The 72,089-nt window shown below is 37.9% G+C and overlaps 2 protein-coding genes across 7 annotated transcripts; both read left to right on the plus strand.

Moving 5' to 3' along the window:
- Positions 1-4,772: 4,772 nt before the first annotated feature.
- Positions 4,773-8,213, plus strand: ATP5MC3 (ATP synthase membrane subunit c locus 3). Its single transcript, XM_062615849.1, has 5 exons — positions 4,773-4,841; positions 4,927-5,003; positions 5,970-6,047; positions 6,416-6,609; positions 7,984-8,213. The coding sequence occupies exons 2-5, from the start codon at positions 4,965-4,967 to the stop codon at positions 8,096-8,098; spliced, it is 426 nt and encodes a 141-aa protein (XP_062471833.1). The 5' UTR covers positions 4,773-4,841; positions 4,927-4,964; the 3' UTR covers positions 8,099-8,213.
- A 4,437-nt stretch (positions 8,214-12,650) lies between these two features.
- Positions 12,651-57,577, plus strand: ATF2 (activating transcription factor 2). Of its 6 annotated transcripts, none has more exons than XR_009964265.1 (14): positions 12,651-12,766; positions 16,559-16,596; positions 21,964-22,032; positions 22,619-22,688; positions 24,609-24,705; positions 26,393-26,511; positions 28,653-28,781; positions 34,033-34,211; positions 34,536-34,650; positions 34,829-34,915; positions 43,566-43,715; positions 45,341-45,547; positions 45,970-46,042; positions 51,455-51,536. XR_009964265.1 is itself a non-coding variant. In XM_062615850.1 (14 exons), exons 4-14 carry the CDS (start codon positions 22,641-22,643, stop codon positions 55,146-55,148), a joined length of 1,464 nt encoding a protein of 487 aa, XP_062471834.1. In that variant the 5' UTR covers positions 12,651-12,766; positions 16,559-16,596; positions 21,964-22,032; positions 22,619-22,640; the 3' UTR covers positions 55,149-57,577. The 6 variants fall into 6 exon arrangements, 5 of the variants coding, with proteins under 5 accessions (XP_062471834.1, XP_062471837.1, XP_062471838.1 ...); XM_062615850.1 differs by lacking the exon at positions 45,970-46,042 and adding an exon at positions 54,922-57,577 and having other exon boundaries at positions 51,455-51,560; XM_062615851.1 differs by lacking the exons at positions 12,651-12,766; positions 45,970-46,042 and adding exons at positions 12,777-13,043; positions 54,922-57,577 and having other exon boundaries at positions 51,455-51,560.
- Positions 57,578-72,089: the final 14,512 nt, after the last annotated feature.

Consider the following 72,089-nt stretch of genomic DNA (forward strand, 5'->3'; position numbering starts at 1 on the left):
TTATATTAAAATATGACATCTGTATTTTTTAGACAATTTGCTGTTTTTGCTGAGATGTAAAATTAATTTAAAAAAAAAAGAAGGATCATCTTCCACCTTGTGGCATGCTGAGTTTTACAAAGGGCGGGTATGGTTGTACATGTTTACAGTGCTGCACAGCATCCTGAAGCTAACCAGCAGACCCTGAATGCTGTTCAACAAGGCTTGTTATCCAGAGGAAGAGCAAATCTACCAGTCTTTTCTGGCAAGGCTTCATGGAGCCTTTATCTCACTTTCCACAAGAATGCAGTAGCAGGATGAAGATGAAAACATCTCTTTTCCATGCTGAATTTCTGCTGTAGTAGAATGGCTTTCCTCTTGACAACATCCCATTTTGTTATGTGTTATGGACATGGTAGTAGTAGAGCCTACATATACAATCACTGTGCCATTTAAAGCAGATCTCAGAGACCCAGAAATGACAAGACAAGGATTATAATGATTTTCAGTTCAAACTGAATCAGTGGTCTCAACAAGATTAGCATACTTTCAGAATATTGCTAAGTATGAACATGATACGATGTTTGTGGTTAAAGCCATCCGTTTCTAGGACTCGGGTGTTAAAATGACCAATGAACTGTTAAGCAGAATGCTCTACAGCCTAAATTAGCCCTACTTTGATAATTGATTTCAGTTCTCTACTAAAAGGAGCGGTTGAGACTAAAAGACAACTAATTTTAGCAAAAAAAAAAAGAAAATAGCTTGGGTAAGTACTCTCAGAGACAATGATCACTTAAGGAACAGAGTCTCCATTTCCCCTGTAAAGGAAAAGTTTACAATGATGAGAGAAAACTTTATTATCTGCTTTCTGATAAAGCATCACTTCCAATTCAGCCAACTCAGCAATTAAAACTCCCAACATTACTTATGTCAACATTTGCCAACTACTAATAATCAATAAGGTAAAGAGGTATTTAGAGAGTGTTACCAAGATCATTTCTACTTAAAGCAGAGCCCTCTAATAGTGGCTTCATTCCTTCTTCTCAGAGCTAAATTGGTTTAAATATGCCAGTGTATTAGTACTGCTCCTTTCTTTCCGCAAGCTGTGCCTCCAGTTATCTGAGAAGACCTATGCAGTCCTGAATGGGAAGATTCAACCACACAGTGGTGAATGGAAAAAGTAGGATTGCAAGATACTGTCCATCATGGAAAATGCTGAAAAACCCTGACTTTGTAAATCAGTATCAACCAATGCGCTGCAAAATACATCATAAACCTGAAGTTCTAGACAGCTAGCCCTTAAGTAGTAACACCATTTTACATTTCAGAACATTTCACAAACATTAGGACAATCTCAGGAAGCCTTTGAGTCAATTTAATCCTTTAAGGGTGTTCCAACAGTTAAAAGTTATTGGAATATGCAGGTTTTCCAAACACATCTCCTCTTCAAAACAGATTTTTAAAAAAAGATTAGTGTATGTGGCATGTTTTGAGTTAATAATTCTCTGCTGGGAGATAAAATTTAACCTGGAGAAATAGGGTTTGATCCAGAAGAACTTTTTATTTAGGCTTTGGGCAATTGCATGTCTCCCAAATAACCAAGATTTCTCCTTCAGCTAATACAGAACAGACATTCATCTTTCATGAGTTTTTAAGAATAAATGTTGAATTCTGATGGACCCTTTGGTGCAAAGCACTCTGGATGTACTCATTTATTCAGCATTGCACAGGATTTTACTTGTTCAGTTGAACCAAACTGCAATTGCCAAAATTCATCTATACCTGGAGGAAAACCAACCCGCATCTATTATCTACTGGGCAGACATACCAGTTTACAAGTACTCTGCCCAGTTTCCTTATTACCTGCTTTCTGAATGACAAACTGAACAGATATAAGACTTCACAGATCTCTTTAAGAAGTCAAGGCAAAAATACCATTTTTATGCAACATCTGTTTTGATACTCATGTGTTGTAACAGAGTCCGATACGTGTAGATACCAGTTAATTTGGGGGTTACAAAGTGAAACTACATGTCACTGTAGGACTGATTCATTACATGGTGTATCTAGGAAATGAGCTGCTCAGCCATGAGCATTGGCACAGACGGTTGCTTTTCTAAAAATTAGGACAAAATGACTGTGGGAATCTTTATGCTTTAAGGGAAAATCTTCCACAAGCTCAGGAAACCTGGGATGAACTTTCTTTTTCCTTTATGGGAAAGGAGGCCATGCTAGTGAACTACAGCTTGTGGTCACTTGCTGCTCTTTCGGCCCTGACATAAACCTGGCTTAACAGCAGAGAACTGTGGGAGAGAAGTGTACTGCTCAAACTGCACTCTTATCTTCTTTGCCAGAGGCAAAATGGAGAGGAAACTTCCTCTGGCAGCCTTGGCCACTGCCCACGTGCATAACTGGTTCTGTCTGGGAGAGACAGTTGGGAAACAGGGAATCTATTCCAAGTGATCTGTGGAGTTTAAGATAAAATTCCAAGTAGAACAAACTTGCAGGAATGTAGTGAGCGATTGGAAATCACACTGTTCTTTAGTGCACTGATGCCCTTCCTTGGGGACCTAGCAGCAGGTCAACCAGATAGAAAACAGTGTGAGATTAGCACAAATCTTTTTTCTTTATGAGATGTGCTTGAATTAAACTGAACATGGTCCCCAGAAATCAGTAACTGCTCTTTTAACTCCTGAAAGAAGCAGATGAGTTGCACTTAAAATATAATATCAACTGTTATGCCTTAAAAGCAACTATAAACAAGTGTTTAATGGTGGTTTTGACATTGTTCACACCAGCCTGTGAATGCATTTTTTTGCAAAACATTCCTGGGTGGGAATCGTGACAGAAGAGAGCACTTTCTTCATGAGAGAAGAGGGTTTTCATTTAACACTTGTTTGAATCCATGTGATTTGGCACTGTGGGTATACAGGAGCGTAATGTCCTCTTTCTTCTCCATTCATGAGAGCTTTGGGAAGATCTGCCTGATGCCTGGTGGTACAGAGCACTATCTTCGCAAGCCGAAAGCCCATCTCCAAAAGCTATGCTTCCTGCCATGGACAAGTGAGTTTCTTTGTTGCAAAGAGCCTGCTCGCTGCCACACTTCCTAGGGGTAAACGATGTACTTTGTATGTTAGTGCACAGCAACATTTAAGCCATTCCACCAGCACAGCACCCACATCTGCTTTATGTTTTGGTTTGGTTGGTTTTTTTTTTTCATGGTGCTGAAAGTATTTGTTACCACAATAGCAGATAAATTGAAATTATATTTTTTAAGTGAAAAGTTCTGCCCAACCATTAAAGGGTTTTGACATTGATATTTATTTCTCACTTAGTGTTTGTCTATGGAAGAACCACTCAGCAGGTACTGCAGATCTGCCCATTTACCTCAGTTCCCAGACGACAGCGGAAGACATGAAAAGAAAAAAGAAAACAAAAAAGCAGGCAACTTACAATCTCTTTGGTGACCTTTATAGACTTTCTTTATGCTGCCCTATTACTAAGACTCTGGATGCACACTGTAACCAAACCAAGCTTGCTGTTGGGCTTGAGGCAGGGAGCAGAAAGTTGGGAAATTCAAACTGTACTGTTGTCTCTGACCTTTGGACCTTCAACTGAGCACAGCTCTGCTGTACCAAAGTATCAGAAGGCACAGCTCTGTGGGTTTTAAAAGCAACATTATCGTTAACATTAGTATGCAGCTGCTGGAAGTGCTGATAGATCGTGTTTGTTGGTGGGTGTTCAAGTTGCCGTTATGAAGTACATCTCAGCTGTGTGGCACCTGTGGCTCAATCAGCAACAGCAACATCAGTACTCCACATAAATTTGGAAGAGGCCAGGAGCAGATTCCTAAGAGACCGTGCTACGTTCCTATCCCTAAATATAATGCACATATCCTTTTACTTGTCCCTTTGGAAACAGTATGTAGCACACAGACTATTTCAGAGCTTATTTTTATGGCACAGCTTGTATCAAATACAAGTTTTGTAACAACTTAAATATATGTTTCCCAGTATTTTACCCAAAACGTGGATTTTTATACATTTTTTCCTAGTTGGCACTAATACTACTAACAGTGGTAAATGACCATTAAACAATGATCCCCAATGTCAAGTGAAAAATACTAAAGAACATGTGAGTGATTAGAGTGGTAATCTCAGCTCAGCAATGATAACCCTGTGATTAAGCTTGACTAAAAAGGATTTCTTCATTACTTGCATGTGAACCTGCTCATCGTACAAAACCGACTTAATAACGGGGATGTTTTGAACACTCCAGGTGTTCCCAGACTCGGACTATTTTTCTGCCTGTGACTATTGCCACGCTGGGACCTGAGGCGTTACGGATTCGCTTCTGCAGCAGGTGAGCGTCCCGTCCCGCACCCCGACAGGCGCTGCCACGCCGGGGCGGGGTTGCTCTGCCTGGCTCCGCAGTGCCCTCGCACCTCCTTCCCCTCAGTGGAGCACACCGCAGCGCTTTAAATCTCTCCCCGCTAACGCGCTTCCTCCGCACCAGGGAGGAGAAGCTCCCTGACCGTGCTGCTGCCCTGCCGCGGCCCCAGGCCTCCAGCCCGCGCCACCCCAAGCGCGGGCGCTGGGCCTGGCCTAACGTCCCCGCCTGCCATTGAACGCCGCACCAGACACGTCACCGCCGCGGCGCGGCGAGGCGGGCACAGCGCGACTGCGGCTGCGCCAGAGCGAGGGCTATGCGGCCCCGGCCGCCAATGGAGCGGATACAAAGTGACCTTGGCGGGGCGGTCCGCCTCCTTCCGCTGCGCTGCATCCGGGCGCTTCCCGCCGGCTCCCCGCGCCTGCGCGTAGAAGTCGCAGTCTATCGGGTCTGAGGTGCGGCAGCCGGAGCGGGTGAGTCGGAGCGCTGCGCTATCCGCGATCATCGCCTCCTCTCTCTGTCGCCGCGGCTTCCTCACCCTCTCCGCTTTCTCTGCAGAGACACCGGACTGTGGCCCCGGGACGCCGCCCCCTAAGATGTTCGCTTGCGCCAAGCTCGCCGCCTCGCCCTCCCTGGTGAGTGGGGGCGCCCAGGCCCACGGGGGGCGCCGGGGCCGCTTCGAATGCCGTGTCCCGGGCGGCGGCGATCGCGGGGCGCCCGGTAGTCGATCGGGTCCCTGAGGCCCTCGGTAGGCCCCTGAGACGAGTTAGTACGTGGGGCTGCCCGGCCGAGTGCGAAAGGGTGAAGGGGGCTGCTGTGGGCCCGGGTTCTCCTTCCCGCTTCCTTCGTGTGGGGCAGAGTCCTTTGCCAAGGTGAGAGGCCTTCCCGCACGGGCGGTGAAGGGGGAGGGCAGCTCATCGAAAAGCTCTTGGGCCTGGTGCGCTCTGCACCTTGGTGTAGGTCAAACTCTAGCCTGTTGCTTGTCCTATGTCAGGCAGGGATTTTTTTGCCCTTGCAAAGACAAGGGGCTGTCCTGCTTGAAAACGCCCTCGCTAGCCTGCAGAACGTCTCGTTTTGCAGGGTGCAGGCACGGGTTTACCCTGCAGGAAGAGCTCTCTGCACGAGCCGATATGACCTTAGCCTGCTGGAAGCCCAAGGACATATGCAAGCCGCTTGTGAAAGAGGGTTCATTCATTTATGCCTGACGATTTAAAAGCCTATGTTATGTCTGTGCATTTAATAATTTTAGAATTAATTGTGATGGCTTTTGGGTTTTTATTTCAAAATGTGTATTGCTGCCTGCTGGTTTGCCTACTTTTTTGTTGCTGTTTTGATGTATTTTCTCTCAGTATAAATCATGTACAGGTTCATTGAATGACATAACTGTTCACAATAATGTCTCCTGAGAACAGTACTATCAGGTTTCATGGTTGTGTTCGCTTCTGTGGCTTTTATTGTATATCCAGATATGCAAAGATTGCTGTTTTTTGAGTAAGACAAATGGCTTAGTAGCTAATAGCCTTAGAATCTTACAGGCTATTGTATTGGAACAGCTGTGATCAAATGTGGGGGTTTTAATAGCTTTTTTCCTCCTCTTGCAGATCCGTGCTGGATCAAGAATCTTGTACAGACCAATTTCGGCATCTGTGTTGTCTAGGCCAGAGGTCAAGAATGGAGAGGTACCTTATAAACAAAATTCTGTATCTTCCTAAATTACCTGGTGAGCCTAAATGTCCTCAACCTAGAGTTCACTTGTACTAACTCAAATACCTATAGTATGAAACTTGCTTTAAGTCAAACACCTCATAATACCTGTTGCTGTCCTGCTGTTTCCCCTGAAAAGTCTTTTATATTTAAATTTGATTGCTTTCGTGTGGAACAGGTAACACTGAAGTTTTTTTAACTCTTAGTATAGTCTCATCACTTGGAAGAGCAGCTAGACATTGGATCTAATACAACTTTTGAAACTGCAAAATAACACTATTAAAGTGGTCATAGGTGATGATCTCTGTCTGAATATAATCTTTTTCATGTTTTGTTTTCTTAGGGCAACTCAACACTTAATGGGGCCCAAAATACTGTCTCCCGACTAGCACTTAGAGAATTCCAGACTAGTGCTATCAGCAGGGACATTGACACTGCTGCCAAATTTATTGGTGCTGGTGCTGCCACAGTAGGTGTGGCTGGTTCTGGTGCTGGTATTGGAACAGTCTTCGGTAGTCTAATCATTGGTTATGCCAGGTAATCAATCTCTGTCTTACAAAGCTCTCTAATTGCATGCCAGGTATATGTTGAGACAGCACTCCCCAGATAAGCCAAGTGGTAATAAGGATGATGGCACTAAAATAAGTTCTGTTAATAATTACTGTTAGTGATAAACATGGCTAAATAGAATAATATGAAACTGTATTCATTCATTGGGATGGCTCCATTGTTAAATTCAGAATTTTGTAAACTCCTACCTAGAGAAGAGAGATGAAAAAAGTGAGATTATTAGACTTCGTTGATGTTCTGATCACCAAAGTCGTGTTTCAGCATTCAGTTCCAAAACTGAACTAAAAATCTAGCCTGGAGATTTTTTTTTTCCCCATGTGAGGGGAGAAGTCCTAAAGAGAGACTGCATGAAAACTGGTAATAAGCAATGTGAGTTTGTATGCTTTAGACTTTGTAGTCAGGACTGTTGCTTAGAAATTGGCACTTAATTCATTTTTCTGACACAATCAGCTTTGTATCTCAGACTGTGTAACTATTTTATAGAATGAAATCTGAAGGGGGTGGGAATTTTATAGTAGGGATGAGCTTCTTCCAGATAAGTTTACAGTGTTTGTGTAGTAGAAAGAGTTTACGTGGTATCATGGAAGAGCAGACTTGATACTGACATAAAAAAAGCTTTTAACAGACTGTTTCATGTTCTTTGCTCTTTCAGCCAGGTAAGACTTAATGTCTTATTTCTTAATAAAGATTTTTAAGCTCTACTGAAGACGAGGAAGTTCACCTTCCACTTGAAGAAATACAAGTATTTTCAGTACAAAACTAGTGTCTCCTTAATTTGGCATGAACATGTCAATAAGAGGTTGTAGAATATTACTTCATATTGAAGTTTTTCTACTCTTCCACACACTTGGAGAGATGATTCATTGTATTTTTGAAACAAACTGCTGTGTAGTTTGGTGTTTTTTTTTTGGTCTAGGTGGTTTCAGTTCCTGTATTTGTGTTAGACTGACTTAAAATGCTACACACAAACTTCCTTGGAATATAGTTTTTGTGTCACAGATGTGAAATAAATTTACAGAACATAATGCTGACAGTTCCTGCGTGGGAGGATGTGGAGAAGTCAAATTCAAAAGCATATAGGAATGTAGTCAACAAAAACTGTGCTTATTTGGAACAGCCATATAAAGTCTGCATAACCTGAATCTAGTCTTAATTGCCAACTCATTTGTCTTCAGTAAGATCCTTGCTAAAAATTACTTCTGCTTAGATTTATGGGGTTTTCCTGTTATGGAATATGTGGCAAGGAAGTATGAGGTTCTGAATCTGTCAGATGCATTAAACTGTGTGAAAAACATCTTAATTGTAAAGATAAAAAGGACTTACACCTTCACTTTCTTTTAGAAATCCTTCTCTGAAGCAGCAGCTGTTCTCATATGCTATCCTGGGATTCGCCCTGTCTGAAGCTATGGGTCTCTTCTGTCTGATGGTTGCTTTCTTGATCCTATTTGCCATGTGAAAGGAGATCTGCCTGTAATACTGGCATTGGAATGTAACTGCATTTTATGGGACTCCCAAAATGTTGATATCATGGAAATTGATGCTATTTCCGAAGTCATTTCATTAAAGATAACTTTAACTGTCAACCTGTTGCCTGCGTTTATTATCTTTCTCACTAGGGTATCTGGAAGACAGCATCTTGTCATTCAGTCACCACGGATTTCTCCTTATAATGACATATCACATAGAACCCTTCAAATAATGACTTCAAGTCAAACATTTATTAATGTATATGGGCATGTTACTTGTCTGTTAATGTGGCATATCCTTGAAAAATCAAAGGTTACACAGATTACGTTTTGAAAGGCTGTACTGCTGGCCTTGTTCCTTCACTTGCATTTCAAACTTATCCAGATCTGTTTCTGCACAGTTTTTCTCTCAGGCTGGTTGGCATGTAACGTGTTCTGGCGCCTTTTGCTAGAAGGAGCTAAACACAAATCCACAGTGATGGGAGAGTTCACTGCGTAAGTTTTCAGTTACATGATAAATTTTGATCACCATGGTAAAATATTTCCACTTGGGTCTGACCAGTGTTCCAGTTGAACTAAACTAACAGCTTCTTCAGGTGATCCACATTTTTAGGTGGTCTGGAATTGTGGCACATTGATACTACACTCTTACTTAGTTTCTGCATTCTTGGCATCAGGTAATTAAAAGGGAGAACTTCCAGCTTCCTAATTTTGTTAAGTCAGCCTTGCATTCTCAAATTCTTTTAGTAGCAGTAGGATCAAAGCATTTCTATTAAGAAAATACCTGCAGTTATCTAGCTTTGCTTCTCACTGTATCTGTCTTAACAATCTAAATGCATTTACGGTGTTGTCTATGCTTACAGCAACATGCTGTGTGCTACTATATGCTAATCTGGTAGGGGAGGTGATAGCATCTCAAGCTTTATTCAGAATATTAAGTAATAGATCTGATCATTCAACAAGTGTAAGCTGTACTTTGGAACAACATGGGTAAGCTTATTATAAGGTTTGTCAACTTGCTGTTAAATGAGTGATTACTGAATTAAATCTAGGAAAGTTTTTAATGTAAGCTGCCTATCCCTGAGGAAATGGAGAAATGACTAGTGGCTCTCAGATCATTGCAAGGTGCAGGTAAGATTTTTATTTTCATCCAAATTCAAATACCACATGTTCATAGACATAGTTTAGTGGGAGACTTGGTGGTCCTGAATGAGTCTATGATTCATGTAGCCTAACTTGAACCTAGCATGAGAAGTTCATCTCCCCATATGTTCTTAGGAGAACATAGTCATCTCAAAAGGATTAAAAGTTGCTGCGTAGATAGAGCATCCATTTATATATGTGAGGTTTAGGAGTGTAGAATGTGCAGCATCTTTAAATATTCAGCTATAGCACAGTAGTGCCTTATATGACTAGGTCTGGAAGTGGGTTTTTCTGCAGGGTTGAGAGAGGGTTAGGAGGTAAATCATACTGCAGTTATCTTCCGTGTGGTTTATGCTCACAGTGTTTACCAGCCTACTATTCATTCTCATAAATTGTTTTGTTACAGAGCTGACATACAGTGCATTTGCCTTGGATGAAAGGTAGATAATGATCATTAGAATTCTAGACTAAAGCTCATCTGTGTACTTCTGTGCTTCTGGTAGGTAAACTTTGCTCTGTCCTTTCAGTACTGTAGGGATCTCTGCAGGCATTTGAGGTGGCAATCCATATTTGCTAATATTGTGGAGGTAGTCTAATGAGGTAGCTTAATTCCAGCTTTGATCAAACAAGTATCTTCAGACTTGTCTTGGTCAAGTCTAGCTCCAAGTCTGTTAATTGTACTTACCAAATTATTTGAACCATATAAAATGGTTCTGCTGAGTTGTGATTGTGTTTGGTGTAGGAAGATCTGGCTAAGCTATTGCTCTGTAACCTCAATAAGAAAGCCACAGGAGTCACCAAGTTTTGAATAACTTCTGGATTTACATCCCATCTTTTCCCATGCAGTTCACCCTGTCAGCATGTACCCCTTTCTCTATGATCAGCTGTGTGAAAGGCAGCGGACATCTCAGGTGATCCTGTATACGGATGTGAAGCCTGTCTTAGTAGTAGCGGCTCCCCAAGCTTGTTATGTTCTAATTCACTCTTAGAATGGTGAACATGGGCAAAACCCAAGCAAACTTGCTGTTTGGTTATGTCAATCTCAAAAGAATCAGATCTCAGTGTTACAGATAGAGACTAATCAAGGACTTTTCAAAACATGGCAACAAACCTTCACACAGAGGATTATCCTCGTTATAGACAATAAGGGGCTTAGAGACAAGCAATGGGTGGATTTTCACATCTGAATGATCACAGGGCACATTGCTGCCTTTTTCCATTTCTGTATTTATCTTGTTCTTGTAAAACAGTGTAGTTTCAGTGGTTACTTAAGCATTTGGTCAGTTTGAGTGGTCTTACAAAGACAGAAGATACTCTTCAGTTTTCATAAAATGTTCATAAAAGAGACAAATGTGTAAAAGATCAAATGTTTTTTACCAAAATAAAAAACAAAAGCCACGATAAACCCTCACCCCAAACCAAAATTCTCCCAACCTCTTTGCGGTGAGTGACGAGGCAGCAGCAGGACTCTTACAGAATCATAGAATGGTTTGGGTTGGAAAGGACATTAAGGTTATCTAGTTCCAATACCCCTGATATGGGCAGGGGCACTTTCCACTAGACCAGGTTGGTTAAAGTCCTGTCCAACCTGACCTTGCACACTGGCAGGGATGGGGCAGCCACAGCTTCTCTGGGTAACCTGTGCCAGTGGCTCACCACTCTCACAATAAAATATTTTCTTATATCCAACCTAAATCTTCCCTGTTTAAGTCTGAACCCAAACTTCTCCTTAAAAGTTTATATCAAGAAGTCTTTTTTCATAGGTTAGAGAAAACAGATTGAAAGTTCCATGAGGTGATGCTATAGGTTTCACTTTCCTGAAACCTTTTTCAGTTTCTTTTGCCATGGACTGTACTGACCTTAAAGACTGTCAGTTCATGGAAATCTGTACTGTAGGTTCTCCAGATCCAAAGACTCTTCATGTTTCATTGTTGAAGCTGAAGCAAAGATTTGCATTGTGTCTGCTGGCTGCTGTCCCAATAGATCGGACAGCATGCCACCTCTGAAAGCGATGAGCACAATAGCATTATCCTAATGTATAATGAAGGAAATGTTTGTGTTACAAATTACACTCTTAAGTTATTGCTGCAGGTAAAAAAGTGATTCATCCTGCTGCTTTTTTTTTTCTTTTTGCTTTTTTTTTTCTTCCCCCCCCCCTGCTTTCACTCCATTTATGGGTGGTTTTTTTTTTGCACCAATTTTAGAAGGAAGAAAGGCAAATAACCTGTGGTTCAGGTTTTTGTTCAGGGCCTATGTTGCCATGTGATGGTAGAGCTAAACCATTGCAAAATACTTGTTTACGTACAGCTTTAAGTTGCTTTGTGAAGAAATATGATCTTTATTCCTGTTTTTCTGCACTCATATTTAAACCCTTTGCAACATGCTCACAGTAAAGAGTAATTCCACCTTTAAGGAAACGTACTTTTACGCACTGGTTTTTATCCCACCTTATCTTAACTTTGCAAAATTGTTGCACAAAAATAATTTGCAAGAAATGAAACATACCATATTGTCTTGCAAGTTCAGGGAAACCTAGACAAAACGTAATTTCCTGGAACTAATGCTACTATTTTAAAATTTTGTATTTTTGTTGTTGTTACTCATATTTTCACACTCTCAGATCAGTCTTGGAGTAAGACAATTCCAGGTGATACACAGGCAGAGAATTAAAACTTCATCTGTGATTCAAGGTACATAGTGGCTGAACTGTTTCACCACATATCATATATAATGATGGGTTTTTAAGTAATGCAAAATGCTTCCAGTTCCTCGTTTGTAAAATTTATGTACTTCCCTTCGTTGTATAGTGCTGCAGCGGGTTTGGTACAATGTTAAATCTGCTGAACGTTTAGGAGAACCCTGGCTTCAGGCACACACCTAGCTCCTGACATGGGAGCTGTGATGTACAGAGACGGGGAAGCCAGAGGAATAGAGCCCAGTACACGGGTGTGGAGGGCTGATTATTCCTAAAGTTAGACGTCTCCAGCGCACCAAGAGCTGTTGCTGAGCAAAGCCTTACAGCGATTTATGCTCTAACCGCTTTCTGCTGCCTTCCCCTCGCAGCAACAGCACTCCTGGAGAGCCAGCAGCAGAGCATGGGCGCCTCATCCTCCGCGCTCCCCACCCGGCATAGCTGCACATATCCGCTACCCCCGGCAGCGTTACCAGTGTGGCCGGCGAGGTCTTCAGCCAGCCACACCGGCTGGGCTCCCTGGCGGACTCAGGGGTGCATTTCTGCTCTGCACGCTGGGCGCAGAACCTGCAGTTAGCACTACAGCCGGGACACACGCCTCACGCCCCCTCAGCCGCATCCGGCCACTGGGCGCTTCCAGCCTCACCGGCGGCAGCGCCCAACCGGCACCGCGGCACAGCCCTCCCCTCCGCCCCGCCCTCCCTCGCCACGTGATCCGCACCTCCCCGCTACCCGCGGAGATGTCAGCCGAGCTCTCGCGAGAAGTGACGGAAGCCTGTGGGGGACCCGGCCTTTAATGTGCGGTTCGGCCCGCGTTCCCGGGGTGAGTTTGTAAACACGAGCGCGGCCCGGCGCGGCCCGACAGCTCCTCCCTCCGCGCTGCGGCGGCGCCAGGGCGGGCGAGCGCACCGAGGGCGGAGGGGAGGGAGCGGCCGCGCTCCCCCGGCAGTAGGCGGGGGATACCCGGGAGGCAGTAACATGGCGCCGCCGCTCTTCTCCAGGGCAGCCTCCTCCCCCACCGCGGCCTGCGGCTCCCGCCGCCCCTAGAGCCGGGGCGGGGCGGCCCGGCCGGCGCCGCGGAGACCGTTACCCGCCAGGAGGTAGGGGTCCTGGCGGGCACCCCGAGGGCGCGGGGCGGAGCGGGGAGGCGAGTGGTGAAGGGGGCTGCAGCTCCCCGCGCCCCGCATCCGGAAGTGGGCTGCCCCGCGGGGGCATCGCCGGTACCTGCCCCGGGCCCGGCCCGCGGCGGGAGATGGAAGGGAGGGGAGTGCGGGAGAAAGGGGGCCGCCAGGCCTGGGTTTGCCGGCTCAGCTCAGCTCCAAGGAGGCCTCTCCCTGCATCCATCTGCCCTGAAGGGAGATCTTGGGCCGTACCCGGTGCTGTGCGGAAGGTGCTGAGAGGGGTACGGGGTGGGGGGCGTGGGGGGTGTTGGGAGGGAGGGTAAGAACAGCTCTTCTGCACCAGAGGGATGTGGAGGCTTGCCCGCGACGTGGGCCTTTTGGACCAGTTCTCCCATTGACTTTGCCTGTTATTGTGCATTATGCCTCTCGAGTGGTCTTAATAAAAGGTCTCCTAAGCTTTCGCATTATAAACCCTCAAGCAGTGATGGCTGCACGATGTTTTAGGCACAGATGTTTTTTTGCCGTAACGCAACTTAATGTTTGGGGTTAAGGGGTATGTGTGCTGCCATGTTGCTTCTGCAGTCTTACTCATGCTACAATCTTTCTGCATCACACTCTCTTGGAGTGAGATCCATGAGTATGTTTCAATGTCATATCAACATACTCTGTGTCACTGATTTGTTTTTCATTATATTGTTTTCTCCCAGAGATATTTTATCTTTAAATGCTCATACTGACACCTGTCTCCTTGCACTAGAATCAGAAATTCTAATAAAGCTCAATTCTGAATCATCTGCTGCTTTTGAAATAGTGACCCTAAGTATGGCTAAGCTCTGTTTTCTTTTCCACGTTTTAAAATAATGATTTTGTTTTCTTCTTGCCATATTCTACTCATGGCAGTGAATGTCATGTCCCAGGCTAGATGGAGTTACTAGAAACAAATCTTGCTGAAGTTAAGGTCGCAATACTGCTAGGTCTGTGTCAGACACTGAATTCATCACCAGTTGATAGAATGAGGAGGACCTTTCCTTGTGGCCCTAGTCTTCCACAAGCGTTTTAGACATGATTTCTTCAGCCTTCCAATGCAACATAAGTTAACATCTATTAGCAGATATCCAGTTGCAGACATAATTTCAGAGAGACAGACTATAGTTGTTAGGTGTTCACTTGAATTCTGTTAGTGTTTATAATTCTGCATTCCACAATCAAAACTGGGAAACTGTCTTATTAAAAAACAGGAACTTTGTCAGGGGCTGCTTCTGTTATAACACATCAAAAAGTTTGAAATAACAAAAGAATCAGTCTATACATGGAGTGAAGCAGCTTTTTTTAAATATCCATTATGAGTGTATGTTTTAATACTGATAATGTGTGCTAATACAGTGCTAATACTTAATCAACTAGTTTTTCTTCTTCACAGTGTATTTGTTATTTCTATACTGCTTTGAAGTCTAGAAATATGATCATGTTTGGTATGTCTTTTTCCAAAAACTCCTAGACTGTGCAGCATCTAACATAATGTAGTTTCAGGCCTTACATTTGATCATATATAATTTTATAAATACTTTTGGTTTTCATTCTACTTCTGTTGTGTGACCAAAGTGTTGGGCAGCCTGAGATGTGGTATTCCTTTGAATCTCATTTAATTAAATTTTTGGTATATCTTGAGCCTGTAATTCCTTTTCTGTCATCAGCTGTTCCTTTTTTTTTTCTTTTGCCTTCTGTTAATGATTAGCTTAAACTTACAAAGGCACATTTTTGACTTTGAGAAGTTTTAATATCTTTAAAAATTCATATGTTATTTCTAATTATTTTTTTTGTTATGGTTCCTTAAAATAATTTTGATTTCTGGATAAAAATAGTGCATTGTTTTCAGAGAAGCAGACATGGTTCAGTACTACTAACTTATCTTTTTGAATAATAAATAGATTTCAAGTTATCGTTGTCCCCCTGCATAACTTAACTGCATTTGTTTCAAATCAATAATATGCACTTGATACAGTGATAGAAATATGAGTCAATATTTAATAATTATGCAAAAAAAAAATCCCAAGTTTATGCCATACTGTTTCTAGCACTGTTCTTCATCAGTTTCAATTCAGCCTGAGAACTTTTCAGTCAGCTCCAGTTCAGACAGGAGCTTCCTTTCTATTCCAAGCAATATGCTATGTTTCTCTTTCTAGGTAAATGACAGTGGTCATTTGTATTATTCCTCACAGGAAAAAAAAAAAAAATCATTCTATTTTAATGAGCAGTGGGAGTCCTGTACTGGGATACTTATGATATATTTAAATATTTTTTTTAATTACATTTTATTATTGTATTCAATTTTATACTTCAGGGGTGCAATCTAAAAAAAACGTAAAAACGAAATAACTTTTTGTTAAGCTTTTTCTACTATTTGTTGAAAGTGGTGTAGGAAACAGAGATTGTATTTCTAAAGTTTGTTAGATTGATGGGCAAAACTAAGACATTCAAATCTAGGTAATTGAGCTGGGGAAGCCAAGTCCTAATATCTCTAAGCAAATTGTGAAAATATCAGGAGAATGTTAACCCCTGTATATTTCTTCTGAGGTTCATTGGCCTTTCACTTATCTACAAGAGCTATAATTCACACAGCATGAGTTTCCAGTAAGTCAAAGAAAGACCAAGGCACCTTTAAAAATACATAAGCCAGGGGGTTAGTTTAGGAGCTGCCATTTTCAGTCAACAGGAAGTGTTAAGCCCGAGGACTTTAACTTTTTCCATTAGTGCTTTCTGTTTACCAGAAATGTACCTTTATGTGGAAAAAGCCTGCTTCTTCCACAAAGCTGAAGTGACTTAATTGGTTTGTTTCTGTGCATGTGACTGTCCAGCTGAGTTTCTTGTTCCTATTTGAACTTAAGTCAATCGTCCTCACTTCTTGCATCTTTTCCAGATGCATCTTGTCCAGATATTCCCCCCTTTATAGAATCTTAGACAAACCGTGAAAAGTATGGAATTAACTTTAGACATTAGTTACAAGCAGTTAATAATAGCAGAGCAAAAAGTGCCCAACATTTGACTTTTTTTAAAAAAAAAAAGATGAGCATTATGCTATGGTCATTAAATTCTTCCTTATTCTTCCCTAGAACTCTCTGAAACAGGTCATGTGTCTTCTAGGAAATAGCACAACCATTCTGTTAAGCAGTGAAGTGTGAAGAAGGAGCTCCCGTTTAACTGCTTGCCAGTTTTTGAGGTTTACAACCTTTAAATATTCTGGCCTACATCTTACAGTTTTGTTGCAGAATCTGCTGAGCTACTTTTTGGTGATCCTGCTTTCTTTAAGTGGAAGAATATTTTTATTTTTCAGGTTTTCTTCTCCTCCATTCTCTTCATCATTCAGTTTTAATTTTTAGGAATTCTAAATTCTATGGCATTACACAAGTACAGTCAGAACACATTTGAAAGTGGACTGCAATGCTCAAGTATTAATTACACCACTTTTGCTTCATCTTTCTTCTTTTGCTTTATAGGAAGCGGAAAAAAAAGAAAGCTGTTCCAGTCCCTCCAGGTAAGTGAAACAATTGTTTTTTCCTTTAAAATACAAATTACATTTTTATTTATGTTGCTTCTTATTAAGTGGTGTATTCTACATACCAAGTTTTGATTTTTGCTGAAAGCAGAACTTGCAAGTGTGCCTCTATAGAAAACTGTGGTGATAAAAATAGGCTTAAATGGGAAAGGTGATGAAAATTTAAGCTGCGCAATGCTGTATGCGTATTGAAAGTATAGAAGGTGCCCTGTTTGTTTTGATTTGCATTGATTTGTTTGGTTGCATGAGAAAAGTGTCTCTTTGAATTGTGAAGGGCTTAAATCTGGAAAACAAAAATAGCTACTTTTTTTTTTTTTCTCTGAAGAAGCTTATCTATTAAAATTTTTGTTGGAGCCAAGCAAAACACTAAATTCAGTTCTTCAGATAATCATTAAGATAATGTCATTTTCTTTACAGTGGCAAATATATTCAGTCCACTTCACTTTGAAAAAATATGCACCTCAACTAGAACTCTTAAAGTTGGTAAAGACTTTGAAATATTGCTATACCTTGCCCTTTAGTGCTTCAGTTTCCCAATTAAAAAAATGGAGCTTTAAAGTAAAGTCTTGAAAATCTTATACTACCTATAGCAACTACATACTGTGATGGGATCTACAAAAAAGCTTACTAAGAGTTAATAATTCTATATACAGTAAGGGTTTGTATCTTGAAGTAAAAAGGGTCACAATTCCAGGTCAAATGTAAAGAATAAAAGGAAATGTTGAATAGACATGATTGGTCTTGAGGAAAAGCAAACATCCGTAGGAAAAGACATCACTGATACTGTAGCTTAAGCACTTTGTAGCGATTGGACCAGGGGGAGTCTCAGTGCTGATGGACTACTGTAATTCTGATTTGTCTCAGTGGCCTAAACCAGTTTTTGTTGAACTTTAGTTTTTTCAAACCAGAATGCGCAGATGTTTCTTGAGTTGAAGCCACATGTGGGTGGTCAGCCTAGCAGAAAAATTGGGCTTTATATCACATGTAAGCAGCAGTAGATAAATCAGCATACTACAGTAGCTGGCAAACTGTCAGATTTTCCTCTATGAACTGTCCAGCTTAAGGGGAGTGACACACTTGTGAGAATGTGCATCTCACCTTGCTTGATGGCCAATAGAGGAATGCTGACATTAAAAAGCTGATTTGGTAGTCAATTTTGTTTGTTTGTTGGTTTGAGTTTTTTTGCTGTATTTATAGTTGTCTGTGTTTTCTGTGTTGAGATTAGGCTGTTCTGTGCTGTTTGTGTCAACCTTAACGTTACAGGAGGGGAGCCTTGCTGTTGCTGCAGTGCTTAGAATAAGTAATTACAGGGTAAGACTGCATAGCCCACAAGCAGGTTAGTGCATGGAGGTCTTTTGGCATGCAGCATGCCTGGTACAGGTAAAGTGTGTAGAGGCTTTAGCTAGAAGGCTGGTGAATCTTTACTAGGTATGCATGAAGAATGATTCTTTTTTTCAGCAAATTTGGAGGGGGTTTTATAAGGTTTATCAATATGTGTACATTTTAAACAGCTATTTAAATGTTTAATAGAAAAAAAAGAGATGTCAGTTCTGTTTTACATGTTCTGGTATGTAGGGAATTAAGAGAAAACAGAAAAATGTTTAGCAGTAAAGTAAGTCAACAAGACATTGCTAAAGTCAGTGTATTCTTTTACGAATTGTCCACAGGAAGCCCTAAAGTGTGTAGTAATAGTTTCCAGAAAGTGTACCTAAGATGTTCAGTTAAAAATCTTATCAAAATATACAAGTAATTGTTGAAGCTATTTTTGTAGTACATTTATATAAACAGTAGTATGTCATTTCATAGAAAACATCTTTATTTTTCAATAAGCACACTGTCCTAAATGTTGGTTAATTGGCTGCAAATATTACACCATGTTAAATAGACAAAATGTGAAAGTATTCTACTTTTGTGTGAAGTATAGAGCAAACAGCAGAAAAGAGATACTGCTTTCTGATTTAAGTACCAAAGTTGATTATATTGCCGAGATTACTTCATGGTTTTCCCATGTTCAGCACTGATCTGGTTTCTCAATGTGACTCGAGGGTGTCTTTATGCTACTGGAAGGAATTTAAGGTTGGAAGGCTTACAGAAGAAAATTGCAGTTCAGTGGACTGTAGTAAGAATCATTGCACTGAATTGTTTAGTTTATCTGAAGAGATAAATTAAGGCTGGAGTTTCACATTCAGATTGGATTGCTTCAGGAACCATCTTTTTTTCTATGGGACAAGGTGTTTGCTGTTGCCTGGGTAACAGTCCAAGGTGGCTATAATTCATCTCTAGCAATTAGGTTAGCAGTTTACGTACTTTATTTCTCATTTGGTTGGGTGAGCAGCATTTTTGTCAAGATGGCATTTAAGTTGCTATTTTGGTTTTCAGGGGAAGAGTATTTTCCAAATTCTTCTCTTTTTTTAGTGTGATATTCTCTTCTAGAGCAGTCAGTCTCCAATAGCCTATTGAAATCAGAGTGGCAATCATCAACTTACTTTCTGAAAATCTGCCTTCCATGTGTTAGTCTTGTTATTCCTGTCAGGCAACAAAAAGTGCAAAAGACAGGAGGCAAAGGATAGGGTTTGTTTGTCTTTTTCCCTAGCACCAACAGTATTAGTTGTTCGGCTGTAAAGTTAACCACACTAAGTCGTCTAAAACCATGAGAACGTTACTCAGATTTTGCCGAGTTGAAAGGTTGTTCACCTCTGTTTCTGGCTATGGCATCTTTATGGTACACTTCAATTTCAGAGTTAACTTAGGTTGCTCAGAATTTCATCCACTGAAATTTTTATTATCTCCAAGGATGGAGATTCCACAGCCCCACTGGGAAACCTGTTCCAGTGTTCAGCTGCTCTCACTGAGTGATTTTTGTTTTTCTTTTTTCCTCTCCCCTTATACTTGCTGTTAACTTTCTTAGTGTCGCTTGTGAATGTTGCATCTCATCCTTTTGTTGTACACTACCCAGAGTCTGAATCTATCTTCTCTGTAACAATACATTAGGTAGTGTAATACCGTAATTAGATACTTCCTTAGCCTTCCTTTTCCATGCTGAACAAACTTTGCTTCCTGGTATCCCTCTTCTGTATAATAGCCATGCCTCCTATTTTGGTGGGGTCCCTGCTGGTTTCTCTTCAGTTTGTCATCTGTCTTGAGGGGCTCAAATCTGGACAAACACTCCAGCTGTAGTCTCATGAGTGCCAGATAAAGAAGAATAATCACTTCCCTTCATCTGGTTGCTATGCTCTTGCTAATTCAGCCCAGTAGGCTGTTAGGTTTCAGTGCTGCAAGTGACATGATGCTAAGTCGTGTTCAGTTTGTCCACAAGGAGTTGCAGGTTCTGCCCCAAAGCTTCTTGACAGCCAGCTGGCCTTCAGCCTGCACTGTTGCATGGAGTTATTTCATTCTAGGTGCAGGCTTTGCATTTGTCTCTGTAATAGGTAAATAAAATCTTTACCAATTTGGCTATATTAATGAATGTGAGCTCTTTTTTTCCCATGCTGTCAGATCTGCTTTCTTGTTACATTTATGATGTCCAAGGTCTTGCTGGAATGCACACGTGTTCTTTCTCTTTTAATGCAAAAATTTCAGTGCTTCAGGGTACTTTTTGTTTCCCTCAGATGTTAGCTAGAATCCTTTTACAAGGCATTACCTCACAAAATTCCTTGTGGCCTGCAGTCAAACAATATTACAAAGATCAGGAAATGAATTTATCTCCCAACTTTTTTCCAGTACATTTGCCAGGAGGACAGCATTGTTTTTCTTTTTCACAAGAATTGATTTTTAGTTTGTATCAGACATTGAACATTCACAGGCTTTGCAAACCAAGACGTGAAATCAGGTAACAACTTCATATGCATATGCAAATGTTTTGGTAATATTCCTTTAACATAAGCAGACTTGAAATAAGTACATAAGCAGACTTGAAAAAAATTATCTTGACAGCTTATGATCGAAGAAAAATACTAAAAGATGACAATAAGCTATGGTAATAGAGTGGGGGGAAAATGCCCTATATGCGCATCAAAATCTTCCCTCTTCAGATTAACAAAAAGCCCAAATAAACGAAAAAACCCACAACAAACAAACAAAAAATGAACAAGGAAACAAAAAAACCCAGGGAGAGTTGTTTCTTAAACCTTCAGGCATTTCTGATACAGATGTAATTCTTCTGCTCCTATTATGTATCCATGTGTGCATATTGTACCTATATGTAACCACATGGTATCCCAAGATCAAGACCTAACAAAGCAAATTGAGTTCTAAAGGGCACTGACTCTGTTAGTGACTGTTGCATAGCTGAACAAGGATAATAAGCTCATGGGATAGTTTTTAAGTATCTGTTGAATTTCCAGATAACATAAGGATGTAATCCTAAAGCTTCATTGATAAGAGCCTTATTTCTCAGACTAAGGCCTGAAGCCTTAGTGATGAGAATTTAGACTTGCCCATTACCTTGTTAATACTGTATTGGTGACAGTACCAAGTTCATAATTTGAACAGTTCAAGAAATATTTAATCCCTTCAGAAACTTGAGGCAGGTTATGAACTCTTTGCAAAGAACAGCAGAACAGTCTCCATTCCGGATTTGCTTTGGCATCCTTTCCTTGGGAATGTAAATTTTTCTGAGTTGTCAGTGCCAAAGACTCTAAAATTTATGGCAGCCATTCATCTCTTCTTGGCTTGTGATCTCAGTTCAGTATCCTCATTCTGTTGAAGGTATAATTTTAGCAGTGACACTTAGGAATCTCCTCCACACCATGTTTTGCTGCTTTGCTATTCAGTGCCCATGACCAAGGACACTGGGCTACCCTTCTCCTTGAAGTAATATCCAGAAAGTATGCAATAGTTTTTTACTGTACAGGAGCAGGCAGAAGGATCAGATAACATGTTCCCTACAGATCTGTTATTTGCTTATGCTTACTTGATTTGTCTTGTGTCTAGTGCTGAATGGTGTACCAGAAGAATATATTCTTAGGGTGGTTAGGCAGTTTCCAGAAGTCTTGCAACTTTTCATGACCAGCCTGCGGGGGGAGAGATAGATTTATCCTGCTTATGATCTTTAATCATAAAGACGTCTTTATTCATCTTTATTTGCTTCATCAAGCTAAGCAGTGTTTAGAACTAACATTGTTAGACCTCCGTACAAATATTTATATTTAAAGATGAATGTATTTCCTCCAGGGTGAAACCACAGATGCCATAACTAATTAGAGGATGTATTGGAGTAAACCATTTCTTTGAAAAACTGTTGTGTTTTATAGGTGAATAGTGGGCACTATATCATTTATCTTTACAAAATCGTGTATTATTATGTGTTTTACTCGGACAGTAATAAGTATCTTCTTTCAATTACAGTTCATTGCCATGAAAAGGAGGATATGATAGTTTGCCGTATGAAACAGTTTTCTATGTGAAATCTGGCAGGTATGTGTATTAATATTTGGGGTGAGTATGCAAAACAGTACAAAATGTTATTCATGTTTCTTCTTTCTTAAACAATTTCTAGCCTGTTGGTAATCCAGTTGTATAAATGCAACATTACCAGGATACATGAGGGGTTTAGTTAAATTTGTAACAGTTTACATAAAGGACTACCTGCTGACCTACCTTTAAATGTGAGCTTTAAAGATCATGAGAAGACTAAGGAATCGACCACTTGGTATTGTCTACTTCTTTGTTCTTTTTTTTTAATTGTGGTAATTGGATCATTATCATAATGTATTTTAATTTCAGTAACAAATTAGCTTACTCTGTTTTCAGTCATGTTATGTACAGATACTTGCCTTTCCTTTTGAGGTGTTTGTTCAAAACCTGCCACGTGTCTATTGGATTTTGTGTACTTTCCTGACAGAGTCTGGAATCCAGACTATACTTAAATCATCAGTATTTGATTCTTAGCTTAGCCGGAAGGCAGGGATTCTTACCCATGGAATATTAAAGTTTCCTCTAGATGTTGATGCATTGATAATTCGTTGCAATATTTGTAAAATGTATTCTCATTTCAATAAAGGTAGCACAACGACCTGTGGAATATGAGTGATGACAAACCCTTTTTATGCACTGCCCCTGGATGTGGCCAGGTAATGGTCTGACTTGAAGTTATTAACATTGATAAAATAAAGGTGAAATAATGAAACATTGATAGGGATCTGTCATGGTTTAAACTGCCTTAACACTTAGATTTAGTAACCTGAAAATAGATAAATTTGCATTATCTGCTGCATGAAATGGACATCCCTGCATCCTTTATATAGAATTAATTTCTTAAGCTGATTTTCTTCATTATATTATGTCTACCCACCATTATATAGAATTGATTTCTTGAGCAGGCTATATTTTTTCATTACATTAGTACACTTGGAATTATTTGGATTTTGAGTTCAAAATATTTTCAATTTTATTCTTATAACTTAGTTTTTAGGATTAATGACTGCATTAATTTTATATTAATGGAGCCTTCTGTATTTAATGCTGGAGAGGACTAAGATTTCTTATTATGTCTAATATGTTCAAAGACATCAAAAGTAACAGAAGAGAACTGCCTTCTCCTAATCAACGTGTTTGTCCTCATCCTATTTGAATCTAGTTTCCATGTAAGCTTTGTCAGGAGTGTTTTGGCAACTAAATATCATAGAAGATCCATCATGGGGCTACAGCAATCCTTCATTCCAGTGAAGAAGAAAAAAAAATAGTGTCTGTGAAAAACGGGCAAGGTTTCTCCAGATGCAACCTCATACTACAGCGCAGAGAGAGGGAGTCAGGATCTGGAGGTCCCATTCCCTCTGAGGGAATCTGTCAATCACGTAGTGGGACAGAAAGATGTACTTGAATCTTTCAGTGTGGTAGAACACCAAAGTTTCTGGTTTATGCTCTCTGTAAAGATAAGGCACAAGAGCTATGGAGAGCTGGGCATTTGGAGCCCTTGACAAAAGAGTTTTAACAAAAAAAGTGCCTGGCCTGTATCACCCTGTCTTTCAGTGATCCTGCATTTTGAATTTTCTTCTCAGCTCCACATACACATGTCCTTTCTCACAGAAATATTCTGGGCGAGTGCACTCAGAGGTTACCTAAGCTTTTTGTGTTGTTTTCTGAGAGATGACCGTTGGTGTGTATCTGTTACAAGATGTGTGTGGAGTGACTTAAATTACTGAGAAATAATCAAAAACAGTCTCAGAATCGACTGTTCACAAAGAAAAGTAAGAACTTAAGTATTCTATAAAATGCATTCTCTTTAGGAAGCCTGCATCTTGGGAAATGTTTTCTTGGATTATCTCAGGTGAAACACTGTCTTTACTCACAATTACAGAGCCATAGCAAATTGCAAGTTGGTAAAAGTGAGAATATCTATTTTACAGCACCTAGTTTGTTTGCTTGCTCCCTTTATTATTTTTTTTTATAGAGTGTACTCCAAATTCTAGCGCACATCTGCAGAAAACTGCATACTGCCGAAAACCTAAGGGATTTTAAAAATTCTGATAAGTTTATTTCATGAACAGCTTTTCAGTTGACTGACATTGTTCCAGTGTTTCCCATTCGGTTTGCCTCTTTTTTGATATAGTAAATGGTCAGGGGCAGGAGCTAAACTTTATGCTGTTAAATACAGTGAAGTCTGTGATTACAGATCAGTTCTCACTATTGTGACAGTTTGCACATTACAGAAATCAAATAGTGGTAATCAATTGCCAAACGTTATCATGATCCATTAGTATAACAAATATCTGTTTGCGAACAGTTGATGAAGTCTGCAGCACTTTGAAATTTATCTTGGGCTTTTGATGAATGCAGGTGCTTGCATTACCATTGCCCATATACCATTACTATTTAGTTACTTTGAGCATCATTAGAGTTTTGTAATATTTCTGCTTGGTACTGTTGACCAAGGTACAACGTGTATCTGCCTAAGAGGGTTGTCTGTTAACATGTTGAAAATTTACTTTCTGTAGAATTGTATTGACTTTGTTCACACAATTACAACTATTTCTTAAAACTTTCTGCTGCAGCGTTTTACCAATGAGGATCATTTGGCTGTCCATAAACATAAACATGAGATGACACTGAAATTTGGTCCGGCTCGTAATGATAGTGTCATTGTGGCTGGTTAGTATATACTTTTATAACTAGTTTATTCACTTTTCTGCTGGAATGGGCATATGTTTTATGTATTTTCTTTACATAATGCATAGATTTCTGTTAAGAGATTATGAAACATTTTCTTCACTATGGTTGTCTGCAGTGTGTGCTTAGGCAATGTTTTCTGACATAATTAGCTTTTGTCAGAATCTGAAGCCAGTACTATTTTCCAAAAATAACTTTTGGTTAGATCTGTTGTATGAGCTAGATATTTTTCAATTATCAATACTTGAATAGTTGATTAACTTATGTAAGAAGCATTCAGAAAGACTACACTAATAATGGTTATGCCTAACAGGATCTGTGACTAGATTAAATTGTATTTAAGTTTTAAATATTCATTGGTATTACTTGGCTCTTAAATTACAAAATACATACTGGTTTTTACATACTGCGGTGACTTAGAAGAATGAATTGATAATTATTATTCTTTAAATGGCATAGTAGAAGAAAGAAAATCATTTTTGTTTTAATTTTAGTGTAAAATTAAAATACTTTTACTGTATTTCTGCCTCTGATTCACGGTATACCCTTGGTCAGTTGTAACTATTTCTCTTTGTCCAGGATCAAGAGTAATCACCAATAGATGACTGTATTGTAAATTTTAAAGTTCCTGAATGAAGACAGCATATGCTAATTATTCTGATGTTATAGACAGACTGTGGTTTTTTTCATTGGTGGACAAAGGTTTTCAGACACTTTGATTATTTTATTTTTTTTTCACTTGTAAGAGGCTAATTTGTAGGGCCAAGCAGAAAAAACTCTCTTGTTACTCTTAAACCAGCAGTTACACATGTTAATGTGATCTATGTGATCCCTGGCAATGATACCAAAAGAAAGAGGACCTAAGAAATAATCAGGTGTTTGAGAATGAAACCATGGCAGCGCCTGTCTCTGCAGCCAGTTGTTAGTTGTAAATGCCAGCTTACATTAGTAAAATACACATAATACTGCTTTACAGTATTTTAAATGCAGGTAACTTTGTGGCAAATGTGGTTAATTTTGACATGGTAATAATAGTGAAATAAGCGGAATTTATATAGTACTAAAAAATTCCTTATAAAGACTTATTTTAAACTACTTCATGCTGTAGTCTTGCAGAAGTCTTACGATTCCAGCTTGACTACACAGGCATCATACGAGTCAATACAAAATTGTGTATAATATCACACTTCCTTTCAGAACTTCCACATGCTTGAAAGTAATCACTACTTTCTTCACGAGATGAAAGAAGCAAACTGTCTGTGAGCTGGGCACTTTTATTTTTAGAATTAAGGCCTGGGTGTATGCTTTACCTTTATTTAAAAACAGAGCCTGTTTGCTCACTGAGGTGATCTGCTATGTTAGACCAACACTTGAGAATAGCTCCCTCTGGTTTCTGGACACAGCCACAAGACATGCTTTGATACCCTTCCGAAACTGCGAGGGGCTTACTGCTTTGCAAACTTCAGTTGTTTGTCTCCAGCAGGTGGAGTCTGTCTTCTGGTTGGCCTTCCTGCAAGGCTGAAAGGGGCCTGCTTGTGAGGCATGGGAGAGTTCTTAACCATGTCATCTCTTTATGTTTGTTTTTATTCTGACAAATATTTACGATAAGTAGGTTTATAAATAGTATTTTCAAAATAAAATTGTGGATTGTTTATACACTTCATTTCAGATCAGACACCAACACCAACTCGATTCTTGAAGAACTGTGAAGAAGTGGGCTTATTCAATGAACTAGCAAGTCCATTTGAAAATGAGTTTAAAAAGGCTTCTGAAGATGACATTAAGAAAGTATGTTCAAAACCTTTTTCTTCTTGGAGCTTCTACTTCTTTTCATATCAGAATTTCCATTAAAAAAACTCCGAACTTTGGATTTATATATTGCCTTCTAAACTATACCAGTAACACCCAGTGTTCAGTTTGGGGGTTGGAACTAAATGATCTTAAGGTTCTTTCAAACCCTAACTATTCTATGATTCTATTCTAATCATTTACCAGCTGCTTAGATATGTTGTATGGAGAGAATACAAATGTAAGATTACTCTTCTGGTTAGTTTACCTGATTAATCTTGCATAGTTAGCAGGGACAGGGGGGCACATTGACTTTGTCTTAATTCTTTAATCATTAGCTTTGATTTAAATTTTGTTAGGCTCTGAGTAAGCAAAAACTAAGTCTGAAAAGTAGAGTTTTTGTAGAAAGAAAAACATTTGCAAGAAACCAACATCAAAAGGATAATATGTGAACACTAATAATTTTGATTAGTTTTAAAATACCCATGTTTTTCTAAGAATCAGTAGTCATCATAATGAGAGTTAAATACTGACTAAATTTAAGGAAGCATCAGTAATTATATCATTATATTCACTTTGTGTTGAAGTAACTTTTACCTAGAAATTATTGATCACACCCTAAACATCTACCTTTTTTTTTAATGTACAGATTGAAATATAAGAAAGATTTGGACTGTATTTGTTCAGCAACTTCATGTTTTTTATGAGGAACTTCCCATACATTTAAATGTGGTTTCTTCTGTTTATTTTAGTACTTCCCATTCATAACTGATAATGGGGCCCAAACATTTAAACACTTCCGTAAATGGAAAATCAGTGTCCCCTTTGAATACTTTTGCCTGTGGTTGATTACCTGGCTGACTTCCATAGGCAATGATAAAAACTGTATTTTTATATTCATATATACTAATTTTGCAGAATCAGTATCTGCATTTTCTTTGTTTTAATAAAGATGTTAATAGGTACGTGTGAATAGGATCGATTATTATACATCCCTCACAAAGCCTCACCCTCGTTTTGTTACTGCAACTATACCAAATAATGATTTTTTTTTTTTTTTTTTTAAAGTTGGTGTATGCTAACTGTTCTTAAAACACTGCATATGGCAATACTAATTCTGGATTTACTAATACTGTGTTTTCCGTGTAATTCACCATTGCCTTGGAGGAGGTTATAGGAATTGCAAAATATTTTCAATATTTTAACAATTTCTTTAATTGATACTTATTTTCCAAACTTTCCTGTTTATTATGAGTAATAAACTCCTACCATATCTCTGGTTGTTTATTATACCAAAGCAATCATGGCAAAGGGTGGAACAATTTACCATAATAGCATACTTTCTAGGGGTTGATCATTTAGTTTTTTCCTGTAGCATATCATATTCAGCTGTGATATGAAAAGAGATCCCACTTGTAGTATTTGTAACATTGCCCATTAGTAGGGGGGCAGTAGTAGGAAAACTAGGAATTGAATAAAAAAAAAAACAAACATTTGGAAGAACATAAGTAGAAGATGAGCTTTTGGGGAAGTTTTGTCCTTAAGTATCTGTGTAGCAGACTGGACAGGAATACAGGCTTCCAAATCTATAGTATTGCTTTAAGAATTTTTGTAACTTAATTTTTTTGTGCATTTCAGATATCCTGGTGGATTTTATCTAAGTAGTAATATAAACTTGCATTTCCAATAACCATTTGCTGCAATAAGTCTGAAATAATTGTCCAGAGTAGCTTTCTTAATTTGGAAATATAGTTAGGATTTTACCCTTTGTGATATATAATAATTTGTAGAAGGACAATACCTTCTTATAACTGTATTTTTTGTGTGTAGCATAGTCCTTCTTGAACTGTATTTTTCCTGAGACTCTTGGAAAAGGAAAACTTTAGAAGTGGTTTTAATTATCAAGAAGAAAATACTTAGTCTGACATTTCTGTTGAAAGACAAAGGTTTACTGATGGTTAGTGTTCATGCAGATGCTGGAAAAATAGCCTCGACTGGTAATGTGTCTGCATTAAGATCTTCCAAACACTGGCACCTCTCTGTTTTTATAAGGCTGATATTTCTCTTTAGTTGTTTACATCTTCTTCCACATTTTAATTTTTTAGAGATTGAGTAATTTTGTTTTGGACTGTTACTCTTAGATGCCTCTAGATCTGTCACCTCTTGCCACGCCAATTATAAGAAATAAAATTGAAGAACCTTCCGTTGTAGAGACAACTCATCAAGATAGTCCTTTACCTCATCCAGAGTCTACTACCAATGATGAAAAGGTCAGGCCTTTTTTTTTTCCTTTTGGAATTTATTTTTCAAATTTTCTCATAATCTGTAAGTTTATTTTACATGCTGATAGCCACACAACTTAGCTGGTTGAAATGAGAAGAATTTTCATGTGCTGTGTTCCTGTGAATATATGCTTCATTTAATTCTTTAGTTAGCTCTGCTTGCTGCAGTTGTTTCTTTGCCTCACACTGGCCATCCAGCAAAGCTAGAAAGGAAATAAAATTTAATATTCAGTATTGTGTGCAGTTCTGGTGTCCTCAACATGAAAAGGACATGGAACTGTTGGAACAAGTGCAAAGGAGGGCCACGAGGATGATCAGGGGACTGGAGCACCTCCTGTATGAAGATGGGCTGGGAAAGTTGGGGCTGTTCAGCCTGGAGAGGAGAAGGCTGTGTGGAGACTTCATAGCAGCCTTCCATTATCTGAAGAGGGGCTATAGGGATGCTGGGGATGGACTATTCATTAGGGACTGTGGTGATAGGACAAGGGGTAGTGGGTTAAAACTTAAACAGGGGAAGTTTAGATTGGATATAAGGAAGAAATTCTTTACTGTGAGGGTGTTGAGGCACTGGAATGGGTTGCCCAGGGAAGTTGTGAATGCTCCATCCCTGGCGGTGTTTAAGGCCAGGTTGGACAGAGCTTTAGGTGGCATGGTTTAGTGTGAGGTGTTCCTGCCATGGCAGGGGGATAGGAACTAGATGATCTTAAGGTCCTTTCCAACCCTAACTATTCTATGATTCTATGTTAGAAAAAGCTGAAGGGGCTCTTTAAACTGTTTTATGCATCATCGTTCATAAACAAGAAAAGAAAATTCAGTTCCTTTGCTTTGTTTTTAATAATGTCAACAGTTTGTGGCTCTTCATGTGTACAATTTTATGTTTACCCTATGTTTTACCATAAATAGGTTTGTAGAACAGTAGGGGATGTTCTGCAGAAATGTGCAAGGATGAATGCCTTTCAAAGCTAAGGACCAGATAATTTTGTTTCAAATGTTACACTCTTTCAGCTATAGCAGTGTTGTTTAAAAGTGGTAATCCTGGGCATCTGCTTGTTTAGTGTTTACTTGAATACTTACAGAAGACTGAGGTATTATCCCTCACTACAGGATGTTGCAGTCAAATCAGTTTTAGAACTATTGCTCTAAGAAATAAGTGGTCAAATAGTAACGGTAACTTTGATATGTGACTTGCAGAGTTTTCATCATATCAAGTTCTCTTGAAGAACACAAAATGAAGTCAGTGGAATTCATTATTTCTCTTCCTACTTCAATAGATAAAAATATGAGGAGCAAAACATAATAAAGCAATATGGTTGTTCTAGTCAGTCTTTTCTCTATGTGCATCTTCAGTGGGCAGCTTGTGTTTGAGGGACTTGGCTACCTTATTCCTGAAAAACAGCAGGGTACAGAGGTGATTTACACTGGAAGGAACTGCAGGATTTCCTGGTCCAACTTCTTCCTCAAAGCAGGGGCTAGCTCTGACATAAGACAGAGTTACTCTTGGATTTATGCAGTCTAGTCTTGAAACTTCTGAGAACAGAAGTGGCACAACCTCTCAGTGCTTCCAGTGCTAGGCTGACCTTGTGAAAGTGTTTTTCTACGGATCTAGTCTGAACATCTCTGGTTTCAGCTTGCACCCCTTCTCTTATCCTGCCAAGAGCCACGAGTGTGAGAAGAGCCTTAAGTGTGTGACAGAAATTTAAGAGAGTGTCAGTTCAGATTTGGCTTTACAAAGCTCTGTTGAGTTTTATTAGTTAGCAAGGATGGGTAATCATAGGTAATCAAGGCAATCATATAGTCTCAAAAATAATAAAAGTAGTTTAAAGGAATACATGTGAAGAGCTGCTTAGATTAAGCAAATCATAGTCCAAGTCTTAAGCTGTTTTTATTTCATCTTTATTTCAGAGGTTAGTTTGGTTTTTTTTGCTGCCAATACTTATTCTAAGCACTCTAATTTCGGCAGGAGATAATATCTGTATACAGTAATGGTTCAGTGTCTCATTAGCAGCATTACAAGTGAAAATTATATCTCAATGCTTGGCAGTACTTATAAACTTCTTTCATTTGTGATGTAATTTCAGTGTTGTAACAGTGCTGAAGTGAAAAGCTGCTGCTGCTCAATGCTGTTCTGATGTCTGATTGTAGAGGCAGGCTGAGCATGGATGAGGGTGTTGCTTGGGAGTATGCTGCTGCTGAATGTGGCCTGCAGAAGTTGAGAAACATGAGTGGAGTGCTGCTGTTTTCTCAGTTAGATTTTTATATTCTTCTGTAGACGTATTGAAGGAGGGAATTTGTTTCTTTTTCAGGGCATAGCTGTTTTTAGTGTGTATACCTATGCACTGTAACCACTTTGTTGCCTGAATATATTTTAGTATCTTTAAATGATTACAATTCGTTACTGTATGTGCAAGACAGTCGTAAGTTTCCTTGTAGCTGTCCAAGGAATTTCTTAGAGACTTGTAAAAAATCATACTTAATTACTTTCCTAGTTTTCTGAGAGTTCTGGGAGTTCTATTAGGCTTCAGTAAGAGTTGATATTCTGCTTTCAATAGACCAAGATATTATTAGAAATATTTTAAGCCTTTTAGCCTTAAAATAATAAGCAAATGAAACCTAAGTTATTCTTTGAGAGCTTTCATGCTCATTATAGTTTCTGAGTAACAATACTTCAAAGGGTGACCCTCAACAGTTTCCCAGGTTGCTTAGTCCTTGTCAGATAGCTAATTGCCTAACTTAAGGTTTTAAATCCAATTGTTTTCTTACAGTAGTCATCAGTTATGCTATTAGTTCTGGTCATCTACATTACTGTGTAAAGAATTCTGTGTATTCATTAGTAGCATTAGGAAGTTACTGCATGATATTTACTCTTTGATATGAAATACTTGTGGTATGATTCGCACTGTTGCTTTGGATGTTGTATGAATTGTATAGCCTGTTTATGCTAGCATACAGATTCAGCTGATGTTCTAAGTTCATGATTCATTGCAAATCAACAGAGATGGTTTTCTCTGGAATTTATCCTTTTTTGGGAGACTTGCACACACTGCCTCTCAGCGCTTCTTGGCCTTCTGTATTTTGGTAGCTGTTTCCCCATCCACACAGACAGGTATTTACAGAAGCCACTGGCACAAACCCATACAGAAGAGGCTGGTATGGGATTCCTGTTGCTGAGAATGTGTGAATATCTGTTTAGTTTACATTTTTTGTTAAAGCTATATATGCATGGCTTCATGGCTGCTCTAAGCTGACAGTCTTCATCCCTTTTTCATGGAAATAAGAATTACTTTGCCATAGCTATTTATTCTGTGGTGTTAATGTATCTAAATTTACATTTATACATATACTTTTATAGACATGTGGTTGCCATGTGTAAGACTGTTACAGGTGAAAGGAATAACAGGGGAAAAAAAAAGCTCTTAGACCTCTGTTGGCAGCAGCCATGATGTTCCTGTGTTGGATCCCTACAGTGGGAATGGACTTTGTTGCTCCTTGCTCACAGTAATAAGACAGGTAATAGTGGCAAACAACAAGCATGAAAGGGTGAAGCTGAAACCAGTGAAGAATGGCACAATATTAATTTCTGAATTGACCATTGCCAAAAGATTATCAGGGCAAGTATTCTCCCCTTATACCTTCCTCTAATTTCCCACGATCAAGCAGTTCAGTCTCCTTTGTGTTTTTCTATGGCTCTTCTCACTGAATAAAATCTGTATAGCTTTATATCAAATTCCTTATTTGCAAAGCAGTGTTTAATCCTGTCTTAAGAGTATGCATTAATCAACTCTTAATTTTTTTTTTGTTTCCATAATTCTATGCTGAATGTTATCTTCTTGTGACTGAATGCTCATCTATAATTCTAGCTATTGTGTTCATATATAACATTTATAAATACACCAGATTGTACTAAAGAAAAAAATTCTTGCTTTCCTCAATACAGCTCATTTTTACACTCCAAAACATCTTGTTTGCTGTAACTATTCTTCTAGGTCCCTTGGGGAAAAGCCTGAACAAACTAATGAACCCTGATGGCAAATCTAGCCTCTGAGCTTCTGAAGGGAGAAAACTTAATCACCTAATGTCCGTCCTTTCTTAAAGCCCAGTTTGCCAGACCACTTACAGTTCTATAAAGTGCTCAGAGGAGCACACATATTTTGCAATGGATGTTTAAATGAAAACAATCTGTAAGACAGCTAAGACCTTACTACTTAAAGCTTTGTGGATGTATTTTAAAAACTTAAGCTTAATTCACAGTAAATGGTAATCAATGTAGCCTATAGGACACAGGTCTGAGACGTTTGTTTGAATTATGGTTTAACAGTGGAGCCACTAAATGCTGCTGGTCTTACGAGTTTAGTTTTATGTGCCATTGATTGCAGTAGTCAAAAGAAGAAATAACTGGGAAAAATCCTGTCTGAAGGTAAATCTGAAGTCTTGACAGTATCAAGGGTTTCCTGAGGGGGAAGGCATTGGTTACAATAAGATACATCTAGGTTTTCAGAAACAGCAAATGCAGGTTCTGCATTCTAATTGATAAGGTACTTTACTTGATTGCTAAGCTACGAACTATAGTCAGTTCTGTCCACTACTTACATGCAACTGACGAATTTTAATTTCGGTACTCAAATAATTTCTTCTGCATCAGGATATGCCTATATTTTGCCATGCTATGAATGTAACCCGTCAAGTATTTCTAGCTTAGTAGCACTCTAGTTAATAGAAGTACATGGAAAATGATAAAGGTTTATTAAAAAAGACAAATTTTGGTTTGGTTTAATTTTTTTCCTTTTTATTGAACCATAAAACTTCTGTTTATCTTGTTTAAATCCAGAACAATGGACTGAACCTGAAATGTACATAAAGACACCATAAAATATTGTTGTTTTTTTTTTATTCAGAGTGTGGGTAAACATGGTGGTGCTGATAGTGCTGTGGGTTTCTTGGCACAAAACCACTTAATACCTGATCAAAACTGAATTATAAATAATAGTAGCCTTAGCATAAGTTGAGACAAGGTTTGTCGTAAACTAAAATCACTGCTGTTGGAACAGTTTCGCTTTGATGGTGTAAATTATTCATCCAAAGGGGGGTGTTTTTGAATGTCTTTAATTGTATAACAGATTCTACCGCATAATGGGATAGAAATCCTGATCTTTTCTGTCAAACTGTGTTCATTTAACAGTCAGAATTAATGGTCTATAATTGTATTTTACAAACTGATGACTTTTTTTTTTCATTCCCACAGGAAGCGTCACTGCAGCAGACTGCACAGCCTACATCAACAATAGTTCGTCCAGCGTCGCTGCAGGTTCCTAATGTACTACTTACAAGTTCTGACTCAAGTGTTATTATTCAGCAGGCAATACCATCACCAACGTCTAGTACTGTTATTACCCAGGCTCCATCCTCTAACAGACCAGTAGTGTAAGTTACATAAGTCTTAGTAAAATGTTTTCTTATGGAATTGGAAAATATTTTGTCTTGTTTACTTTCAGTTACTGTTTCTGTAGTTTATGTACAAATTTCAGATGCTTTGGTGTAATGTGGTGCTTTACTACATACGACACATAAAACTTTCAGTACATGTGAAATATAATTCCATGTTCTCTACATCACTAAATCCATGGTTTTGATCTCCAAATAAGTATTACATTATAGCTGTAAACAAACCAACCAATTTAAAATAATGTGTAAACTTGTTCTCTTCTCTGAATAAGTTTTCTTTTATATAGTTCATTCCTTTTTCAGTCCAGTTCCAGGTCCTTTTCCTCTGCTGTTACATCTTCCTAATGGACAAACCATGCCTGTTGCTATTCCTGCATCTATCACAAATTCTAATGTGCATGTCCCTGCTGCAGTTCCAGTAAGTAAGCATGATGCTATATTAATTTGAAAGTGGAGCAGATTTGCATAAGTGCAGCATAGAACTTAGTTTTAAGCAGTTTGATAGCTGTTTTGGCTTCAGAGGGTAGTGCTGTCATATGCTCTCTGTTATGATAACATACTCAGGTTTTCTTCATTTTTATACTTTATCTGGTCAGCTTGTTAGACCTGTCACCATGGTGCCTAGTATCCCAGGAATCCCAGGGCCCTCCTCCCCACAGCCAGTGCAGTCTGAGGCTAAATTGGTAAGTGAAAAACTCCATTATTCCTCAAGAAGAGTAACTTGAGCAATTAATTAAATTCTATTGCTTTTTAAAACAGCTCTAGTTTTCTTTTGTTAGTCTAAATTCTGCAAGTACAAATTTAATAAAAACAATTTAATAAAAAAATAACAGCTGCGTTTACTTTACAGATTTTTCAAATTCCAGCCTATGTTAGTTCTGTTATTAATGGTCGTTTTGATCTTATTTTCAATCATTAGTTAAAAATCTAGTTAATTTAAAATAAACTCCTTGCTCCCGTATTGGAGGATGAGAAGTGTTAGTTGGAAGAAAGACAAGACTAGTAGCATGTTAACAGTGAACATCACCATCTGAGAAGCAGAATATGTTTTCCTCCCTAAGATATATTTCTTTAAAAAACTAGGAAAAGGTTTTTTCTTAACAATGTTTTCAGAATCTCAGCTGAATATAGTTCATTTGGCAAGAGTTTTTTAATTAGATTTGTAGTACTGACATAGTTAAGAAATTGTTTTGTGTGGGGGTTGTTTCTGTTGTTTTGGGGCAGTTTTGGGGATTATTTGGGAAAATCATGAGTAGATGTTTTGTTTTTTTTTTTCCCCAGTAATAGTGATCCAGTTATGGTGATAGTTTGATCAATTTCTTGAAAAAATATCTGCAGCATTAGGCAGTTGCTTATTTGGTTTTGCTCTCCTGTTTCTTCCAACTGTTCTAAAGCAATAAAAAATTATTATTAAACAATAATTAACCCATTTATGTATTTATGAGATGCCTCTGTAAATAGTATGTATCTTGTGAAGTAGTGTTCCTCTTCTGACTCTTTACTTTGTGCTGAAAAAGAATCAGGAACACCTGTTAGATAAAAGGTATTGTTGTACTTAAGTGTTGTAAAGTGAAAGCATGCCCTTAACATCCTTTCTTATCTCATTTCTCTCGACCTAAACCTGTAGGTTTTCTTTGCTTACCCATTTTCTCTCTTCAAATCACAATATAAAAACCAGTGAGTCTTTGAATACTAATTACTCTGCTGTCTGGAGTAATGGGATTCCAGTATATACACTGGACCACATTCACCAAATAGTGAAATTAAGGTGGAGAGCTGGTCACTAGTACACTGACTTTTCCTAATGCTGTAAGGTCTTCCATCATTTTCCTCCATTGTTGAACACGATGACTTTTAAAATAGTGTAGCGAGGGACAGAAAGGAAGAAGGTCTGTTTCTGTACATCCTTGTACCCCTGGGGATGGGAAAAGGATTCCTTTAATAATTGAGTATTTAAATGTAACCAGCTCTGATGAAATGAATTTATTAAATCTACGGGAGAAGAGTGTCAGAAAGCGAAAACAAGAACTCTTTTCTCAGAAATCGTGCATTTCATAGGAGGTTCATGCACTGAATTCTGCTTTGAAATCTGGGAGAAACTGATTCCAAATAAATTTTTTATATGGACAAGAAATTAGGTTTTTAAGCATATTACTGAGTGATTTGTTTTTACAGAGTTTTAAAAGGAGAAAAGGAAATATATGTATCTGAGGAAGAGTTTGATCTCACATTGGAAGGAGCAATCACTCAGATGCAAAGAAAAGCAAAGATCATTAGGCTTAAAATTTAACAGTCTCGTTAGTCTTCTCGTTAGAATTTAGCAAATACATGCACTTCAGTGATTGCTTATCTTTTTTTTTTTTGAGACTGTAAAAAAGGTTATTTGCTGTATTTCTTCTTTCCTTTCTTGTTGCTTAATATAAAGCATGAGCAGAATTCAAGAATATCAGAATTCTGTATACTACTTATGCTCATTTACTTTTATATAGTGCCTATTCACAAAAATAAAAACCGTAATTTCTTATCGTTTCTAAAGGAAAGGCAATTTAATGAGAGACTTTATGTAGGAAAGCTTCTAACAGGAAGACTAACTCACATTGCCATGTAATGCATTGTTGCCAGATACGTGATGGTTTATTAACTGTAAAGGTCCATTTAAATTTTTAAATTTAAGTCTGCAATGCTAAATCCTTTCTTTTTCGTGGATCTTTTTGAAATAATTTTGCTTCCTACATACTAAGTTCTGGAAAGTCGTGGTAATCAGGTTTATTTGTCACTTGTCTTCATATTAAGCCAACAGAAGACTTAATATTTAGTTTTACTTGCTTGCTTTTTATTTCATTAATAGTTTACTTTTAAAGTTGAAATACAAGCTATCACACTAAACTTTAGTAAGTGAACACTGTATGTTTCATCACAGTATATATTTCATCTATTAATAGCATACTGTAATTTGTGGATTTACTGCTATGTTAGCAGAACACTAGGAACACACCTCCTGTGTCCTTTAGCCTACCATAGCCACATTTCTCGCTCATGTTGGGAGTTAGCCCTGAAGGGCAAAGTAGTCCAGGAAGGCTGGATGTGCTTCAGGAAGGGAATTTTAAAGATGTGGAAGCAGGCTATCTCTATGTGCTGAAAGGCAAGCCATTGGGGAAGAAGACTGGCTTAGCTAAACGGAGAGCTTTGGCTGAATGTTGATAAAAGAGAGTTTATAGCCTTTGGAAGAAGGAAAGACTACAGGTATGTTGTGAGGTTATGCAGAGAAAAAATTAGAAGGGTCAAAGCCCAGCTAGAACTTAATCTGGGTACTGCTATAAAAGACAATTATAAATGTTTCTGTAAATACATTAGCAACAAAAAGAGGGTGAAGAAAAATCTCCATCCTCTATTGGATGTGGGGTAAAACATAGGAACAAAGGATGAGGAAAAGACTGAGTTACTCAATGCCTTGTTTCTCTCAGTCTTTAATACTAAGAGCAGTTATACTATGGGTACCCAGCACCCTGAACTGAAGGACAGTGACAGGGTGCAGGATGAAGCCCCCATCATCCAAGGGGAAATGATTATCGACCTGCTACACCACTTAGACACACACAAGTCTATGGTGCTGGGTGGGATCCACCCAGGGTATTGAGCCAACTGGCAGAAGTGCTCACTGAGCCACTTTCAGCCATGTAGCAGCAGTCCTGGCCAACTGAGGAGGTTCCAGTTGACTGGAAGTTAGCAAATGTGACTTCCATCTACAAGAACGGCTGAAAGGAGGATCCAGGGAACTGCCAGCCTGACCTTGGTGCACAAGTCTTCTGAGGAGCAGCTGAGGGAACTGGGGTAGTTTAGTCTGGAGAAAAGGAGGCTCAGGGAGAACTTGCGTTCTCTACAACTAGCTGAAAGGAGGTTTGTAATAGATCTTTGGAATTTTCTTAGTTGTTGCTTTGTTTTATTTGTTACTCATTATTTGGAGACAATTTTTATTGTTCTTTATAGACAGACCTTGCAGTCTCATGGATTTTTTTCATATTATAAAATATGGAAATAGAATATGTAGCAAATACAAAAAACATGCTCAGACAGTTTCCTAACATTGCGACTGTTCCTCAGCTATTGAAGGAAAGCTATTTCAGCTGTTCATTTCTTGCATGGCATTTCAAGGAACTAATGTATTTTAGAATTTTATAATAAGGAAAGCACTTTGTGCTCTGATTTCAGTTCTCAGTCATTCTTTCCTCTCTTACCTTTTTACAAAAGGGTATTGTTGTACAGACTTCCATTATTTATTAAGTGAAGGTGAGAACTTAAGTTGATACAAATCAGATTAGAGATTGTAGTGCCATTATTTCCTAGTGCTGTGGAGTTTAATTATTTAAATATGGGTTTGGGGAACTTAATTTCTATCTTTTTATTAATGGGAAAATAACGCACTTCTATTTTGATGAATACCTGTTCTTTCCTACGACTTGCATATGCCAAACTGTACATAAAGCATCATATCTTTCTTTTACTAAAGTTCATTCATGATTTTATAAAAATTGACATTTTGATTTCTGAAAGCTAATGCTTAAAATAACTGGCAGAAAATCTTTTTGGTCATGTGCATAGGATGCCGTCTTGTAACACAAATTTTTAATTCAGCTATCCTAGGAGTCTTCAAACCTGTTAAAGATAAGGGAGCTAACACTTAGTTTTATTGTCCAATACTGAAGTTATTGTAGTGAACATAGCTGGTCTGTTCACACCTGTGAAAGGCACTGTTTTTGAAGGTTCTTGCATCCTTTTTATCCTATTGCTGATAGAACTAAAGTGAAATATGACTAGGGATTTTATTCGGACACAAGCTGTCTTTTAGAATCATAGAGTCAACTAGGTTGGAAAAGACCTTTAAGATCATCAAGTCCAACCACTACCCCAGCACTGCCAAGACCACCACTAAACCGTAACACTGAGGGCCTCATCTACATGGTTTTTGAACACTTCCAGGGTTGGTGATTCCATCACTTTCCTGGGAAGCCTGTTCCAATGTCTGATCACCCTTTTGACGAAGAAATTTCTCCTAATAGCCAACCTAAACTCCCCCTGCTGCAGCTTGAGGCTGTTACCTCTTGTCCTACTGCTTGTTTCCTGGGGGAAGAGACTGACCCCCACCTCACTACAACCTCCTTTCAGTAGCTGTAGGGAGTGATAAATCAGGTCTCCCCCCGAGCCTTCTTTTCTCCAGACTAAACAACCCCAGTTCCTTCAGCCATTCCTTATAAGATTTCTGCTGCATACCGTTTACTGCTACTGTTTTGAAAATGCCCTTGTATCTTGTACTGAGAATAACATTCAGTAGGGGCAAAAATGAATTCCAGATTTCTGTGGCACACTGAATAATATAAATTGTATTTTTTTATGTGACTCCGTATGTATTGCTATGCTAAAGAAATCAAATGCAGGACTCGGTTTTGTGGTTATTTTAGAGAGGCTTAGAAGCAGATGCAGTATCTGTGTTTAAAAAGAGCCAGAACAAAAAAAGTTCCTCATTAAGGCAAGGATGTATGTTTCTAAACATTACAGAGTTGCTTCTGATCCTTTTGTGAGAAGATCTGTAACTGTATGCTTTCTGTATATGAAACATGAGATATGAGTTATTTGTAAAACAACCTTTTTTTGAGTGTATAGCTTGTAGATGCAGACTTAATGTTCAGACCCGTCTGCATAGATTGCAGAAGCTTCTAAAGAACTTAAAAATTGCTCTATTACTAGGTATTTCCCTCTGTCTCCTCCTACCCATATAAATACCCATATAAATTTATACCCATATAAAACCTTTTGTCACAATCTGAGAAATACCTTGCACACAGTGGGCAACCAGTAGGCTTTCTGCAGGAGGTTACCACTGAGAAGTGACAGAGGGCAGCTTGGCAAATGTTCAGAAACCGACATTAACTTGCTGGAGCCCGGCATGGGACCTTGTGTTCAGCAGAATTCTTCTGACCTGTCTCTCTACATGCCGAGCTAATCAGCAAACACCTAATGAGCCTACTCTAAAGAAACAGGCCCTCTCACAACCTACTTCATTTTCGTATGTTCTCTGGGGGTGGAAAGACAAGACTTCATAAGGACTGATGATGCTGCAAAGACCACGATAATGATAATTAACTTGCCGAATTTAGAAGATTATGCTGTTAATTAGTTGCAAAATAAAGATAAGTAATAGAGCAGCAGATGGTAGGATAACACCCAGGAGAAGGAGGGTTATTACTCTGATGAGCTTTTGTGGCAGATATGAAATATGGATCTGAGTTTTTCACAAATTGTTTCTGGAGAATATTATCTTGTTTCTGTGAGCTCTTGATAGAATGATCTAGTCCTAACAAATTTTGACAGATGTGGTGAGGATTTGTTTTCAAGGATATACGTGAACATAAAACCTTGCTAATGAAGACTTTAAAAGCTGTTAAGCTATTTGAAAACACCTATTTTATTTTGCCTCTAATAACCAAATAATATCAAACAAACCTTGGTTGTCGTCGGGTTTCTCCACATAATAACACCTCTATACACTTATTCTAATATTTGTTTGCATATATACTTGATTTTTAAAACTAAGATTCTCATTGTATTTGAGGTAACCATCTCCCTGCTCACAGGAAGCCCAATATCCATATAGTATTTTACTCCAGGATTACCTTCTATAATATGAAACCTTTTAAATACGTGAGTTGAATATCTGTTTGTGAAAATCTGTAGATACTCCTCAGATTTTCACAATATTTCTGCATTTATATATAATGCTAATCATAACAATTTGAATTTCAGATTTTAAACTTTGTAATAGAAAAGTAAAAACAATTATTTTCTATTTCTGTTTCCATAGTCCTTTACATTTAACAATGTAATTTCCAAAAGGAGTTCATTGACTTTGAAATTTACAAAATTATAATGTTTAAATGTTAGCATTACAATAGGGAAAGCCCTCCTTTGACTGAACATCCATTGTGCCTGATGATAGATCTTTTATAATGTAAGCAGTATGGGGCGATTTCTTTCAGTTTCTACTGCCACTTTGAAATTAAATGCAAAATATACATATTTAATAGCATGAACTTTCTTTTTAGCTTAACTTTGTATATATTTCTTTAAGAAATGCAGAGGTAGAAAGAATGGAGCTAGACAGTAATAACAGTTACTTACTTTATATGCACATTAAAAAAACAAACAAACCCACAAAACAAAACCAAAAAGAAAGAAACAAGAAACCAAGACCCTAAATAAACCCTAATTAGTTATGTTTCATCTCCTAAATCTTCTGAACTTGGGCTCTCTTTCATTAAAGAAAGGGATAGGCTAGGGAAACTTTTTCTTTGTAACCAACTTTAAGCAAGCCCTGCAAAGCATTTTTAGAAGTTCATCGATTCTGTTGTTTTGAGGTATTTTTGTGGAGGATACTTATATGCAGTCACGTACAGAGTAGATCAGATATTCTGGCCGTACACATACTAACCATATAAATGCTTGTGCTCTGTTGCTGTGAAAATTAGAAGTTAGCTTGTTATCACTGAGCTTACACATTCAGACACTTAAGTTGGATGAAACCTCATCATTTTTATTTCTCGTAGCAGCAGAAGAGATCAAGTTACTGTGTCTTCGTTGAATGGTGTGGTGGATTGACCCAGACGCATTGTACCTGGTGTGTTGCAGATAATTTGTACTGTTAGTTCAATCTAGAGCAGTCACCACAGAAAAGACTTGCTACAGAAGTCACTGGTGAAAGATTACTTAATAGCAGCCCTGCAGAGGAGCATCGGAGTTTCTTGGTTCTCTTTGTAGTCTTTAAATGGGACATCTGCCAGTAAATACTACAGTCAACTCTAGAGATTTGATAGCTGAGGTAACTGCCATATTGCAGACCTGAAGGTTTTTTTGCAGTTCTGACAGAGATAGTCTGCAATCTTTTGTTCTGATTGTAGAATAGTATCCAGGAAAGTCTGTCATCATGCAAGAGAGGAGAGTGCTGTTGCTGTATTCTAGTGACTTAATTGTTGGGAGACGTATACTAGAGCTTATAGAGAATATCTACATAAATAGGTACAAAGTCTTATACTTATTTTGAGCTGGCTGACTGCAGCCTAGCTCCAGCATTTTTAAGACATCATATTAATACTAGTACTTTGGTAATAACTTGTTCATATTCCCTAATACGATGTTACAAGTTACCAGAGTATGAACAAAATGTCAGGTATTAAGTCATTAATCTGTTCTTAAACTTGTAGTGGATTTTTTAAGTCCAGTGCTCAATAGAAAACCATTATTTAATACCATTTGTCGAGTAAGGAAAATTCTTCATTAAAACTGAAAATTCATGATGAATTATACAATACTAATGAAATTTGAAGGAAGAATTGGGAATTGTGAGCAGTCTTGTATACTGAAATTTAGTGTGACCCTTTATCACTTAAGATTAAGAATTTGTAAACAGACTATATTATTTTTTATAGTTTTAATAGATTTCACCAAAAGGGGAGTGAAATAATTTTCAAGAGGTAGTCAATAAAATTGTTTAAAATAATCTATAAAGCTGTCACTAGGTCTTGAATGTATTATTTACAGCTGAACTTTGAAGCTGCTGTTCTTCATAGTGGCTGTGTGTAACTAAGGAAGAACTTCAAACCTTTTAAAAAATTTTGATGTAAAATAGCATGCTGTAACAGGTTGTATATTTCTCTCTCTATAGTCTTTATGTATAATCTGAATCTTGTTGTTATTATTTTGTACATTATTGAGATGTTTCAGCAAAGACCTTGGCTTTTATCTAATAATTACTTATAGGAAGGATTGTAAAGGTGAGTTTTTGTAAAGAGCATGACAAAGGGGAGTCATTACAAGCTACTTAAAAATGGATAGAGAACACTAAGATTTATAAAACTGAAGAAGTTTGTGTTATTTTTTTATTGCCTATTTTCCCTTGTGTGGTGGTTATCTTACTGATCTGTACCTTGTATAATACCAGCTTCAGCAACTGTCTGTTCACGACCTTACAGTCATCTCTCTGTGGGCATGATTCATCACAAAGGAGGCTTTTTGTTTACTTCTCCATACAGCTTACCATCGTTCTCTTGCTGAGATCCTATGTAAAGCCTCACTGCTATTGTCACGCTTGCAAGAAATTGTCCCCCATCAGTAGACTTATGCCTTGATCACTGTTGAAAGCCTGGAAAAAGAAACAGCTATTTTAGAGTTGAGCTTCTGTTTCCGAGTTGGAAGTAATTACTAGTGTAAATATGAATATCTCCTCAAGTTAGCATGATAGAATATTTCCTTTTCTTTTCCCTCCTTTTTTTTTTTCTGCTCCAGAGATTGAAAGCAGCCTTGACCCAGCAGCACCCTCAGGTAACAAATGGAGATACTGCTAAGGGACATCCGAGTGGACTGGTTAGGACTCAGTCAGAGGAGCCACGACCACAATCACTACAGCAGCCTGCAACTTCAACAACTGAAACACCGGTATGACAACAAAGTAGAGAGCTACTCCTACCCACTTCTTTGTTATGCAGAAAAAAAACCAGTCTTTTTTTCTTTACTTTTGATTTGTAAAATAGAGGTTAACATGTTCTGCAGACTCCCCTAGGAGTTCATAATTATGTGGCAGTAAAATATTTATAGTTCTTATATGTTCTTTAAATGCTTCTAAAATGTGTTGTCCAAGATGCCAATTTCAAAATAAGTATTATATATCTGATCAAATTTAGAACCAAGTCCACCTGATTTCTGATCACTAAGAGGAAATTTTGTGTTACCTAAAAATTGTACAGCTGGTTAATATCTATTTGAAAAAGCTAAGTGCTTTCATTGTGTATTTATATTGCATCTCTTGAATATTTCATGTTATAAATACTCTTCAGAATTTTTTTTAACTGATCAGGTATCATGCTTATGTTAATTTGATCATCTGGGCTGCCACACAAAGTTTCAGCTGTGTGATTAAGTGTACTCTGCCATCCTGGATACTGAAAGGGAGGCTCTGAGTCTATGAATGATGTGCTGTCCCTTTGGGATGATAGATGAGAACTCCCATACTACCTTACAGTTTTTAAAAGAATATTTTCATAATCTCACATGGCAGAATTTTCAAGATGAGAAGCTTGCTGTTTAGTAATTTTGTGGTTACTTTAAAATCGGTATTTAAAAAATCAGTATTAAAATGAAAAAAGATTGCAAGTGTTTCATTCCTAAAAGGCTGATTTGAGTTCCCAGGTGTGTTTTTAATTATTAGCTATTCAGAATTTATGCCAAATCAATATGGCAACTGAGACGTGTTTAGGGTTTTTAATTTAAAAATAAAGCTTTCTTAGTGTGCTAGACTGAATGTGCGGGTGCACCTGTGAATATGTCATGTAGACAGTTATATTCTGTCTATCTTATAACTTTAAAGGATTTTAATATCCACTGTGTTTTTATCATAATTCATTAAGGCTTTGCCTAGGGTCTCTACACAGCTATGAAAGGAGCATAATGTATAATTTAAAATATTGCAATATTTTGATCTGTTCATAATATATGGGTGGATATAAGGGAAATTGGTATGCATCCATGAGGAACACATCAACAAGTAGGAAATTGCTATCTGGAGATCCAGGGATCAGTCTCAGCACTGATAGCATTTGTCAAGCAGCTTCTATATATTGGGCATAAAATTTGTGTAGTATTTCAGTTATGACTAGGTTTGTGGGAGGAGTGTTTGAGAAGGGTCAAAAGTAGAAAATCTACTTCCTGCTAAATGTAACTTAAAAGTTATTTTGGGTGGAAGAGCTTTTTAAATTTTACCTTTTGTAAATACTTCTGTCATCAGAATTGGTAAAAGAATGTTCTGAGAGTTGACCTAAAGAAGCATTGCTTCCAGGCTTTTTACAGTTGCCAAATGTAAATGTCATATAAATTTAACTCTGTGAAGTGATTGGCTTCTTTTAGAGCAATTTTAAACCAAATCTAGAGCCATGATTAAAATACTACATGTTAATGGTAAGGAGGGTATAAATACAGTAAAAGTTTTAAAGCGTAGATGTAGAGTTAAAGGACATAGCTTTTCACTAAGGAAATGTATACACTTTAATACTTTTTACTGTTTTCAGGCATCACCAGCTCAGCCTACTCCACAAACACCAAATACAGGTGGTCGGCGAAGAAGAGCCGCCAATGAAGACCCTGATGAGAAAAGAAGAAAGTTTCTGGAGCGAAACCGGGCTGCTGCTTCCCGATGCCGACAGAAACGGAAAGTCTGGGTGCAGTCTTTGGAGAAAAAAGCAGAGGACCTGAGCTCACTAAATGGCCAGTTACAGGTACACTTTTTTATTTCAAGTAAAAATGAATAAGTTTTTCCTTTCTTACTGATCGTGGATCAATGGAACTTAAACTTTGCATGAAATCTGAAATTAAATGGTTTTGCAGCTGGTGGCTTAGGTCAGAATTGATAATTCAGCGCTAATTGCATATAGCAGTAAAATAAGAATACTAAGATTTCAACATGTGTAAGCATCAGGATCATGCCTTTTTGTCCTTTGCTCCATTTTAAATGACTTTCAGACTGTGATGCCAAACAAGGATGACAAGATTTGTTGCAGTAAAGGCATATTATCAAAGTAATAGCCTTACCTTAGAAACGTTTTGTTCTTAATATTTTGTATCACAGCCTGGGTTATTTAAATAAGATTTGGTTTGATTTCCTTTGGTTCTTTTTAACTTCACTTTTTTTCCTTTAAAGTGAATGTAGTGCTCGTGAAAGGTGCCAGATTGACATCACTGGAAACTGAAGGCTTCTTTTGTCCACAGAACAGGTACAGCTCAGGCAGTGGCAGTGCAAATTTCCCCACACTGCCCTCCCAGTGTGCGTAAACCCTATAGTGAGCAGCTGTAAGAGGGTAGTCTAGCGTACATTACAAGAAATTTTTCCACCTCATCTTGAGGTTAGCGATCTTGGAAAGTTGTCAAGTAGGCACACTTCTTCCCCTGTGAAACAATCTCTGACCCTTTTGCTTAAACTGCTGTTAAATGTTGAAGCATACTTTCTTAATGTTTTCCAGCAGCAAGTGAGAATTGGCACAAAGTATTGTCAAAAAGCTTTGTTTTGAAAATTATGAAAAGAAAAAGTAGTGTCATTTCCTAAATGAAGCATTCATTTAGAAAATGTAATGGAAATTATTTTGGTATGTTAAAGTTTCACTTGTCCTTTCATTGGAGCTGTTCAGTGAGTCAAAATCACTGATCTTTTCCTCCCTATTAAAATTTCTGTTTTCTCGCTGTTTGATAATGTTCTGGTTTGACCAGAAGGAAGGTAGGGCATGTTCAGATTACTTCTTATCATGTAATCAAGATCACAATGTATCGGTTGTCTCATGTTCATGTCTTCAAAAGTAAAAATACTCAGCATTCCAGACTGTAAAATCTAAGAAATTCCTACCTAAAGCACACAATGTGAAATCATTTCCTGCATTCCAAAAATCATGACACTGTGCACCAGCATTAGGTAACCTTCTTGCAAATACATAGTCTTCTCATACCTGTTCACAGTCTTTAAACGTGTTCCTCTAAGTTCCTCACAATCCTCGCTGTAAATCCATTAATTACAAAAGGGTATGTAGCACTACAGCTTCAAGAACCTAAGAAACAGGTGAAGGTAGATCCACAGGGAGAAAAACAAACAAAAAAGATAAGGTATATTTCAGTGTTTCTAAGCAGAAGTAGTTATTGGTATTATGTGAACTGCCTAGAACTTCGGCATACCAATTTTTATAACCAAAAATTATGTAACTACTGTAGCCAAAATATTTCCCGATTTCCAAGAGTTAACTCAGTAATAGTGAATTCAACAAAAATTTTCTTACGGTCTGCCAAAAGCAAAACCGTGTAACTGTGAAGAGCAGGATGACTTGAAAATTAAATTGAATGTCAGAGAAATAATTAAACTGTGCTTCATGTGAAAACATTAATCAGTCCTGTATTTCCATAATAATTTTTCACTTGACAGGCTAACACAGCTGATCAGCATAGTGGGCAGTAACGACCCATGATTACTTATTTTATGCTTAATAGTAAATTTAATAAGTTTGGAGTTTTGGCTTAGTAGAATTTTATAGACTGAGTGTTAGGGTTTAGTAGTTCATATTTTGTTTAATATGTAAATGACCTGCTCAGCTGAATTTACTGAGATGTCACATGTCCAAGAACAGGCGAATACCAAAGTAACCACATTGCATTGCCTCACATAACAATTCTGACTTCTTTCAACACAGTTTAGTAGCTTTCTTGTAATGTCTGTGCCAGACCTTCTAATGTCGATGTCGAGGTTTTTAAGACTGGAAGCTCTCTAACAGTACACACGGATTTTGAAGAGGTTTACTTGGTTGAGGTATATATTTTCTTCATAGTTTTCAGCTTTGTGTAGATTTCCTGCCTACTTTCTTCTTTTAAGTGTTTAAATGTAACTTCCTTTTTAAGCATTATTTTCCAAATTTTTGCTTAAGGGAAAATTTCCATCTATTGCATCACACCAATAATATATGTAGGTTAGGTTGGCTGTCTTTATTACAGTCTTGCCCCGTAAGTTTTTTTCATGCATGCAACCTTTTAAAGTTTAATTAGTATTTGCTTTTTATGGACTGTGTTTTCTACTAATGTTTTAACTTGTTCATTGATCTTAAATTTTATATACCACATTGGGTTGCCGCTGTGCCTTACACATCACTGCAGGGTATGGTATGCTATATAACGTTAAGGAAGTATGGGCAGTGTGTCCCCAATGGCCACTCAATCGTATTGCAGGATCAGATGCCAAAGTTCATTATGTGGTCTCTATTTGGTCTTTGTTGGTTTAATAATCTTAGAGGGCAAAGTACTAGTAGAAGAATGGGCTATCTGCCTCATGAGGTCATTGTAAGTTTTATAGAAGGAGCAGTTAAGTGGTGGTTTGTACTAATGCTGCAGAAGCTGGTTTCAGAAGGCTAAATTTTGAAAGAAATGCCTATGAGTAAAGGTCATAGAATCATAGAGTGGTTTGGGTTGAAAAGGACCTTAAAGATCATCTAGATCCATGCCCCCTGCCACAGGCAGGGACACCTTCCACGAGACAAGGTTGCTCAAGTCCCCTTCAGCCTGGCCTTGAATAAAATAAAAGGCCCTTTCCCATATAGAGGTGTCTTGTTGAAGTTGCACAGAAAGAAACAGGAAGAGCAGTGTTTGAGCCATGTTAATCCCCTATCCCTGTAAGTCGCATCTGCCTGTGTTTGATGATAGTTTTGGTAAATATATTTTATTCACAAATATTGTCCCACACCTTGCTAAGTAAGGGTTACTCTGGTCCCACTATTACATATGCATTTTGGATCCAGGGAGAAATAGGCAGATACAGAAGAACATACTGTATGCTGCGTGGTATGCCTTTGTAAGAGTACAGAAGGGAAAGAATCTTTTGAAAAAGGGAGTGCAGGTAAAAACAGATACGCTTTCTGACAGAAACCTGCTTTCTAATCTTAGCAGTTTTTGAAATCTGGGAACATAAAAATTCTTCTAGACAGCATGAGAGGTATATTTCATGTTTATTTAAGGAAATGTCGATGCACACACTTGACTTGATAATCTGTCGCATTAATGACAAGGACTTTTCCAGTGTGAAAACTTGAAATAATCTTCCTTGATGTGAACTGTTGAAATGTTTATTCCATGTGCTTCGTATTAGCCTGTTTTCAGCATGTTAAATGACCACTACATGCTAACATGTTTTAAATGAGATGGAAAGACTCGCCGTTGTCATATACATGATATGAAATTACGGTGTGTATGGGAGTTGGTTCTAGCAACCACATTTTATTACCAGTTAGAAGTGGTTCTTACCACTTAATATGTAATATGTAAATGACAGCCTTTCTGTGACACTCCAAGTACTGTGTGTCTAGCAGACATACTCTGTTCTGCTTTCAGGGATGATTTGTGCATTGCATGTAACACTGTTGGCATACAGTGTTCATGTTAATAACAGTGCTAGCTATGTATTCAATGATAAAACATCAACTTTTTAGTATAGGAATGCTGTTCCATTTTTCTTTAAATCTGCTTTAATGTAAGATAATATATTTGCTTTTTCTATTTCTGGTAGCAAAATTCTTACGATTTATAATACCATTTACATTAATCTATAAACTGTATTTCAAAAAATGTTCATAAACATTAGTTTTATTACACTGATGAACAGCAATTTCATATTTATATGTGCCACTTGTATATAAAATTCTTCCTTAAAATGTGGAAGATTAAAGTAGAAAATTCCTGAAAAGCTTTCCCCCAGTTTAATCACTTATTTTGCTAATGTTCCTTTAAACTAAGGAAGTAACAGACACAAGTTTCATATTCTTGGACATTGCTGCTTCTGTAGATTATCAAAAAGTGTCTCAAAACCACATCAGCACTTTTTTGTTTTTTCCCCAGCTACATCAGTTCTGAGCAGCTGCCTGCTTGGCATCGAGATTTGTGAGTCCTCAGTAATAACATGATGAACTAAGAGGAACCCGAGAGCTAGAGGCAGAAGTAGTGTGCTTTCTTAAAAGCCCAACATTTCAGGACGTGTAATGCCAGCTAGTAGAGAATATGTGGGTGTTTTGGTTGTTTTTTTTTAACTGCAGATTTTTTTTGTTTGCAGCTGCATTTTTCTTTCATTAGAAATGGCCATCAAGTCAGATTTTTGGCTTTATTTCAACTCTTGCTTTTGCTATAAATTTGATAAAAGACATTGACACAATAAAATGAATAGAAAAGTAGTCCTTAATAGCTTAAGAGGATTTTGCAAGTACAAAGACTTGAAATTATTTGTTTTCTAAATTGGAAAAGAGGACACAAAGAGGAGCCTTTTCTTTTAAAAGATCTATTATTTTACTTACAGATATTTATAAAATGTGTTACTTAGTGTAATTAAACCTACTCAGTTCTGTTCTTAAAAATTGTTTTCCTTGCTTTGGAATCTGTTGCCTTACTTCTAGCTAGCAAGTAAATACATCTAATTTCCTGTGGTTTATTTTTTCCAGATACTTCTAGTTGCAATCCTATTTTCCCTTGTTCGTTTTTTCTTTAACTTGCTCCCAAATGCATAAAAATATGCATTTACCAAACAATTACGTCATGCGTGTGGTATTTTATGCTAACGTGCAAAGGTTCTTATAGTTTAAGTATGTTCAAGTATCAGTGGAAAGGGTTTATATTTAAAATAAAATAACCCATGAAAAGCAAATATTGTGACAAGAGAAGGGGATCACAGAGCATTACAGATAACTTGATTCTGTGGATACGTAAACAATTTTTCTACTATTTAAAGTGAAAACGGGTCTATCAAAATGCCATTCCCTTCTTAATTTGGGTTGTCACATATGATGTAGTTATATAGCACTTCTCATCTATAGATATCAAACTGCTTTATGGGAGAGGTGAGTATCACTGTCTTCCATTTTACAAATGAGGAAATAGCAGCGCAAAGAAGTAAAATGACCTTGCTGAAGGTCGCCCAGTAGTGGAAAGGCACAGCCTGGAAATAAACCCAGTCACTAGCTTCTGCAGGTGCTGTCTCCTAGATTACACTCTGCTTTAGTGACATAAACTGACATTTCAGGATTTTGTCAGTATTATCAAGGGATTCCTTCATCCAACGTGTTTATGTATGGGTGCCAAAGCAAAAACTGATCTGGAAATCAACGAACTTTTACTAAATTACTTTCCAGTACATGACATTTTCAAAGACCAAGTACAAATATAATCGCCAAAATCATTCTGCGTTGGCTGATTATTTATTTTTTACCTTTTTTAATGTTGGCTGTGGCATCTGTTAAAATGTGGGTAGTTAAATATAGGTTTACTCTGATGAGGATTCATCACAAAACTTTGCAGAAGAATCTTACAGGAGCTGGATCATGTGAATGAGACTATGTGTAGACTCTGCATCTGCAAACTGAAAAACGTATGTTGTATTTTCCAGAAAAAGCATTTCCTAGTTTAAGAAAATCATAAAATAAAGTTTGCCAGGTTTCAGCTATGTTTACATATTCTGAGATAAAAGAAATGTATACTTTTTGCAATATATGCCAAATGGAAACTTCCTGTGTTTTATCTACCCCTAAATGAACAACTGAAAATCCTATAAAACTTAATACTTACCTTCAAAATGTGTGTCGTTTGAGCCTGGTAAAGTGCGTAACTTTCTTCTCCTTTAGAATGAAGTCACCCTGCTGAGAAATGAAGTGGCACAGCTGAAACAGCTTCTTCTGGCTCATAAAGATTGCCCTGTAACCGCCATGCAGAAGAAATCTGGCTATCATAGTGAGTAATGTTCCATTACCTATAGCCTTAGGCTGCATCAATGAAATACTGCCAAAGTGAACTGAATGAACATTAAAATTGAGAAGTGCAGTTCTAATATAATGTTAAAGATATTTTTTAAAAAATCTCAAAGGCTATTGGAAGACAAAAATGTGTATGTGATATTTAGAAATATATTTTAAGTCCTTTCAGTTGAAATGTTGTGGTTTTATGTTGGTTTAATAAATGCATGTGATAATTAGCATTTAAGGACTATTGGTTACTACACCTGCTTTGGAAAATTCAATTTAAGTATTAAAAGCACATGATAAACCGTTTTTTTATACTTTATCTTAGCTTAGTACAGTGAAAGGTCCTTGTGGGTTTTTTTTTCTTCATTGTAATGAGATTTTGGTAGAGGTAATGTAACAGCTGTCCTCATTTACCGTTACATCCAGGATCAGACAAGCCGTTAAAATAATAAGATGCAGGTTCAGGGCTCCTACTGTACAATGTCTTCTAGCTTGTTTTGATTTCCACATTAGGTGACTACTTTTCTGTAAACAGGGTATTATAAAAAGCAGTTCTAACGCTGAAGGGAATAACAGGAGTTTAAGCAGCATGGTTTGTCTTTAATGTAAATTTTTACTTAAAGTTGCTCATTTGATTTTTATTTTTCTTTTTTTTCATCCTTCCAGCATTTTAAAGGTTAATTATGCTTCCCTGACTTGCAACTTCCTTTTTGGATATGATACGCAGTGGCAGAACCAGCTGCTGGTGCTGTAGAATAAATGACCAATTTTGTCCATTGTACACAAATTTGTTACAAATAACTGAGCTGGGAATGCATTAGGCAACATTCATAATATATAACCCACAGCTTTCGTTTTTATGATTTAGTGATATTTCAAGATATTTGTAAATGTGAAGATTGTTTCTGCCATATGTAGCCACTTCATTTTAATTTGCCAGTGTCAGTAATTCGGGAGAATAAAGGAACATTTTGTATTGCATGCAAACGGATCCTCAGGTGCTTGCGATAAAAGTTAATGGCCACCATCTTTACTTGTAGTCATTGTAAGCAATTTCATCAGAATGGGCAATATTTTTTAATTTAAAAGATTCGTGAGATTTAGCAATTCTCTATTGCCATATATATTTAGAATACTGATTTTGTCAGTTTTGAGCTTATAAATCTTGGTCCTTTGATCTCCAGTCATTTTGACAAGACGGAAAATAGCATCTTGGAGTAAATTGGAACAGTATAGAAATATGTTTGGGATTTATATTAACAATGATTGCTGCAGGGATGAGGCCATTATGGCTCCCATCTGACAGAACAACATAATTTCATACGGAAGCTACTAGGGGATAACATTATGCATGCAAGGTTTTCAAAGCAACAAAAACTGTAGATTTCTTGCATTTTGATGTTAGAGGATGTGTGCTCCTGAATTGGCATGCAAAATATTTAAACCTAAGTCTTGGAGCGGCAAACTAATTGCATGCTAAGGATTTCTTCATTGAAGATTTGACAATTGGCCTGCTTATTAATGCTTATTTTCTGTCCTCAGAAAAGAACTATAATGTTTCTAATTTACTAAAGAACGCCAAATTAGTAAGAACTAAAAAACTGAAAAAGCCTACATTTTAGAAAAAAATGGTAGTAAGCAAGGAGATTGGAAGCATAGCTCATCTAGTTTCTTGAAAATAAAAGTTCAACATGAATGATAGTTGTAATGCCATCCCTCTGAAAGGATTTTGTCCTATTATCTCTGTGTGAATATTGTTAGGAAAGCATGTAGGCTAAGTGACTTACCACAGTACAATTTATGAGGGGGGAAAATGATTTCAGTTAATATGTTCATGAAAATGGTGTTCATAGAAAGTATTTTTAAATAAACATTATGTTCATCAACTAATCTAAGCTGAATTGCTTCAAAAATTTATTGAGTGGTTTAACAGTCTGTCTGTGGAAGAAATTGAAGGCACCAGCTTACAGGGCTCCTGCAGTGCTGAATATTGTGCACTGCTGAGAAAGTGCTAGCTCATACTATGCAGATTGTGTTTTAACAGCTAAGTCCACAATCTAATGGGGTTTCATGTATTGTGCACTTCAGTAGGCACAAATAGTCTATTGCTTTTCAGGGTATTTTTGGCACTTTTACATATCTTTTAAGATCTTTTGGATTTCACAGTCATGTTTTTGTCTCAGGTCAAGTGAAAAAAGCACAACAGTGCAGGTACCCCTTTCTTTGTCAAAAATTGTTCTTGGGATATTTTCCTTATTGAAAAAGTATGGTGCCTGCTTCAAAAGAGGGTATCATTAGGACAGAGAAATCAGAAAAAATGAGTATTTAAGCTTTTTTATTTCCCAAAGAAGGATGCTATTGGTTCTGAATGCATCTTTAAACATTAGGGGGCGGGGAGGGGGCTGTGCATGTGGAAGTACCATGTATAGGAGAAATCTTTCCCATGTTCCTTTCCATTGTGATATTATTACAGACATGTCTTTTGAGTTAACATGTATATTAAGGGATGCAGAACAATGGAAGACCTTTCTTCAATAGCTGAAAGTTAATGATCTATTTCACTTCCTCTCTATCTCAGGCTTGTGGCATTTAAAACTAACCCTTGTTCTTGAGTCTAAGGATTTGGCCAACAAGGAAATTGGGATCAGCAAAAGTAGGATAATAAGAAGAATGAGATTCATAGGAGAATAACAACAGCTCTGAAGAGGAGGAGCAGGTGTTATAGTGGGGAGACTGTATTCAATACATGTTGTCCTACTTACTGCCATTTCATTCTGACTGGGGGAAACAATATGCTAGTGTCAGTAATGCAGTATTTTTCAGGAAATGGTGCTAGATTTTCTGTTGTTAACGAAGTTTGCATGTGTTCCTTCTTACTTGTTTTTTTTGCATGAGATCTTGTAGGTTTTGATAGAGGTGTAGCAAAGATGAAAGCCTGTTGAATAGGGTTAACTGAATTGGCACTTGCGTGTATTAAAAATTGAGTGCCAATTCATATAGAACCAAGAGATCTGGTAGCATTTTTAATCTATAACTTGTTTTTATTGACATGAGCAGTCATCATTAGAATTAAATGTGGCACCCACCAGCTGATTCACTAGGCAAGAAATCAGGCTATTTTAACCCTGACTTTGAAGATGTGAAAATGTTCTTTCCTGAATATTCCATACCGCAGTCCATATTTTTTTGCTTACAAAGTAGTATTTTCTTCTAAAAGTGAAAATAAGATTGTTTTGCAATTTGTGCTGTTACACTGTGAATTTGAATTATTTAGGGAGGTGATTGCTGTTATGTGGGATATGGTGGGCTGCATTCCAGGGGAAAAAAAACAGTTAATTTTTCTTCTTCAGCTGCAGATAAAGACGACAGTTCGGAAGACATATCAGTGCCAAGCAGTCCCCACACGGAAGCTATTCAGCACAGTTCAGTCAGCACTTCCAATGGTGTAAGCTCAACTTCCAAGGCAGAAGCAGTGGCCACCTCCGTTCTCACCCAGATGGCGGACCAGAGCACGGAGCCGGTGCTTTCCCAGATGGTCATGGCACCTCCCTCCCAGTCGCAGCCTTCAGGAAGTTGATTAAAAACTTGCATTGCATCAGTTTTAGATACACATTTGTGACTTTAAAGGGAAATCAACAAAAGACCAGTCTCCATCTAGGAGAAATTGTAGCTTAAAATTATTCATTTTTAAAACTCCAACTTAAATTTGGCTTTAACAATTGGCAGGTGAAGATGAGACAGAACACCAGTTCTGGTCTCTTTGCAAAAGACTATTTTTTTTTTTGTATTAGTTTTACTAGTTATTTTTTGTGCTTAATGTGTAAAGTGTGTGTACAGTACAATGTGGTTTATTTCATTTTTAATTTGATATTATTTCAACAAACATTGGGGTGAATTTACTAAAGGTCATCCCCATGACTGTGATAGTAATATTATGTGACATTTTTATACCAAAGTTCTGCATAGTCCCTATTGACTTTGTAACGTTAGCAAGGTCATAAAGCACTAGGCAAGAGAAAGACAGTAACAGTAAATTTGCTTTTAGTCTTTTTGCCTTTTTGTTGTTTTGCACATTGAGAGGAAGAACATTGGGGGAAAACCGTTTGGGCTGGTTTATGTATAGCTTTTTGGTTGGCTTTTTAACTGTTGAGGGTTTTAATTTGTTTCATAGGGCCAGTACAGTATATGAGATACAGTACTCTTATGCACATACCTATCCTAGGTGAGGATCATTACTAAATAAATTTTTTTTTTTTTCATTATTGATGTCAGGTGTTTGGTTTTGGTTTTTTTTCCCCTCCAACACTTTCATTCTGGGGGGAGGAGAGCTTTATTTCTCCAGTCAGAATAGATATCTATAATTACCCTTTGTTGCTAGGCTGAAACCAGTAAGCATATTGTAAAATACAGGGTTATCTAATGTGGAATACTTGGTATTCCAGAGTAGGTTGATATTTTGTGGATTTTTGAGTCGCAGATTAAGGAGTTTACTCATGGTTTTGGATGCCAGAAAAGCCTAAAATACTTCTTCAGACAACTCAAGACTTTTTTTTGTCATTGTCTTGTATTTGCAAGCTAACTTGTACTTAATTCTTGTGTAAGCACTGTCATCTTTTAGTAGCAAAAATTTTGATACCTTTCTTGTGGAAAAAAAAACCTGAAAAACAAAAAAAAAAAATCAGTATCTACCGTATCTTGGAAACAATGTAATTATAATGTGGTGTGTGTGGTGTGTGCGTGAGAATGGTTCAGTAGTTAATGCCAGCAGTCTTTTGCTTGAATGTTTAAAGATGCCTTCAATGTGATGCTGGCTGATAGGTGATTGCAGTTTTAAAATGTTATTTACTGTGCGAACTTGGATAACTAACATTCCATGATGTAGTTTGTTTCTGATGAGATGATTGTAGGTACACTTTTTCTCATTATCCAATCATCTGTAGGATACTGAGTTTTTTAAATGTGCCATTATCTATTTTGATTCTGTAATCATGTTCAAAATACAGTACAATATTTTACAATAGATTAAGTTGTTTAAAAAAAGTAGATGTGTGCTTTCAGGTCGGAAAACTTTGTATAATAGCAAAAACAGATGCATAGTAGCAACTGGCAGTAAAGCAGGATTCCATTATGTATATAACAAAGATTTAATGCATTTATAATGGGTTATGTAATTCATTTGCTCTTCCTTCTCCACACTATACTATGTGTTTTTAAGTGTCAGTGCCATCAAGTTTCTATTTGATTCAGTTTGAAATCTAAAAATGTAATTGATCCACAGGAAAATCATAATTTCTGCAATATATATACAACCATGCTATAATGAAAACTGGACAAAGAAGTATCTAAGTCATATATGTATCATTGCAGGGCTTTAAGCATGAAAATAATAGGGATTCTAAATATTTTGTATTTTAAAACTAAGAAAGTTGAGTTGATAACCTCATGTGTTTAAAAGTCTTACTTTCCCAATTGCAAGATAAAAAGCTGTAACAGTTACTGAGTGTTTCCAGGATGGTGAAGTACAGTGGACCTCTTGTGAGAAGGAAATTAGTTACAAAGGCACAAAATGTGAATTCTGCAAGAAAGCTATACAGTCACTTTTCATTGTAGTTTTGGTGGACTAGATAAGGCCTCGTTGATTATATTATAATTTGCTCTCCTAAACACAAAGGCTTTTAAATCATATTTATATAAGTGGAGGTTTTTTTATAACAAAACTGTCGCGCTTGTAAAATAAGTCTACATACGTGTATAGGAGACATGTAAACAGTTAATGACTTTAACAGTGGGGCTGGAAAAAGAACCATTAAAATCTGTGTTCAGCAAATAGACAAAAGTTATTAGTCGTACTACCATGGATTCCGTTTCGAGACGTATGTCACACTACTTCTGTACTTAGCATTTTGGGTCTTTACATTTGACATGTTTCACAAACTGTACTGTTTTCTTTTATGTGCAGTTTGCATGAGTAAACCATCAAAGAGAATAAAATCTATCTTTAAGTTATGTTCCTATTTTAATGAAATTGTAATTGTTCTGAAAGGCAGCACTGTCTTCAGGTGTTTCTTCATCCTTGCAATTATCAGTGTTTTCCTGGAAGTCGTTACTATAACATCAAAGTAATGTTACGTAAACTTGAACACATACTTTTCCTTAGAAAATAAGCCGGATTCCATTTCTATGCAGTGAACTCCAGCCCCTTCTGAATTTTCAGCTAACTTCCAGATATCTTCATCTTACCTTAATATACATGAAGCCAGGAAATAACAGGTATTGGCAGAGGAACTGCTCACTGTTGTATTGTGAGAGGTTGAGAAAAAAAATGCCCTCACGCTTGATTTTTGAGAACACTGAAAATGCTTTGGGTTTGTTTACAGATGTTGGAAAGATACGGAGAAGCACATTTCTGTTGTATCATCATTTGAAAAAGCTCTTGACAGAGCCCTGATCTGGAGGCTTTGGAGAAACAAAAAGGGTGAAGTTGCTGTGCACTTGCATTTATTGTATGTGTTGACCAAAGGAAATCAAAGTTGAGCTGCACACATCTTTAAGCCCAGAATGAGAATAATGCCCAAGGCATCCATTGCTTCACTGTGTTCTTTTTCTGCCTACATGAGTTAATGCTTGTTCCCCCAAGGAAAAGACCATGGAGGCTGTATAACAGTGCATCCTGGGGGGAGAGGAGAGGGAAACCCACTTTTAAATGTCTGCGCTGTAAAAAGACCTGTTTTTCCACCTATATCCAATCCAAGTAAGCTTTTTGTCTTTAAAACGCTAATAGAGGCTGGGCAAAGAAAGATATTACACTGATGGAATGAGGGGACACAAGTGTTGGATGAGCAGTGATTTCAGGTACCTGAATTACAGAAGTAATTTGCTTAGAGACAGACACAAGCATTTTAATTGGTCATCATAAATGATAATGAGGAGAAAACAGTGAAATTAAGTGCATCCTAATAAAGTAAGGTATGTTAAATTGCACAGAAGAAAACCTCAGCAATGCTTCTTGACATGATTAATATACTCATGACAATGTGTCTAATGAAGGTTGTTTGCGTTTATATGCTGCCTGTTGCTTCCCTCAGCAGAGAAATAATTTGAACTGCATTCATTTACATTGCAGAAGAGAGAGTGTAAGTTTATGGCAGTCTTTTCTTTCACGTTTATTTTTAACCATTGTATCAACAATGATACAGGTATGATTTAGTTAACCCCATCTTGTATAATTCTGTGTAGGGTAGGTCCAGATGACACTATCATGAAATAACTTGGATTTTCAAGTTTTATACGGTACTACGTGTCCCATCCTTTTAATTTTAGATTTTAATATTACTTGCGTTTTTTTCCCCCATGGAATTTGAGATCTTGACCTTTGTTCTTCACTTTCTTCCATTTCAAAATATTTTTCTTTGCGTGATGAGCCCCTGAAAGTGCTTATCTATATTTAGTGTGGAATTTCTTCTTTTTGCATATTGCCTCCCCCTTGGTTGCAGTAACTCTATAGCAAACATTCATTTTAAGAACTTAGTAGTTAGGGAAGGAATTTCTGCCTGCTGTGTACTTTGTCGTCTCCAGCTAAAATAGATACAAGAGGCTTGTGAAATCCTGATTTTTACATCTGCCTAGAACAAGATACATTACATATTTAGGTCTGGAAGGGTAAGCCGAATCTCCAGTATGAGTTTTTTAGTGTTACAAAAGATTTCCTTACAGATGGACTGCACGACTAATGAGTGCAGGTTGTATGCTGATGGCTTCGGAATTCTGCAAAGGGTAATGTATCTTTGAATAGAGTTTCTAACTTCCTAGGTGTTGGGGTTAGTTACCATCTAATGACATGGCTGTCAATAGAATAACAAGGCACACAAACTTGATTCAATTTGTGTAATTATTTTAAGCATTGGTCAATGTCTCTATCCCTCTTCTATTAACGTTTTTATAATTAGGGTGTATGTTGTTCCAAGCATTTTCCTATTCATTTTTGGGGAAGAGGAGGGATTTTTTTTTTTTTTGTTTAATAAACAAACTATAATTTATTTTCCCAGAATTTAATCTGGGAATTAATGGTTAATCAGAAAAGTGCTGTGAATCATTATTCAAGTGTGCTTGTTATTTTTAATCCATAGGTGAAGAGACTTTAAACTGACTTAAATCAGTTGCATAGACCGATTTGAAATTGTAACAAGCATAAAAGAAAGCAGCCTGAAGCTAAGAAAAGGCATCATGCTTCTAGAAACTTGTGCTTGTTTGGTTTTAATACCAATAGCAGAAACAAAGTAGAATAGAGAGCAGGCAGTATTTGTAACCACTGTGGCTTACACTTAATGAGCTTAAAGGACAGTGCTCTCTCGCTTAGGGAGATCTGTCAGTGCCGAGGTGAGTGTGAGCGCACTGTCGCACAGATACCTTCAGAAGAACAGAATGGCTGGTAACCAGGTTCTTGCCTAACTCGCGTATGGCTAGCTTAATATTTCAAAGCACAAACATGATATCTTACAACTCTATTTAATACCGTCTGCCCCCAGGTTGATTGCATGCAATGAATGCAAGTCTGACAGGGGTGTATAGGTACCTGTATGGCTAATGTCTGGGTTTTTTTTCCCCACTGCCTAAGAGGTGACCACTCTTTTTTCACTGCAAGCCTGTTTTGGCATGGTACATAAATAGTATTTCCTTTAGCTGAATCACTTGTTCTAAGCCATTACAGAAGGCAAAAATACTGTCTTTGATGCATTCTAGAAACAAAGGATTTCAAAAAGCCCACTAATTTTTAATGTTTAAAAATAAGATGGGAAATTACATCCATGTCCTACATGTAGGATTCTGATCAGGAGAAAAGGGAGACAAGCAAAGAGAGAGTGAGCCCTCTGCTTTAGCAGCAAACAAAAGAAATTGCCTTTCTGAATAAACTGAGAAAATGAAACTGAGAGAAAAAAACTCTGCATCATTTGCCCACCGCTCGCTTGAACTGGAAGGTGCTGTGCTTCACTGCTCAATTATACGAGCTCTCTTCTCTGACACTCTCTGTGACACAAAGATGCGTTCTGTGATGATCTATTTCTTCAAAATGTTTACAGTGATGGTAGGAATGTTTTGATCTCACTTGAGGTAAGTAGTATAAACATCCTGTTATTCATAACTCTGTGTTGAGAAAGATACTCTTAAAGGTGATATAATGTATAGTGCAGTCATTCCAGCTGCCTATAAAATGCCAACAAGCTTTATAGTCAGCACGGTTATGATTTCAAAACAAGCAAAAGGCTAATATTTCAGCTTTCTGTCCTCCCTTTCAGCAGAATTGCTTTAAAGGGCTAATGATTTTTGCTGAAAAAAAATAGATAATCCTTGTAAATGCCGAACAGATGCTGTATATTTCACTGGATGATAGGAACATTTTGAGCGCTTGATCATTTTGCTGAATATTTAATGAATCTGAAGCTATTAAGTTTACAATTTATGACTTTCACGTATGTGTGAGTATATAAAAATTTCTTTGTGCCATCTCTGCTTACCCAAAGTTTTCAGAGCTCTGATTCTAATAGGCCTTAACTCTCTTTTCTTCGATAAATTATGCAGCACTCTCTTGAATGCTGTGTAAGAAGGTTGCTGACCATAGGTCTTTGAGCTTTTTTTCCAGTCACCACACAGTTGTGTGGTTTGCTGTTTCTTAGTTGTCAGCACAGTTGTATTTGTCACTTCTGCCAACCATATGGCCCAGCACTGGCTTCCTTGGGATGGAAACACGTTACACTGACTTGGATGCTTCCTTTCTACAGCCTCTTTAAAACGTAAGTGCCAGTTTTGTTACACAGACTTTGGCCTTTTCGTTGTTCCAAATGTCTGGCAAAGTCCTTTTGTTTTGGGAAAGAAATTGATGATCTTTACCTGCTCTTGTATCTCCACATCTAGTTTAGATTGTGTTGTTTTCAGCTATGGGATAAGGGCACAGCCCCCTGCTTAATGTAACTGCCCTTTATAATATGCCAGACACCCAGGCATGTTTCTGAGGGTGCATGAAACCCTGTGGATCTTGTCTACCCAAGAAAATGTCACCACTTTGGCAGAGTTAGATTGTTATAGACACAAATAGTAAGGCATTGTAAAGTTCTGTTTTGCCATGCCTATGGATTTATTTCAGTCCAGCTCACGTTGCTGGAGAATGTTATTAGACTAAATTAAATTTAAAAGTACATGTATACACTTACTAAATCAAAGCCACTTCAAATTTAGCAGCACACCAATTCTTAAAATACTTGACTTAAAGCACAGCAGCTTCCCTACAGTAACAACTTCAAAGAAAGTTGAGCCTGTTTTATGAAGAGGTGCAGATTAATTTTGCCCTAGTGAAGTCAGATTCCTTCTATAATGAGGCTTACCCAAGAAAGTATGAGAGCAGGATCTGATTTAGCCAGCTGCTAATCACCATTCAATGTAGTCAGTAGATATAACTTAGTCAAAGAAAACTTGAGTGGTGCACAAACTTTCTGTGCATTCTGACCCAGTGATGAGCGCTCTTTTTTCCTTCTAATTCAACATGGTATTTCTTTCTAAGGCCCAAAGTTACTTCTCAGAAGTCACTGTCATACCTCGAGCATTACTGTAGTTGAGCCTAAGCAGGGAAGCTTTCTTCTTGAATATTTGCTCAATTTTGCAGTTCAAGTGCTCAGAATCCATTATATTGTGTTTATATGTTATTTGAGTGCTGCCGTAATCCTCCACCCTGAAAGATATTGACAGCTTGTATATCTACCAAGAGCCATTCTGCCCTTGTCTGCAGCTAGCGGCAGTTGCTGCTGCTGTTACCAATGGAGGTGAAGACCTGTTAAAAGCAACAGACCTTCATGTGAGACCTAGAATTTATGTGCATTAAAAAACCTATGTTAAAAAACACTTGAAAGTAATGTATTTCGGAAGCATGTTGGTATATTACGTATACAATGCAGTATATTATGGTTTTATATTACACACAAAACTTAACTGCTTTTCAAAGAGCGTACTTGCAACTTTTGGTCTCTGTTCTGTTTTTTGGGGGGGTGTTGTTTTTTTTTCTCTCAGAATTTCAGTGGGAAATGAAGTGATGTCAGTAATTCTCATTGCTGAATTTTGCTGCAATGAACTGTTAAACAAGCAGCTACATGCTCAGAAGAGTAGTACTTATGAGAATATTTTTTCATTAGATCATCATAATATTGTGTATATTTCCATACATGCAAAATTAAATTAAGTATATTTATTTAAGGCATTTGACATAGCTTGCACAAGGTGAAATGAAAATGAACCTGTGCAAAGTGTAACATTCAGAAGTGAATGTTATGGAATTATTATTTAATAATTATTTAATAATCAAATTGTAACAGCTCTTTTCCTGAACAGGAATTATGTTTGTACTGCAATCTGTATTAAGAGTTAATCCAAAAATAACACAGGAAATACTGTGTACAGTTACTGGAGCAAGGCATTTCTGGCAGATTTCCATAGCATGTTCCAAGTCTACAAATGCTCAAATGGCCTACATTTGTCTTTCATTTTAAAGTGTGGAAAAGATTTTTGGTAAGTGCTGACTGCAGCTCAAACCCCTGCCTATTGACCTACTGAGCAGAGGGTCGAAGAGTCACAAACTATAGTTAAATGAAGGGAATTTCTATATTTGCAAAGTGTCTTATGTTAGAGATATCTTGCTTTATACAAGACAATGGATAATAAATTATTAACCAAGTGAGGTAAGTAATTCCATTTCCTACTGCTTCCTGCTGTCTGTAGCAAGTAATTTGAAACCTGGGAGTTTCTAATTTCTCAGGAACAAAATGCCATCTAGTGGTAAATAAATGCTGAATACTTTAGGCAAATACTTTTTTTTTTTTATATTGACACGAAGTTTTCATATATTTGTTTTCCTGTTATTCTACATTTTACAGTACATTAAGCTCTTGAGAGAGGAAGATAGAGAGGTTGGTGAAAGGGACAGCTCCCCGAGGTCTGTGTCTGTATCAGCTGGGATGCCATACTGTCTGCTGCCCCACTGCTTGAGCACGCCAGCCCGTCCTCTGCTGTGGCCTTGCACAGGTAGTGTTTTCCCCATTGAACAAACTTTCATGCACCACTGGCAGGCTGCACTGTACTGTTACCTCATAATAAAATCCACAAATGTTAATTTGGCTGGTGCTGAAATTGCTGAAAATTGCTGTAAGCCACCTCTGCTTCACTGACTCTCCTGGTAGGAAGCTTTTCCCTCTGGTTCGTCATTCTCCAAGGAGCTAAAGGGAAGCTATTCCCTCTGCTCTTCTAATTAACTCACAGAGAATGGTATAAGCCTTTTCATAGCACTATTTGCCTATTCAACTCCTTACAGAAGAATATCAACTCTAAATAAAAAACATATCAAAACTAAAATTTGGTCTCTAGAATTAGATGCCCCAAAAGGCAACTGCCATAAACTGGCTTCTAGAGCTGTCTAACAGACTTTGCTTGTACAGAGAGAACAAATAATAAATGACTGCAACTACACTTAAATTTACTCATCAATGTAAACTGGGAATAGGAGAAAGCAACTACTGATAGAGGTACTCTGGCTTTATATACAGAGCTGACTGAAGCAAGCTCTGCAGTGTGTCATCTTTCTGTTGTTTTGAGATTGTGATATGGATTTTGTTGTTGTTTATGGGCCTGCTTTTTCCATGCACTATTTGAATTTCTCCATCTACTGGTCCATGTTACCCTGTTCCATTGAAAGATGCTTGCTGTGCTGGTTGCCAGAGCTGCAATCAGACTGAGCATCTCTGAGATGCAGAAATCTTATCTGTCCTGTTGATGTTACTGTAGAAGTCAATGAAGATGGCATGACATCAGTTTGATGGGCTGTGAAGAAGTTTGTGGATGGATAAAGAAATCCTTCATTTTGATTCTTGTTTTGTATGATATTTGAAGTAAACTGCAGCAAAGAGCCTGACTAACAAGGGCCCTCACAGCACAGCTCATCAAACGGGTCATCTGAGAGTTTACCCTGCTGTGAACTTCACTGCTTGCTTCCCTTCCTGTGATGCGCTGGCACTCCTGCACTCATCTGGCCCTCCAGAATGCTGGTTATCTACCCAGGCATTGCTTGGGCATCAGCCAGGGCAGCTGCAAAGAAAGAGGAGGGAGCAGAAACAGGACTAGAGTAGCAATGGTTTAGGTGGGAGTAACTTGTTATGGAAGCATGTTTAGGTAGTTAGAACACGAAGGGTTTGGGGAGTATTGGCAAATACACTCTGGAAACCATCAAGAGATCTGCCTTGTTTGTCCTAGCTAAAAATACATGAGGAAATCTCTAGATGTGGGACAATTTCTTAAAGCTACAATAGTGGCTTTCTCCGAGTACCAACTGCAGTCTCGCAGACGTTGGGGCTGCACCTGCCCTTCACTCTCAGATTTTCAGAGCAGCAGGATGCTTTGAAGAGAGTGATACTTCACAGGCAGAAGAATGGTGTTCTGTTGTGCACACAGGAAAGAAAAGAAATCTGAAGAGCAAGTGGCCATGTGATCAAACCTTGAAAGAAAGGGGAAAGCATAGTAAAAACAGACTGATTAGTAATGATCCATCTGAACTTTGCATCTATGTTTTCTACCGCTATCAAACTAAATACAAATGTGCCTCAGTATATAGCACCAACACATTTTTCATTCCTTGTCCTGGGTTCAGCAGTAGCAGTCATTTTTCCCCTTCTTGGTAGCTGGTGCAGTACAGTGTTTTGACTTTCAGCTTGGGAACAGAGCTGATAGTGATGTTTAGGTTTGGCCAAGGACTTTGTGAGCCTCATGCTCTGCCAGGGAGGAGGGGAAGCCAGGAGGAAGTAGAGACAGGACACCTGACCCAAACTGACCAAAGAGGTATTCCATACCACAGCACGTCATGCCCAGGATGTAACGGGGAGTTAGCCGGAAGGGCTGAGAGACTGCAGGGTTGGAGGAGGTATCGGTCAGAGCTTGGTCGGGCTGGGGGGGCGAGTTATCGGTCGGCTGGTGGTGAGATGATGTATTCTCTTCCCTTGTTATTTCCTTTATCATTATTATTATTGGTGGTAGCAGTAGTGATCTGTGCTATACCTTAGTTACTAAACTGTTCTTATCTCAACCCGTGGGAGTTGCATTCTTTTTGATTCTCCTCTCCGTCCCTCCGAGAGCAGGGGGAGGGCAAGAAAAGGGGGGGAAGTGAGCGAACGAATTACCTGACTGGGTTTAAACCACAACATTCCTTCAAAGAGCTGAACAGGGCACAGGCAATGCTACTTTTAATGGGGATTTTTGTCTTTATATGAGTGATGATTATACGCTATAAAGAGAAAATTCATTGTAATGCTGTACAACATGATAATCTGGACTACTGCTTTTGATTTTCATACTCTCAGAGAATAAGGAATTGGATTTCTTACTTCCATGTTAACTTAAAACAGTTTAAAACACATTTTTCTTAAAAATACAATTTCTTAAAAATACATCTGGGAGCAGAAAGGAGCAGTTTTCCCTTGGTGAACTGTCCTGGGTTCAGCAGTAGCAGTCATTTTTCTCCTTCTTGGTAGCTGGTGCAGTGCTGTGTTTTGACTTTCAGCTCGGGAACAGAGCTGATAACAATGATGTTTTGGTTTGGCCAAGGACTTTGTGAGCCTCATGCTCTGCCAGGGAGGAGGGGAAGCCGGGAGGAAGCAGAGACAGGACACCTGACCCAAGCTAGCCAAAGAGGTATTCCATACCAAAGCACGTCATGCCCAGGAGGTAACTGGGAGTTAGCCAGAAGGGCTGGGAGACTGCAGGGTTGGAGGAGGTATGGGTCGGTGCTTGGTCGGGCTTGGGGGGTGAGTTATCAGTTGGCTGGTGGTGAGGTGATGTATTCTCTTCCCTTGTTATTTCCTTTATCATTATTATCATTGGTGGTAGCAGTAGTGATTTGTGTTATACCTTAGTTACTAAACTGTTCTTATCTCAACCCGTGGGAGTTGCATTCCTTTCGATTCTCCTCTCCGTCCCCCTGGTAGTAGGGGGAGGGAAAGAAGGGGGGGAGTGAGTGAACGAGTTACCTGACTGGGTTTAAACCACGACATCAACCAAAGAAGCTGTTGTCTAAGAACAAGCAGCAAATTGGCAGTGGAAACTTTGCTGCAGCCCACACAGAAATGGTGAGAGCCTGTGTTCTCCTGCTCATGCAGTACTGTACAGTGTTTGCCCAAGAGCTTTGCTTAGTTGCATCTTTTCAACACCTATGTCCTTGACTTATTGGGATTTAAGATAAAATGACAACAACAACAAAGTATTTGGAAACTGCTCATCTTATCAGTGACTTGCTGCTGCAGATAAACTCTGAATTCTGAAGTCACTCCATTTGCACAGGCTGAAAGCAAAAGTGTCACATTTCTACCACAGAACTGAATTGTGGAAGGACTAAACCAGGAATTAGTTTCCTATATGTGTGTTTGAATGGGAATTTGCATGACTTTACAACTGAATACATGAGGTTGAATTCTAGATCCAGTGTGGTGATGTACATGCCAGACTGCAAGATCAGTTGAGTGATCCCTGATTTCATTTAAACCTGCTGCATGTACAGCTGAGAAGCTGCCAAGTCTTGTTAATTATCTCTGGCATTGCCAGTTTAGAACCTGGATATCTACCGATTCAGTTCTGCTGTGTTGAGGGGCTTTCCACGTGTCTTGGTTAACGATAAGCAAATGTGCACAACCATGGGATGCAATTATTTTATTGTTAAAGAAAGGAGAAATAATTTTGTTTTCCCCTTTCCTTTCCCCTCCTCTCCCAGAAGAAAACAGTGACATCAGGTACAGAAAAGAGAGATTTCTTTTTGTGTGAGCCATATAGTAAGTTATGGCGTTTGGCTCAGAAGGAATCAAGTGATTTTGTCCTTTCATAAGGAATCTTATTGTTGTAAACTTAATACTCACTAAAACTATTGTAAGACTGGCAGATCAATTAATGAATAGAGAAAATCTCAAATCTTAATTAAATCTCACTATTACTTCCAGGATTTGTTTATCTCCTCTCCAGGAATACTTGATTTGAACAGCTTGTTTAACAGGAAAAGCTATTGATCCCTTCAATAACACTTTAGAATCATTAAGAGGAAAATCTTTAATCTCCTTGAGCTCTTTGAAGTTGCTTTGGTTAATGTCATCTCTCTATGATCCTGAAGAGATAATGCTGGTCTTGAAAGGTATTTCCAAGGTTATTCTATGCTGCTTTTTGCACCCTGGTGCCATTACCTGCCTGCTGCAGAGTTAGCTGTGGTAAGTGCAATAAAGCAGAAAGGTATCACTAGTGCATGTGGTTTCTGGTTTGGTTTGGAAGGTTTTATGTTCTCCTTCAAAAAGCTTCCTGGTGAAAGAAAACACACATCTCTTAGAGATTTGTTGAACTGCAAATTAGTTATCCAGTGCTGCTGCTATCTCAACACTTCAAGACTTGGACTTAGGAGTATCTTCAGGTCATTAAAGCTCTTTCTAAAAAGTCATTTGATAACTAGATTGTGTATGTCTATACAGCAGGAAATTCTCAGAACATTACCAAAGTTCACTTCTTATTCATATAGTCCATTTTCTAAACTATCACGTAAAATTCAGCTTCAAATCTGATGCAGTTTGCCTTACCAGTGTCCATACATCCTTGTTCATATAAAGCACATTACTGAGCTTTATAATACCTTTAAATGTTTCTAAAACTTGGATAGTCTTTCAAAGAACCCTAAGTGTCCTTGAAGATGGAACTCTGAGAAGCAAGTTGCATGGGATAACTAATGCCCTCATGAAAATCATTTTGTTTGACTGGCTTCAGTAACATGTACATTGACTTCTCTAAGAACGCAGAAATCGCTGTCAGGCTCTGGTATTAGAAAATCAAATAATTGCACTAAGAGCACGTGGGTTCTACATAGCACTTCAGAATGGCAGGTTTGGGTTGCTTATGAGAAGGTTTAATTTCTTTAGCAATTCTTCAAAGCCATTCAGGGGTTTAGAAACCTCAACTGATTGCATGAAGAACCACCACCACCAGTGCTGTGGCACAGCTTATGGCTCCAAATAGGAGACCATCCAGTCAAGGTTAAAGACATCTCGGAAGTCAGAACTAGATGTATCTTGCAGATTTTTTTCTGATAGCTAGCCTGCTCTTTCTTTGAGTGTTTATAGATGAAATCATAACAGTTTATTCCTAGGACTATTTTGCCAATGGCTTGCCTTCTGTTTTTTAACTTCCAATTACCATTTTTTTCAAATATATACAAGGACTACTTCAAATAATTCCTTAATATGTATTTCTAAGCATGGTATAAAAAGGAAATATTATGAAAGTTAAATAGAAGCTATAAGCTGCATTTTACAGCCAGTATAAACACATTTGGGTGTTTTATAGCCATCAGTATTATCTCCTTTGATACTTGAGGCTTGTCCCTAGGAGACAGAAAGCAGAAACTTCCTGGAATTTCTTTAATTAGCCTGTTCATTTCACTTAATAAAACAAGCAATCAAAACCATATTGTGTTTCATATGCAGGACTCTTAAAAATGTAACTTAGGGTATGTAGGTCTTACATCTGAGCTGAAGTGCAACCAACTTTGAAATTTCTTAGTATTTTAGTAATTTTATTAATAACTGATCTTGCATTAGAAGCCTCTGCTGATGGGATGTGCCGGTGAGTGTGTGCGTGAGTAATAGGAAACCTCATAAAAAATCTGTTGTTGAAATATATTCAGACCAGCTGCAAATGCCCTTCTGCAGTTATAACTACTTTATTCACTTGCCTATTTTGAAATTGCTCACTCTGAGTGTCAGCACAAACCCCAACACCCTGAGCAACCACAATCCCCAGAGAGTGTGAGGATGACCAGAACCTTGTTTGTGTTCTTGCACCCCAGGAAGCTCACAGAAGGTAAGTCTCAGTTTTGGTCAAATCTAGCCGTCTATGTGATAGTGATCATAAAAGAAATTTGGGTAGCTCTGGCTTTTCCCTTTCTATATAGCATACTTTGTTTTGTAATCCTTTTCAGCCTCCACCATCAGGCATGCAGGAGATGAGATGGAAAGATCAGTCCTTCCTTGGCACAACTGTAGTGCCAGAAACGCCTGAAAATTTGTGTTTGAAAGTATTAGAGGAGTTCAGCGATGTTTATTAAATGAATAATAAGGTAAAGGCAAAAGCTTGGAAGAAAATAGGAATGAGATAGTTCTTGACATGAAAACAAGAACAGCTGCCAGAATCTAAAAGCAGCCACCAATTCAGGGAAAAAGAAGGTGTCGTTCAGACGTACCTAGCCCAGCATCTTCTGTTCTTCAGCCTACTTGTGTCAGCAGTGTTAAAGCAGAGAGTGCTGTTGGCTTTATTGTTGCATGGGAAGAGCTAGCTATGAAAAGTAATTCAGGTGCAGGTTTTCTTTTTAATAGAAGTTACATCAAAGATCAGGATTTTGTAATTTTGCCAAGATAGGTAGATAGCACCTACTATACCCCATCTTTGGTGCCTGTTCATGATGTAATTCTCATCATATTTATGCATGTCTTGCAAATCCAATTAAGTGTGAGCCACAGTATCAAAGTTCTTAAGATTTATTTTAGACAGGACTTTGCTCAGGAAACATAGGCAAGAGGAGCTTTTTTCCTTTGATGCAGTTCCTTTCAAAAATGGCATAATGCCTCATAACAGCAGTCTAAACACAGCAAACTGTTTAGAAGTTAAGCAACCAGCTTTAGTTTAGCTTTAAAATTGAGATTGCACTCCTGTGCCACTTCCCCTTAGCTCCTGTGGCATCGACTTTTAGTGCAACCAGAAAACAACCGGGCTCTAAAGGTTGTTGTTGTCACCTATATCTGTTAAGCATCTTTTCATGACCCAGAGAACCAAAACCAGGCATGTTAAGCCCATTTTTCATTTCACTGATATACATCACCTACTGTGTACTAAACTGCTGTAAGCTGTTATGGAATATAGTGTAATTCCTATTGATCAGGATAGGATGCCAAATGTGAATTTCTAACGTGGTAGTTGTGATTTAAAACAGAAGGCATGGTGGGTAAGTTACACATATCTCACTTTCTTTGGCAAAGATCATAAAGTTCAATGTGCAAATTCTTCCCGTCACTGTTACTTTGCATGTCTGTACCTATACATAAAAGAAAAAAAAATTACCACTGATTACAGCCAAACATAGATCCCAGTAAAACACTGTTTGGAAAGGTTGCTCATAACTGCTGTATGTGATGCAGAGATTCTGTCTCCCTCTATGCTTGTACAGTATTGGGTGATACCGTGTTTAAGTTACATTGCCATTAATAATGAACAGCAACGGCATCTAAAAGATAAGCTCAAATGTCAGTTATTTCATTAAAGGGAGAAATTTTACTCAAAATGCTGGTAAAGTGCAATGACAACTGTGGGTTTGGTGACAGGTCTGATGTTATGTTCAAATAGCTGTCATCTATACCAATATTAACTAGCAAGTTTGGTAGTTGGTCATCAAAGTTTTTATTGATGGCTTTTAAATTAGCTGGAATAATTGAATTTACCTCACTGAACAAGTGGTAGAAATCTGCCCTGCCATTTCCCAATGAGTAAATATTCCATTGCAAATACTGTGAACTCTGAATCTGCTCAGCACGGCAGTGCTTGGCCACCTCCCTGCCTGCCCCACAGACTCCCAGCAATTACACATCAGAAGCTAAATTAAATTCTGCACATGACAGTGCTGTTTTCCTGTTGTCAAGGGGGTCTGTTGCAGGAAGACACTAACTGTGATAAGATGCTACCCTTATTCATGACGTAACATCTCACTGTGCCTTTATTTTTACTGCTTCCTATTAATACAGACCAGCTTTAATTTATGGTAGTTTTTTTTTGTCTTCACACAACATCATATTTACTATCTGGGAACCTTCCTTTACAGTTCTGTATAAATCCTTAAAGATGTCAGTGTTTAATTTTAAAATCTCATTCATCACTATATGGTTAGTGAATTAGTTAAGGTTTGAAGAATAGAAGAATAAACGTCAGGTAATTAGAAGCAATTTTGTAGCAGGCCCTCAGACAAAGGTGACAGATAAAAGAAAAGCCACTGTGGAAAATGGGCCACTGCTCCTGTAGTGCTCAGCACCCAGAGCAGGGGAGCAAAAGGAGAGGGGCCAAAATGAAAAAAACCCAAACCAAACCAACCCCAAATCCCACTAATGAAATTTTATGTGAAGAATGAAGCAGTAGTAACTGACTGCAGTATTTAAAGAGCCTTGAGGCTTGGGAGATGAGGCAAGAAACCTGTTGAAGGACAACAAGCAGGCCAGAAAATAGCATGTTAGATATACATTTGTCTTCTGGAGACTTTATTATTGAGGTACGCTTTGTAAATACACCCCAAATATTCCTACCAGGTGTCAAGCACAATAGTGCTTTTTCTATAGTATGTGATGCTAACAGATTTTGAAAAGGAGGACTTTTCAAGGGCTAAAGATGCAGAGTAACAAGACACCAAGCTCATCCTTGCTGCCATTTTGAT

Source organism: Pezoporus occidentalis, unplaced genomic scaffold (assembly GCF_034315485.1).
Source record: "Pezoporus occidentalis ecotype Australia unplaced genomic scaffold, CSIRO_AGI_Poc_V1 ctg184, whole genome shotgun sequence".
NCBI classification, from domain to species: domain Eukaryota; kingdom Metazoa; phylum Chordata; class Aves; order Psittaciformes; family Psittacidae; genus Pezoporus; species Pezoporus occidentalis.

Excerpts from the sequence above, each read along its gene's own strand:
- ATP5MC3 (XM_062615849.1), top strand. The coding sequence starts at position 4,965 with ATGTTCGCTTGCGCCAAGCTCGCCGCCTCGCCCTCCCTG. Across the intron at positions 5,004-5,969 it reads TCGCCGCCTCGCCCTCCCTG|ATCCGTGCTGGATCAAGAAT; the intron begins GTGAGTGGGGGC and ends CTCCTCTTGCAG. Across the intron at positions 6,610-7,983 it reads CTAATCATTGGTTATGCCAG|AAATCCTTCTCTGAAGCAGC; the intron begins GTAATCAATCTC and ends ACTTTCTTTTAG.
- ATF2 (XM_062615850.1), top strand. The coding sequence starts at position 22,641 with ATGAGTGATGACAAACCCTTTTTATGCACTGCCCCTGGATGTGGCCAG. Across the intron at positions 34,212-34,535 it reads TCCTCTAACAGACCAGTAGT|TCCAGTTCCAGGTCCTTTTC; the intron begins GTAAGTTACATA and ends TTCCTTTTTCAG. Across the intron at positions 51,561-54,921 it reads GAAGAAATCTGGCTATCATA|CTGCAGATAAAGACGACAGT; the intron begins GTGAGTAATGTT and ends TTTCTTCTTCAG.